We start from the raw sequence: 71,875 nt of genomic DNA, 5'->3' as shown, positions 1-71,875 counted from the left end.
TAAATGTTGATTGCTGCAAACCCTACTTTTGGCCATATGTTACCACTGCTTTCCCTTGAGCTCTCTTTGCTGTGCTCTTCTCCAGCATTTTCACTGGCACCTTCATTCATCTGACTTTTAAACTGAATCTCTTGTAGCTCAATGGCCTGCTACTAACCCAGAGAAGTATATTTTATAAGATTGGTTTTCGGTCTCTTTGGCTTCCCTATGGGGTCAGATCAATAACTATGCCAGGGAGGCATGCAACCAGGTTCGGGAACAAAAAAGAAGCAAGATAATCTCTTTTGATAGGGACTTGTTTTTAGACCAGCCTAGTTGTATTCTCAGGCTGCACCCTGAATAGTATTCTGCCATGAAACAACTCCCAACTCTGTGGGAAGGCGGTGGGGGGACAGCGTCATCCAAACACTACTGCTGATGCAAGGGAGTAGGCAGAAACACTTGGCAGAAAGCACTCTAGCAGCTCTGATGTAGAGCAGTTCAAAATGTCAGCTTTACCTAATGAAATTGGATAGTTGGCTATGTGTTGCTTAGGAATTGTAAGAATATGTTAGCTTGTAATTTAAAACAATATCATGTTTATATTTAAGCAGAAATAGCGTAGTAATGGGTTAAATAGGTTTTAGGATGGCATGTTGGAACAATTTGAAATTAGTCTTGTAATATTATTTAGTTATTAAATTATTGTACAATACTTGTATAATTATTATAATTAATGTTTTGTAAATATTTAAGAATGGGCATCTGAACCTGATTTCTTTCACATCCATGGAAGTTCTGTTTCTCAGTGCAGGATTAGACATACTCTCAAATTCCCTAGAACTCATGAGTGATAGCATCTTACTACAAAATTGGTCACTCAACTATGTAGACCCCAGCAGATTTTAAACATTTAGATCTGTCTGCCGTCAAGGCAGACATTCTATGTAATAATTCTTATGTAAGAATGTCCTGTTATTGCATTAATTGTTCCAAGACTACCAGTACTTCTAAAGTGATACACAGAGCCTTTTAAAAATATAATAAATAAAGACTTATTTCCAAAGTATTTACAAAAAGAAACTCAATAGCTTAAATCGTGTCATATTAGATGTGCTGTATTGCATCATTTTAATTATCTTGAAGCGTTGTATCTAAATGAGGTTAATATCCATAAGAAGACAGATTTAGAATCTCATTGCTAAAACTGGTCAAATAATTCATAATGAATTATTCACCTTGTTTTTTTCATGAACTCTTGGTGAACAGATTGTGATTTTCTCAGAAGGATTAATTATTCAAAGTTATTCACCAAAAAATTTAATAATTCTTGGGCTCAGTTTCTTGGTGAGCAATATATTGTGAACATCTGACCAGCCCCAGTATTGCAGATCATACAAAAGTGGGGTTTTTTTCTATTGTGACCTTTCCCGCTCAGTTCAGGTCTCCCTGAGATAAAATGTTTATGAGACTTTTTTTCTCATACCGTCTATGTAACTGTCCCTTTAAATCTGACAGAGATGTACAATAGCAGTCCTAAAACTAATACAATATGGTTTCTGCCTTTCAGTTACTAAGTATTGTGTGTTGTATTACACCTTTACCTAGTTTTCCATTTCTTACTCTTCAAGAGATGATTCATTGTCAGTTATGTATGGATGATGTGGGTTTATATATTGAATTATAAATTCAAAATTTTCTCAGAATTATTGTTGAAAATGTTCTGTATAAGTGAATAATATTTTAAATTGCTTATATAAACCAAGTGAATGAATTTTAATATGTTTTAATATTATCTAATTTGTGTACTATTCAGAACAACACTTTATTTTCTGTAGTAGGCACATTGCTTTCTCCAGCTCTCAAATATGGAAGTTATCATTCTCCACTGTGATCTCTTCACTTTCTGCAAAAACATCTCCAGTGGAATGGCTACAATTGCTGGAATAGCCATGGATTAGCCAGGGTTATTAAGGTTTTGCAAAAATTATCTAGAAATGTTGGTTCAGTCCCAGCTTATACCACTTTCCTGTATAGTTCTTCCTTTCTTTCTCAAGAAAAATCCAATTCTGAAGTTTACTCTCACTGAGGAGCAACTCTGTCTTCCAAGAAGGCAATATTCTAGATAATCTTCTTGTGGCTCTTCTTTTCTGGAATTCTCCCTTCTTTTTATTTTTAACTTTCATAAGCAATTTGGTCTACAATGTCTTCAAATGCAACAATATAGCATCACCTTTTAATGTTGGAAGACTCCATATCGCTAAAATGCTTAAATATTCTAAGGAAAACAAGAGGAAGAAAACAAAGCCTTTTGCGTTGTTCTCATGAATCAAATGGAAATAACCAATATAGGTAGCCTACTGGCACTGTCTCTCTTCTATTACCATCACATTTAACTGACTTGTTTTCTTCTTCAACCTTTGCTGTTCACAGCTTCTCTTTAGTAATGTCAGGAGAATGTACTTGTAAAAGTACATCAAATTATCTTCTGCCCCAATGTACTGCTGTAAAAGTTGAAGAATTGCTTTCTACAACACAAAAATTGGTACTGGATTGGTGGACGAAGTTCTGAAATTCACTATGAGTGGTTTGTCATTCTTGTCTGTTGTCTCAGGACCATGGAGAAGAGTCTAATAATGAAATATTAGAATATTCAAAGTGTAAAGCTGTTCAATTAACATTAAAATTTAGTTCAGTTTTATTTATTATAGTTCAGTTTCCTATATCCTCCTATATCCTTTACTTGTCTGTACTCCCATCCCCTCAGTATCCCAAGTAATCCTTAGATTACCTCTATATCTTAAAACCTCCAAAACATTCTCTGTTCCTTTATTGAGACATCCTCAGAATATTTCAGACTTTTCCCATAATCTCTAGTTTTGAGTTCTGGCCTGCCAGGTAGGTAAGAGACATCACATGGTGAGACTGTTTCAGGAGCTCATGTAGATTTTTTTGGTGAACCAACTGCTGCCAAATAGAGCAAATAATAGTTGGCTTCTTTGTGCTTTTTCCCTAGTATTAACAGCCTTATTCATAACAATTTTTTTTTAAATTGGTATCTTAATATATATTTATCAGCCAAACTTTGTTGAACTTTGCCAACAGATTTTAAAATTATTAGGAGATAGGCCATAAACCCCTAACCCCCCTTTTTTCCTTATTTTCTCTGGAGACCAGAATTTAAAAAAACACCACCACATTATCTCCTAAAGCAGGATAAATGAACACATAAAAATGTCTGAGTAGCATAGTACTCAGCACAAAAAAAAAAAAATATTGATAATACTGTTTGCACAATTGTATGTAGACCTATATCTGATGCAAAGATAACAATTAAATAAAAATTATATTGAAACCATACCCAAAGTTGAGAGAGAGGGATTATGTTCTACAACTCCAGATGTCACAGAACTCTTCAAGCATTGCGTGCAGTTATATAGCACCACATATTTTCCAGTATGCAGTTTTAATTAAGTGAACTGAGGATGATAGCCCAAACCCTGTTCTCCTTAATCATGAAAATAATTCTGTTACTTTGTTCTGAATTTCCTGGATACAGTTGATTTGCATGAAACTGTAAACTTCAGAATTATTTTTATTATGTTTTGCCTTACATTGTTTGAGATTATATGTTCAGTATTATCTAAGCTTGTTCTTTAAACTTAGCTTAGATGAAACTTATCATTAGAACAGAAGAAGCAAAGGAGTTGTGTGAGTGCAAAATACTTTATTTTTATATATACATATATATATATTCACGAGAAGGCTTGAAGGCCATTCTTTGTCCAAATTAAAACTTGAAAATCAAATTCTTTAATGGGAGAAATTATCAGATCCTATGATATTTTATATAAACATTGGGATACTGAAGTGGGTAAATAATACGAAACTTTAAAACATACTAAACTACAGGACTTTTATGGAACAGTTATGTTCTATGTGTTTATGAGACACTGGAAAAAATAAGAGTGGATCAACAAAGGTGTTGAAGAAGTGTTTGCAGTCTGGAAAAAGGCATCACAAATAGTAATCCAGACAAGCACGGAGGTGGGAAACTCATCTGAATGTGAATACTGCTTGTTGAATATCCTACAAACAAAAATGCCCGCTTTTCTCTAACTTGTGTGCAATATTGATTTGATGATGGAACAGAATAGTGAAGAATTATATTCTAAATCTAAATAGAATTTTCTTTGTCTGACTGAATTATCGGGTGCTATTTAGAAAGCCGCCGTTGGACTTGGAGAGGAAAAGCCTCTTTCGAAGATAGAGGGGAGGGGGCAGTCAGCTTTAAGGCTATTGCGTGACTGAGGAAGTAGTAATGCAGAAAAATCCTTGGCTGGTGCGGTAGCAGCTGCCGTTCAGAAGCGCGGGGCTGGTTCGCCCGCCGTGCCTGCCCGCCGGCGCGGCGGGAGGCTGCTCCGCGCTGAGCTGCTGCGCGCTGCCGGCGGGCTCGAGCGGCGTCTGGGGGTGACACCTCGCTACTCGTCTGCACCACGTTCCGAAACAGCCTCTGTTTGTAACCGAAATGTAACTGAAGTCTAGGAACACAAAGGTGTTTCAACTAAACATGCAATTAGTGAGTAATAAAATGGAAAAAGATTAGTATGGGAGTGTAAGTGACAGCGGGAAAAGACGGCAGAAGTGGCGGTGTCCGAGGCAGGCTCCCGCCGCACGGCAGGCTGCAGCACAAGCAGTGCCACGCAAGTCTCTTCCTGAGGCACCTGCCTCTGGAGAGGAGCAAACTTCCTGGCCTGCCTTCGTGGAGAATCCGCTTCTTCTTCCTAATCCTAAACACGCTGAGATCTTTATTCGTGAAAATAAGACTATTAAGAATTCACAGATTATCGAAAACATTAGCTAATCACCCCACGCCTGTCCTAGAAGAGACAGACAGACATTGGGGAAAGCGCTGGGGACGGGTTGGTGTGAAACGCAGCAGCCTTGCAAAGCCTTTCCAGCTCCAGCCTGCTATTACAAGAAAAGGATCATGTGAGGATCCTTTGAAAGGCAATGTTCTGACTAAAGCAAGGCAACTGCATTAATTGGGAGTCTTGTATTCATACATGCTAGGCTAAATAAAGCAAGCTGGTTTGCTGCAGTAAGCTGGGGAAAATGTATAAAACTAATCCTTTCAATTATTTTGTCGTTGATTAGACTATCCATAACAAATGCACAGCCCTGGGAGTTCCATGTAGCACGGAACATCTTTTCAGGGAACAGGATAAGCATCCTAATCTAAAATAAAGTGACCAAACTTTTTTTTTTTTTTTGTCATTTGTGGGGGCGGAGGCGGAGGGAAGCGCGAATTGCCACGATTCCCTACTTTCGAGAGCTGAAGCTACAAGGTATCCCCTTTTTTTTAATCGCCTGAAGTTAACTTTCATGAAAGAGACAAACTCGGCAGGACAACAAAGCTTTGATCTTTGTGTGAAGGAAGAAAGTAATAGAGTGAAAGTCTCTCCAGAGGGTAATTATTCTTTGGCCGCTCAGGCAAGAAGTTCCCTGTCACTGTTAAGGTTAATATTAAGGTAGCTCCGCTATACTTTTCCATATTAAAAAAAAAATCCTCCCCAGAATGTTATACTATTAATTGCCAATTTGCATATGTGTGCAGCTGCTGTTTTGGCTCCGATCTTCCATCCGATAAGCTTGCTGGAGGTATCACAGAGCACTTGGCAGCTTTCCTATTTGAAAAGAAAGCCTTCCTAACTACAGAACAGCTGATAGTCTATCAGTGATAGACCCTGATGGCGTGAATTACAATTACACTACTTTTCACACTAAATCTGGGTGATAGCTACTTGGAAAGAAGTTTCATCATTTTTTACCACAAACTGGAAAAAGAATTACATGGTCATGCTGTGCTTTTAAAGGCAGTTTGGTTCACTTTTGTCTGTTTAACACCTAATTCCGAGGAGTCCATAGGCATCTGGAGATCTGAACGTCGCGTAATGAATTCACTGTTTAGATGGGAGATTTTTTAAATCTACCTCAAATTACATTTATTAACAAGGCGAGCAGGAAGTGTTAGAGTTGTTAGACGCTTCATTTATTAAATAATTTGTGGGTATTTTCAGTTGTCATATCCAGAGTCATGGGGGTTTACTTATTTTTTAATTAGCAATTCCAAAACAATGCTACTGCAATTTAACAATTCATCACGTAATCTAGGGCTGTTCAGTTCAGCCACTAATGCTATATAATTCAGATTGTTATTTTGATCTGTTTATAACTCATTTTGTTGTGATAAGAGAACTGCTGCCTTGAAATTAAATGGCACGATTTCCTATGGGCCTTGTTGTGATGTAGAAGCTAACTATATCGTCTTTGTCTACCTATTTCTTAATATTATACCTGGTACAGCAAAGCAATAGTAATTTTAAAATTTCACTTATTTGTTCTCTCTCTTCATGTTTGGTCCCTATTTCGCCTTAATGTGTTTTCATATACCACTGCGGAGGAGGAGGTGGGGAGAAATGCAAGTGTCAAAGTAAATTTAATTGTAAGAGTAAGTCACCCACATTGCTGCCGAGGTCACGACGTCTAAACTTTTTCCTTTGTATGCCAGCAAGTTAATTTAGCGAGGTGCTGCCCTGATAGTTAAATGTAGCTGTTTAAATATCTTATAAAGACATGGTGGAAAGCCTGACTCCCGACGTAGCTAACCTAACAGAAAATAGACTTTGTTTTCCTTTTTTAGTTGCTTGCTTTATTAGATTTCTCACTCTCGCAGATTATCCAAAAACTACCCATTGATTGATCGCCCGTAGAGCTGCATTTGGTGTAAAGAAAAACTTCACAGCTTTATTGGCTCCCAGGAGACAAAACAAACATAACAAGATATTCGTATTAATACAAACAATGCAACAAATGAGAAAATCATCACATTTAAATAAGACGGTGAAGTCAGTCCAGTGTACATCCCAGCCTCTGATATACTAGACATGGCAGCTCAACTAATCACCAGCGCTCTCAGGCACGGGTCCCTATGGGAGTTGCGTTATTGCTCAAAGAACCTCATCATAGGGAACACGGTTAACGTAATAAAATGTCACCGAATAAAACTTTAAGAACCCAGTTTAACGGTATTTTACTGCAGCTTTGCGACTCTAAATATAAAGGTTGAGATTAGTCTGCTTCTTCAAAAAGATTTTGAATGGCTTTTTTGTGCAAGCTTGGACCTGGAAGCTGTTGCTCATTTTTTAGGGCACCACATATCTAATCGTAACAAGGCATTTATTTCGGGAAGAGAAAGCGAGAAGATTCGAACTTTCTGCCATTTTTCTGAAGACAAAGAAGGGGACGTGTCCCTTTAGCCTTGGTAAAAAAAAAAAAGTCCAAGGAACAGTTTTATTTTTAAAGAAAGAAACATCCCCTCCCAACACAAACACACCCACACACGCCACGAACTTTTTTGTTTAAAAGAAAGCTAATGCTCTCTTAGCTTCGTCTCGGAAACATCATAAAAGAAAGGGACCATTTTTGAGGACAGCAAGCCAGTAAGTCCATTCTCTGTGTTATTTTCTACGAACTCTTTATCAAAAGACGCAACCAGCCTGTAACATAGTAACATTTTCTTCACCGGCATTTTCTTATAATAGCCATTTTATTCACCCTTTAATGGAAAAGTCACGTAGGCCCAGTGGGAAATATGGACCTTCTGAAATGCTGTGGGAGTCTTACCATCCTTATCATCTTGTTACCCTCACGCAAAGGGCTAGATAATTGTTCTTCTGCCATTCTGCTAATCTCTTCTCTTTGTTAGAGTGACTAAAATCAAAGTGAAGCTGGATGTGTTGGCCGTACGATTCCCCTGAAGCTCATAAGAGGTTTGACAGTTCTGAGAATCGCATCACGTTCCAGGTCTTGCATGCATGGTGGGGTCGAAAAAGGCTGAAGGGACTGCCTTTTCTTTCTGTGTTTGTGGCGTCTTCGGGCCGGACGGGCATTTCTTGGCATTCCTGGTATTCTACACGGAATAAAAAGCAAGGCTAACTTATAAATGCTTACTGCAGTTACGCCCATTACGTTTTAATGGGCTTGTGAGCTTGAATGCATGACTACAAGCTCTCTGCTAATAACATCTATATTGGTCTTTTTTCACACTTGACCGTCGATCCCCGTACACGCCCGCCGCGACAGAGCTTTGCGTGAAACTTCGTCACACAAGGTATACAGTATCGGGTCCTCTATGCGGGTATCGCTTATCTTGCCTCTTCCGTGCGTAGGGTCGGTAAGACTTATATGAACGAGCAACACGCACGCATTTAATAATAAAACAAACATGTAAGACTAAATTAACTTCAAAAGAATTTGTAAAGCACACAGCATTTTGTTCTCTTAGAAGAGGCATTCACAGATTACTACAGGTGTCTTCAAATAGTTGCACTTGCAATCCTGGCATATAATGCCGAGTTATCATTACACAAAGTAAATTTAAAAATGATGACTCTTAAAACCTTGCTAAGGTGTAGGAAGCTATTTCATGACCAACGGATATAATATTTCGTAAAACTTTCCAACTATGTATTCTTCTCAGATTTATCTTGCCTGAAATGCGTGTGTGTGTGTGTGTGTATACACAAAATTATATGAAATAAAAACTTCGGAGAAATGCAGGGAGTAGTATGCTGAAGGAGATTTCAGCAAAGATACAAAAGAATGAAGTTTTAATGGTAGAAGGAAACCTGCTGTTCCTGTTCCCCGGGCAGAAGGAGGGCTAAACCTGGCGGCTTTATGCTGGAAGACTTCTATCATTCTTCGAATACTTAGGGACACTAAACTCCCTGAATAAGAAAATCAGATGAATCCGTTCTAATTAGGGATATTGCTGTTGCTACTGTCTTGTATCACTTGAGACAACTGGGAATCTACAAGCTTATTTGATCTGTATCAACTGCAGTTAAATGGACACATGGCTGAAAACTCTATTAAAAAATTAGTGTATGCGATTTTGGCTGCTGAGTCTCCGTGGGCTTTCACATCTCGGATGGCATGGAGCCCGAGGTTTCTCTCCCGTGCTCCTATTGAGCTTGGACGTGGCTTTTTTACGCCCCCACCCTTATGTCCAGAGTTATGTACATGTTTCCACATATTAAAAATGTAGTCTACACTGCTCGGGTTGACAACACTATCAGAGCCTCTCCAGACGTATCCATCACCAGGTCTATGTACGCTTTGAACGGTATCACTCAAGCCAGCTAGTTCCGTTGGTCTGGTTCTGTACTGGAGGAGAACTTGCATGAGACTACAATGATATTTTTCTCCCGCTCACTTCACATTCTGTACCTCCTCCTACAACTACTGTAATCCCTTTAACCCAACAGAAACCTCCAACGCTCGACTGTTGATAAATTGATGGGTCGGATGGCCTTTCACCTCGTTGTCACCGCTGGAAAAAGTGCTAATGGACATTTGTAGATAGGATTCTCGCCCGACCGGAGGCTCAGTTTCTGCTATGCAGGCACGGTCTTGTCACACAAAGGCTCGACTCAACACTCCGTCTGTACGTATACTCTTTTGCATGCAGACTGACCCAGGAATAGTTTATGTGGTTTTTCAGGGCACCTGTTGTAAGCAGATGTTCTGACAGTCTCACAGTCCGCGATCTCAACGACTTGTTTCATTCCGTTATCCCGTGTACGTGAGTAACCCGTGTACAGGAGCCTTGTGATGGCGAGAAGGGCAGTTAATCAATAAAAAAAACCCAAATAGAACATTATTTGTCACTCTTTTGCTGGCGGTCAATTATAAAGAAGGAACTTTCAATGGCAGCATATCAGTAATGTCAGGAGGGGTGGCAGTGCATCTGTACGGGGTGCCTTGGTTCATCCATCATTACCTAGCAAATGAGCCGACTAGCTTGTGGGCAGGTACAGAAGCCCTGGCAGGCAAGCAAGAGAAGAGATTATTTTTGCATATCTTCTGTGAATCTCCAGGGAATTCAGTGGCGTTCCTGATCTCAAATGCTTGTAATTAAGAGGATGGCATCTTTGGGCTGGAGAATTCCGGAGAAAATCATTTTCACAGCACCTAGAGGGCTTGATGTCGCGCTTGATGACAGATGGGAAACCTTTATGAAGGCTTCGTAACCTTTTACCCTGAGAGACTATAGTTTTTGACACTGCAGGATTAGAAGGATATAGATGTTTTTACTCGGGTGATAGTGTGGTGATTTTTTAAAACAACGAGTCATTTATTAAAGTATTTTAATGAACTATGCAAACAGCGAAAACCTGACAAAGCTTGTGTCACTGCTGAGAGCGAAAACATAACTATTAACCGTAGAGTGTTTTGCTTATGGAGACTTTTATATTGCACAGAAAGAAGATATAGGAAAAGACTAGCAGATAAGATTTCATGTTTCATCTTTTCAGATCATGACCTCAGGAATGCCATGCCACTTCCATTAATCCTTTTCTCGACTTAAAGATGCCTGTGAATATGAATAAAGTTGTATTTAAAAAACGATAGAAAGACAGAGAGAAAGAGAAAACAAGGCTCATTCACATTCCGAGTCTGCTTTCTGTCTCACACGTATTACATTTCACAAAACAGATAGAAACAATAGAGCTTATTAAGAAAAACTTGTTTTGAATGGCAAATTAAGCATAATGAAAATACACACGTTTTTACAAGTAGTTATTTTTTCACCAATTGAATATTTTAAATCTTTTTAAAGTATGTACTTGCCTCCGCAAAATGTTTTTCTTTTAGCTCATTTTCACCATATCACCCTGCTATATATATATCCATTTAAAATTTTTAATTCGGTCAGCTCAGAGACCTTGATAAGCACAGCACCTTGTCTGCGGCCAGACATTAACCAATAGGGGTGCCCTACCCCAGCTATTTATGAGCAATATCAGTGTTGGTTTCCAGGCTGAACAGGCTGATGCACGGATCAGTCCACACTATGGCTTCTTAGGCAGGGAAAAAAGTGATTATTATATTCAAGAAGATATCTCAGCATTCGCCTTTGATGCAAATACCTTTTCAGTGCAGCATAAATCATCAAAACAGGTATAAGAATTTGTTTGGAAAATTATGTGAAATCAAGAAACAATCCAAGAATCTTTCAATGAAAAGTAAACTTGACCTGATGAAAAGTCTGTTCCTCCTTTCATCCTTATGTACATTTAAAAAAAAATTATTACAGGTAATAGCAAAGAAAGGCAAGTTTTTATCTCCATCTCCCATATCTCTAATTTCAGAAGCACAGAAAAAATAATCTCCTTAAAAAAGGGTACAGAGGTTATCTTGAATTTTGCTTTATATTGTAAATCCATTAGATCAGTATTCCCGATTTGCACAAACTTATGTATCTAGTGTTATAAAATCTTTTAAAACATAAAACACTTGAACGTTGAGCATTAAGGTGGACTGCACTTTTCTACTTCTTAGGTATTGCAGTGATCTGGGAATTTATTTTTACAGCCTAAGATGTCAGTATGCCACAGAAGCATGAAAATCTCACCATCTGTATGCTCATGGACAATCTCATCAAGTACACTCAACGACAGACTTAGAATAATAAAATTTGAACACTATTACTACCACCTAGCCATGCATGCACTCAAATCTATTTTAAATAGCATTCAACCTGAGTTATCATGCTGCTTACCTCAGGCCTAAAACAGTTTAATCCCTTTCAGTGCTTCCTTACCCGCATGAATCCTGTCGTAAAACAGGCACATGCTATTTGAAATAACACTTGTTAAATTAAATGGGAGGTTACACAGAGACGCATATAATTTAATTTTGCCGAGTGCTGATCCATAACCCAGTGAAAGTTCAGGAGTCGAGCAATGGCTTCACCTGGCAGCTTACCTAATGTGCCCGGGCAGTGTCCTTCTGGATATGTGTTATTACTTGCCAGGAAACAAGGATATGTTTTCGTTGGAACTCTGTTATAGCAGACACTACATAGTTTAGATTAACTCCTTTCAGTAGTACAGCATCAATGTGTTATTCCCTTAACATAAAACATACAGATTATGTAAATCTGTAATAAATACTATTTTGAAGTGTATAGTAATCAGAAATCTTTCAGGGCAGGATGGAATGGAAACTGAGAAATATTGGAGAGTAAACATTCCAACGCTCATTCCTCTGCTTCTCCCTGGCAGAGCGGAGCACTCGCCGTAGCTGGGCTGCTAATGCTGCAGCGCTAGGGTTTGCCCCACGAGTCCCGCAGAGCGTGGACTTTGGGGGAAAGCTAGGGCCAAAGTGATCCCGCACAAAGCATTTATCCCCTCTCTGCAGACCCTGTCGCTCTATTTGTAAATGGGAACGGTTGTTCCTGGTCCGAAGAAAGGCCAACCCTTTTTGTACCTCCTCACAGGCTGCAAACTGGGTGCATGCGGTCATTCAGGCTTGCAAGGCCAAGCAATCCGAGAGGCAAAAGGCAGCGGCGGAAGAGAGGCTGTACAACTTGCCTACAACATGTTTAGCATTCCGGACTCTAGTGACTGTGCAGAGCTAAGAGGGCAACGGAGCCCCTGGAGACCATCAGTAATTGGCACAGCTCTGCATTTCCCTCACCTTTGCGGGCCTGGCCTGGGGCTTCGGCGGTAGGTTGTCTCTTACTAGGCAACACCGCTGCGCTGCCGGCTATCGGCTGTCCTCTTGCAGGAAAGAGGGAGCCAGGATGTCAGCATGAAGAACCCACAGGACTTGTATGAAAAGCTCCTCGCCTCTGCCCCTTGCGGGGACGCGTACTGACGGGCTCCTGGAAGCCTGGGCACCAAGGGCGAGGTCTGAAATCTACCACTGATATCCACCAGCCTGCCAGATCCCCCCGGGTGCCGCCTGCCCCGCCGCGCGGTCTCACCGGGACTCTCTCTGGGTTACCACCTATGGCGGCTGTGGTGCTGTCTGCTGCGGAGGGGCCTGATTGTGTTGGGCTTGCCATGCGGCCAGCGAGAAGGAGGGATCGCGGCAGGCAGGCGGAGGGAGGGAGGAAGGGAGGGAAGGAGGGAAGGAAGGAAGGAGGCCGGGCTGATTAGCATGCAGCAGCGCTCGCAAGCCCGACTCCATTGTTTTAACACCTCCCCTCTCCTCCGCGCCAATCTGTCACCGTTCAGCAGGCGAACGCTGCTGCCTCGAATGCTGCTCTTCTCAAATGAGACGGATAATTAGCTGCCCCGCACGAATGGCGCACTCTTCTCACCCCTGATTGCTATCACCTTCTTGCTCCTGGCAGTTTTGACACCTCGTAATCAGCCTGCTGCTTTTTCTCTTTCCCTATTTCTGATTTTTTTCTCCCCCTTCCTTCAATTTTTTTTTTTTTTAAATGCAATCCCAGTTGCCATTTGGATTGAGACTCCTCTGTTGAGTTAACCTTGCATGATTGCGGGGGAAAGGGGAATGTACGGTAGAGAGGAAAAGAAATCGCCTCCTCTGAGTCTCATCTGCTGAGTGAACCATGGGTGGGGGTAGGAGCATCTCGGCTTGATCCTCCAGTGCTTTTGTTCGTAAGGGGGAACAGCCTCTCCTGAGCATCCTCTGAATTAACATTATCTCGGATGGGGAAGGATCGTGTGTGGAGCGACTCCTCCGCTCAGTTAATGGGGAAAATACTGCATTTCTATAGAGTTATCTGTTTAGTTGAATTCAGCAATATGAGGAGGGCGTTTTAAAAGTAAGTTCACAGGGCCAGGAAGCGCTCTCTTCCTCTCGGGTAGGCAGGGAAGGAAGGTGACTTCTCCTAAGCCTCTCAGAGTGAATTCACTGTTCCATGGCAGTCGGAAGAGAGCTGTGATTGGAGTGCGAGATGGCAGTGGGAACTTCTTCCCTTCTGATTCCAGAGAAGTAAGAGATTTCAGTGAATGCTCTGGTGATTTCTGCGAGATCTTAAAAACCAGAGGACTCGTGGAATCTGTCATAGGAGCATTTTCCTCTCCTCTAACAAGCACTGACAGTCTAATTACTGGAGCTACGAGCAGCTGTCGAGTTAGCCGGAGAGACAGAGGAGCTACATGTATTCTATCCGGCCGCCGGCACTGAGCCCTTGCAGCAGGATGAGGCAGCCGTAACGCCCTAGCATGCCCCTCAGAAACCTCCCAAATAGAAAGGGGAGCGGTTTGCTTCCTTGCTTTCAAGTCAGAACCAGAGTTCCCGTGAATAGTGGCTGTGAGCATGGGGGGGTCACGCGTCGCGTACTGTGAACGCGGGGTGGCGGGACAAGTGAACCCGTACGGGAGCCTTGAAAGCAGCTTCAGTGCTGGGTCTACCCCGGGAGGGACTCCACTGGCCCTGGGAGAGGAGGAATTCGGTAGTACACCTCGGCACGGCCTGCTGCTCTTTCTTTCCTCTCAAATTCCACTTCCTTTCCCCAGATTTATTATCATTATTTTTAACGAAATCCCACTTTCCATTTGGATTCAACCTCCTCTGCTGAGTTGAGCTTGTGTGGAAGGGGGAGCGGAGGAGAGGAATACCGAGCCTCCTCTGGTGAGTGTAATAAAGCAGATGTCCCTGCTGGCAGCAGCAGCCTCCTCCAGGAAAGCTGTATGAGTGGGACCCACTCAGGGACCGCACTCACCTCCCACTTCAAGTCGCTCACAACTGCTTAGCGTGAGATTTGTTTATTTATTTATTTATTTTTAGACCAGACTGGTGCCCCTCGCAGTGGTCTGATCGGTGAGCCTATCATCTGGACGCCCTCAGGCAGCAATAGCTTGAAGCACACAAAATTAAACAGCTTCCTAAGACGCCGCACTAGGCAGGAGCTCTCATAGTGGGAGGTGGATCGGTTCTGCTGGTCGACGAGGCTTTGGACAACCGTGTCCCCCCCACTGTCTTCCCACCCCGCCCCGCCTTCCCCGCTCTGCCGTGGCTGCGGGGGAGGCCGCAGCTCTGCAGGCGGAGCGGGGGTGCCAGGCTGCCTCCAGCAACAAAGAACCGTGGCCCAGCGCGGGGACTCGGGCTCGGCGCAAGGCTCCCGTCTCTGCCAGCAGCAGAGCTCATGAGGAAAACGCGTCCGTGTGTGGGGGCGGGAGGAACAGATGACTTTATTTTCTTTAAAGGTGATTCGCAGTTTGTTCAGCTCTTAATAACGTGAGCTCCTGAGCTCGAATTTCACGGTTGAGAGGACAAGTCGGTTTTGTGTCGGGCTGGCTGGAGATGTGCGAATCCCCTTCTTTCCTCCCAATCCTGGAACTTCTGCCTCTCCCAAGAACCACCCCCAGCCGTGCTCTCTGGGGAAGTACTTCACACGCCGCACGGCTAGTCCAGGGATGAACGTATCCTCCTCAGCGCTGGGTATCGGCGGAGGTTTAGAGCTGTTGATAGTAACAAACTCTTTCTCCAGGTCATGTAACAGACATGCACTGCTGTTTATTACAATACACTCTGTTGACAGCCAGTCACAAACATGAGATGTTTAAAATAGAGAAAATAATTGCAGAAAAATCCATTTCTAAAAATTATTCACGTGTTAATTCTTCCACAAATTGGTTACCTGCGAACAAATCTTTAAAAAGAGAAACTGTTGTGGTTTGCTGCTATGAAAATATTAATGCTATTTATCAAATATCAGGACTAAAACCTATATTCAGTTCAAATACAAAAAGCTCCAAGTCACCCTTTATCATTTAATTTAAATTACTCAATTAAAACCCCCCCTTTTTTATTTGATCCCAATAAATCCAGAAAATGTGCAAACTTTATCAGAACGCAATGTTTCAACTGAACACAAATTTAAATTGCATTGAGAAAGCCACTAAGCATATTCAGGTTAAAAATGAAGTCACTGAGATTTGGGTGATTAGGTTTACCCCCTTCCTTTCTAGGCTGTAACAGACTTGAGCAACTCTTCACAGCAGACCAGAAGGAAAGGTAAATAACCTTTGGTATTCTTAGTTTTAGGGGAAGTTTAACCTTTTCTCACTCTATCCTTCATACTAATACAACCTTTTTCCATGAAAGTGTTTTTAATAATTATTAATGCTGGAAAGGTACGTGAACAAAATAGTTATTTTTTTACAACATGTAACAGAGATCCATAAAATTGCTACCGTTACATTTTGGCAAAAGGGTCATTTATGTGCTGTGTTTGATTCCTCTCTCTAGTAAACAATTCATCTGGGAAAGTCAACCATTCATTTATGTTACTAGTGAACAAGCCTATCCTAATTTTGGCACACCCGGCCTTCAGTTACTGTGATGATTTTAGAAGAATCTGAATTAAGAGGTTCACTATTGTAAATTAAATTTGGAAGTTTTATAATAGAAATGAAAAATGAGAGCCTACTTCTCTTCCTGTTTACTTCAAGGAGAACATAATCATATCACTGGATACTGAGAAAAAAATCCTAGCATTACACCGATATTCCCAGCCAGATTAAGGTGTTAATCCTGGAAGTCTACACTCAAAAATATAATCATGACTTTAGGCCTCTTCAGGGAATGATTAATTGCAAAAAAAACGCAAACCAAACCAAAAGAAAAAAGAAAAAAGGTGTTTAACATCACTCTCAAAAGTAATATTGAAGCATAACAAGCAATAATGTGAATTACAGTACTGAGTGACTTACAGTTTCATTTTACCTTGTCAAAGGACAATTAAAAATGTGCTTATCTGACAATTTCAGTCATGAATTCTTGTTACAAGAAGTCTTAATTCTTAAATTCTTAGCATATCTATTGAATAAAAAAAATCAGATATATGCAAAAACAGTGATCCATTCAATTCTCATACATTAAGACTGTACTTTAAAGTGGGAATTCAGATGCCGAAGAAAATCTTCCTTAGATGTTATAGATGGTGGGAAAACTTCTCGACAGAATTCACATATTCCACACTGATTCAGTTCAGAGTCTGTATAAGCTTGTGCCAGCAAATCATTGTCTTGAGGCTGCCAAACGAGCTGAAAGAAACAGAAAATGATTATTGCTGTGGTTTACAACATGGTTTACATTATGTTATGATTTATATTTATATAAAAAAAATACCTGCCTCTTTAAACTAGGTGTCCTTTACACTTGCCTGGCCAGAGACATTAACTAGAGAGTTCTCATTTAAGAAAAGCAAGATAGGACTTTGATTTTTTAAAGTTCTATAAATATACTATCTTGCAAACACTTAGAATGCCTTGGTGTCTATTAATGATAAATACTGCTATGAGCAAAAGTCTGTAATGTCAGCCTGATAAATATTAAGTCTTTTCTGTAACTTTGCATTTCAGTATTTTCCTGTAGAAGCCATAGTACGTAATGGCCATTTAACAGAAATGAGAAAACACACTTTGATCTTATGTTTCTTGTACAGAGTTATTATGAATCATATTTTATTTCTGTTCTTATTGACACATAACTAGTTTTCAGTTTACTTACAAAATGACTAGAGCAATGTCATATGGCTTAAGTTACTTATTTGCTCTGACTGCTTTTTGGTGTAAATGTGTCTCATATAATCTGTTTTGGGATTCCTTCTGCCATGACAGCATTAAACTCAGTGGGACCATCTGAATATCTATGCATGCGTTCAGACAATTCTGTAAACTATGCTAAATTTGGTTCAGCAGCTGTATTGCCCTTGGTTGCTGAACTAGTTAGTTTAAAGCCAGCAAGTCTGTCTACCTGACATTGGAGTTCAAGGGACTTCAGCCTGATACATACTTTAAGTCAGAGTGTACACTAATTATTTCGCGTCATACCAACTAGGAATCAAAAAGTCTTCTATAAGTTTTCAAAGTAAAGTTAAAAATTAAGTTTCATTACTTTAGTATTAGCAACACAAGATAAAATACATAGTTATGTTATATGGCCAGGATGATTAGGTTTTGAGTAAATTGAAAACTACACGCATACTGGTGTGACTGCAAAGTAGACAGAATGGCAGCAAGCTGGTATGAGCTCTATGTGGGGATGGAACCTAGAAGAGGAGAGCGCCCTTACAGTTTTTTTTGGCTCAGTTTTCTTCTCTCTTGCTTCACTCACACATAGAAAGGCAAGCAAGAATACTTTAAAAAGTAGTTTCTTCAGAAGTTTTAAATTTCTTGCCATCGATACTTAACCAAGAGTTTCAATTTTCAGCTCTTATTCAAATTTCATCATGCCAAATAGTTGGAATCTATTGTTTATTCCTCCCATGGTAACTCACTGCACAACTAACCTGGCTTTCATAGTGGTTAAACCTTCTTTTTAAACCAGCTAAAATTCTTGAAGTCAATTTCCTGTCCATTCCTTATTTAAACAGTGTTTAGCTTAGCAGATAGCAATACCAGATTTACTGTCTTTCATTATGGTCAGCAATCCATATAATTAAATTGACTAATTAGTAATTAAGTGCAATCACACCACTTTTTTCAGCTCAAAGAGTCTACTTATTGTATGTTGCTGGTGTAAATTGCATATTAAATCTATCTAGACACTGACACACTTAAACATCCCTACAGAAATGTGCTTAGAATTACTTGTTTCTAGTATCTTATAATGTAAAGCACCATTTGAAAAAAGATAAAATGGTATTGTAAGAACACCACAAAGGACATAGTAAGATTTCTAATCTTGAAAGCACAACAAGGGGAGGTACTCATCCAGCAACCCAATGAGGCAGGCATTTAACTTTCATTTCTTTCTTTGAGTGTTAATCATGTGCTTAGTATGCTTTTCAGAATAGGGATATATTTAAGCAGATGTTCGGTTTCAAAAACATTAATATTCAGATTAAGCTCAATAGACTATCGATTCGCTTATAAAATCATGAACATTCTTAGAAATATTTTTGGTGGAAACAACCCCCTCAAACTGTGAATACTGATAAACACATGCATCTATATGCAAGCCTCAGTTAAACGTAGTCTGTAAAATCCTAGGTCCACTAATATCCATGTTTATTTTAATCTGCTGCTCTTTTCAGTCATATGTTTTTTTTAAAAAGTTACATCCTAAGAAAACAGTACTGAGTTTTCACATTTAGTATCCACATAGAAGGAAAGAGCTAAATTTATTACAGCAACTGAGAGCAGTTCCAAGAACTTACTGTTGCCAAATCTATTGCATTTATGGGGTTTTCCATTTTATAAGTTAACATATGTAGTAAATACTTGAAAGTTTTATCTACACTCGGAAAAAAAAAATCAGGTATATAATTCCTCCCTATTGGAGCTTCACCAGTGGCAGGGATGATGGAAGCCGTAAGCAGTGTAACTACCCCTTAGAAAGGTGGTAAAAATACTAAGAACAAGTTTATGCATAAATTTTACTAAGGTTAACACAGTCGAAAGGGCACGTATGCAAGTAACTTTCTAAAAACATTAGTATTTAATCTACATATATATTATCTGTGAATCAAATCTTTAGCACAATTAACAGTCAGAAAAAACTCTAAAGCTGAGTCCAATTCACTGGGAAAAATACTTAAAAACCTCTTTTGAAGGCAGTTAATAAAGGTGATGGATGTTTAAATATATTGATATACACAGATTTATATTTAATGGATTCTAAAGTAATATTGGCTTGTTTCAAATAAGCTTCTGGATAAGATATAACGTTTTAATCAATGTCCTGTATGTTATACAGTGCTATTATAGGTATGACTTACAAATAATCAAACAGTTCAGCATTGCCTTTCTTTTCTCCAAGTATTAGCATTATTACATCTTCTCCACAAAGTAGATTATTTACATTTTAAATGATGGCTCCAAATTAATTTCCTTATTTTGCAGAAATACCAATGATCAAACCAAAGGCTTATTGCTATTCAACTGCAATTCTTCTCTACTTTTTAAGCTGCATACTCCCCTATCAATTTATGACATACCAGCTGTTTCACTTGCTGTAATATACAATGCAGGGTGCCATCTATTGAAAAACGAATACACAGACTAACTAGTAAAAGAACAAGCTGGAGAGGGAATACAGAAAAAGAGGATAGTAACAAGCAATGGAGTGAAAGCTTCACAGCTCCACAGGAATTCTACTAGTGATAAAATAAATGGTTTAATTTGTTTAACTCAGTCACAACTTTAACTGAGGATCCAATGAAAAATAAAGCACAATAAAAACTGTGATTAGTAAGTTGGTACAGAATTGAGATCTCCTACATTACAAATTGATATTTAAAATACATTTTGAAAAATCAGGCTTATAGGTTAAAATACAATGATGAAGAACAGCAAACTTTCCATGCTTTAAACTTTTAATCCAAAACTGGTTTGCAATAGAAAATTAAACTAGACTGGGTACGTTTTAGGAGAAGAAAACATCAAAGCTATCATAGCCTACAAATGTTTTCCAAATGCTAGTTTTGCCTGTGATGCAGTGGCCGAATTGAGAGGTAAAGCTCTGCTGCTGCATGTCGTTAGGAAAGAACACAAAACCACATCAATGTAAATAGTAAAAATATGCCAAATCCACCTTCACAGAATTCCTAAATATCACTATTTGCTTATTCTTGAAAAGCTGTCCTCTCACAAGGTGTGAGAAAAGCCACAGAAATGTAAAAAAATCAGTCTATAAAGGTCCATAATAATTTTGCCAGCAATTTCAGTTGAGACAGGATGTTACACAAAAGCAGCAAAGTATTCAGAGATGTGATTGTCAGAACCTGCTGAAATGTTTTTCTGCATTACAGCAACTGGGCCTTGCTTTCAGAAGCTCCCACGGACTTCAAGTAGCTATAACTGAAATTCAAGCCCAAAGTACCTACATAAACCTAAAATAAAGTATTTTAGTGAACTCTCCTTCATTTGAAAAAAATAAATATGCTTTTCTCCTTGACTGCTTAAACTATGAAGAAAAAATTTTATGTTTTCTAAGAGGGGAGGAATAGGGTGCTGTTCATGCCTCACATCGAGATAAAAAGTAGATAATTTTTCCACAGTGAAGTATTTATCTGTTCAGCTTTTTAATTAGTCCATTTGTCATATTCTCTGCTGTACATTAAAAACAATTAAAACAATTATGTGCCCTATTCAACTGAGATCAGGGGTAAAAAGAAAGCAATCTAGGGGGCAACTTACGATTAATGACAGCTTTGGAACAGATATAGAAGCAATTATTATCTAAATGAACTGAATTTTGTGCAAGCATATCCAGTGCTTAAATCTGTTTAAATTCCTGCCCTTTCACTGGAAAAGTGCCTTGTACACACACTTCAATATCAGGAAGAACTAACAAGAGATATTGTCTTAAAAAAACACTGATGAGATACCTAACAGAATATATTAATCCTGTCTCAAAGATCTTTGCAAAGTGGTTGTCTGAATCATTACCATTTTTTGAAATGTACAGTATTTATAGAAAGATACCTGATGAGGACCTCTGACGGTTGTCCCAGCAGCTTCTAAAGAAGAAAAAATTACTTCAGGTACACCCTGGTTTGTGTGCTTAGGTACAAATGTGAAACCAGTGTCTGTTGTTTTTAAACACGTTTTGTCACAGGTATTTTCTATGGGCATGTTTGCATGATTTGGGGGGTTTGTTTTGTCAACAGTAGTTAAGCTTTGTAAAGCTGAGGTCATGAGATCAACTCCATGAGATTCAAATGAGTTAGGTTCCAATTTACTGAGGTTAACAGCACGGTCTCTGTGCTCCAGGTTAAAATGATGATCTTGAAGCATGTTTTCAGCTATACCAGTACAAGGAACTGTTGGTTTTTCCTGAGTGCTCTGCAAGAAAGCAGAGTCATTGTCTGTAGGTGGAAACTTGACATTAAATTTAGAAAGTGATTCTACAGAGTTGTTGTCCTCATCTTGGCCCACTCCTCTTGGTGTGATAGATGTGATGCATGATGCACCTCTATTTATATCGTTTATAACCCGAGGCTTAAAAAGCTCTTCTGCTTGTTCATCAGTTTTATCAGTACACTGTATCGGCATGGAAAACTGTATTTCTGTGAAAAAAAAAAAAGAAGAAAACATTAAATAGTCCGCTGAAGTATTGTTATTAAAGGTGTGGTGTTGGGGTATTTCTCCTGAGAGGTTTTTGATCTTCCTTCTTGGCTTTTTAATATTTATTTTTTCTTTTTGAAATCTGTTTGAGGCGTAGTTCTCATTCACAAACATTAGCTCTGACACAAAAACTATCAGAACAGAAATAAAAGGAAATAATTCTGTTCTAATAATTCTATTTCTCTTTGATTTATGGCTATAAACATTTTCATTTTATTGAAAATTATGTTGTCCCATACTCTTAACACATACTTGCATATATTTACTGAAGTGTTCTGGCAGAAATAGAAGCTGGAACAAAACCCATTTCACATGGTGCCAAGAACATGCTAGGCGCCATGAGCACGATTTTAGAAGGTATTCAGGTACCAAACTCCCATTGGTTTCCAAATTAGGTAAATATTTAAACTGAATAACTATTCAGAAGTGGGACCATATTTTCCCTTGTTTTGAGAATTCCTCCTTTATTTTCAGCACTTTATTAACAAAAATGGTAATAATATACATGGTTACTCCTCATCAGGTGAGAGGATAACTTCAGTACACATTTATTGTACAGCAGCCTTCTGACGTCACTCAGCTATTGTAGTAATATGGGCCAGAGAAGTAACAGAAATCAAGCAGATTAAAGCTATATCATCTATAGCTTTTCACACAGTTGAGTTAGGCACTTATTTAAGGAAAACAAACCCATTCTGAAATAAGTTGCCAAGCTCTCATCCCCCAAAATTCCCACCCCCAAATAATAAAAGTTTAATAGTGTACAATCAGAATATAACAATACAGTTCAGACAGCAATTTGAAGCCACAAGCTACACGTTAGCACTCCATGTAATAAAACTTCAGTAATGGTATAACCTAAATTAGAAGCAAGTGCTGAAATCAGTGTCTTTTGCTTCAACCATGTAAGTTTGGCAGGTGTTTTTTGAAATCACTTAAGAGTCTGATCCTACTATTAAGAGAAGCTAGTAGGGAATACCCATAGTATCTTACATTATATTAAATGTAAGCATTAGCAGAACCAGACATTCAGGATCTCTTCCAGTTACAACAAAAATCAAGCCTTTCTTTTGTTTTCAGGAAGTGTTGGATTAAGCTCTTGTCCCATATAACAAAACAGTATTCAAAAGTGTGCACAAGGAAGCCTAGAAAATAAGTCCTCTGACTCTCCTCAGTCCAGCAGTTTTCCTCTAACAGATATGGGGCTAGAAACATTCATAACAGACATCTTTTGAACTGACAGCTAAATTAAAAGCAAGCAAGTGCTGTCATTCACACAGTATGATGGGATATCACATGTAGTAAGTGCCTGCCTCTCACTCCAAGGGACAAAACAATTACAAGAGCCATTGATGTGATGACTGTCTTTTATAGCATGTGATTTGGAGCATTCGTCATAGAATGCCAAAACTGGCAGTGCGTTTTCTTGGTGAAATACTGAGCACCATGTGAACAGACTTGAAAAAGGCAGATGGTAAACAGTGGAAGTACTTCTATGTATGTGTAATTTACAGTATTTTCAAATATAAAGCAAAGCTTTCAAACAGTTGAATCACAATAAGAGCTTAAGTATGATATTACCAGTTTCAGGTTCTGGCTTTATCTTAAATTTACTCAGTTGGTCTGTTTGTTCTCTGGCTAGCATACATATTCGATGACACTCTTCTTTCATGTCCTGGAAAATACTCTCCAGATTCTCCCTGGAAGATCAAAATTGTAAATTAGAGTCAATCAATTCAGCTTGTTGTGACCTTTAATCTAGTCACACCCACAAACCAGAGAAAAACAATAGTGTAAGCTACTTTTCTTGGATACCTTGTTCCTCCACATATGTATACATATTTTTGTTCTCCTCAGTAAAAGCAAGCAGAAAGGGAAAAGAAAATTTGGTCAAAGAGCTGTTTAGTCTATCATACACATATACATTTGAGCTCAGGGCCTGACCCTACAAGGACTCCCCCCCCCAAAAAAAAAAAATTCCAGCCTTCACATTTCTTTCAGTTTCCTCAGGTATTTTGTGGAACAGCTTATCTTTCACAACGGTACTGTTTCCATCTCATTCTAGGGAAAATAAGTGCTGCTGCTGCGAACATCAATTGTTTTCCATTGTTTTCTGTGCGCTTCAGACTTTGCAGGAGAAGGAACACCCAAGCATTTGTTACTGCTCCATCCTTCTCTGTCTACCTGACATTTTGGAGAGGGGCCCGTGAACTCATTCCTTCTCTGTTTTACACAATATCACATGACTTTTCCTTTTATTTTGAAGGATTTTTTTTATTGTATCTTTTCCAGAGTATCATATGGACATCTGATATTTAGTAATCTGCACTGAGAATGGTAAAAATAGTTCTTTGTGCTTGTGTGAGTTTTATTTGCCCAAAGGCTCTACGTTATTCAATTATTGATGCATCCATAAAATTCCATTGTGAAATTTTGATGAACTTGCTGAGTAATTTATATTTCTAAGCACAGTATCATGGATTTTATAAAATGAACTTCAAGGATGAAAAAGTGATGTTGGTGACAAACTGGATTTGTGTTCTCTTTTGCGTCTTTGTATGAAAAAAGCTCAAAAGGGATTTTTCTTTAATCCTGTGAATTGTTTTCCTTTTTATTGCTTATTCATACAGCAATCAGGAGTGTCACAAGCTGTATTCCTACTTCTGCTGTGCTTCTCTTTTTGAAGACACAAATGTCTATTTGTATCTTATTTGGAAAAAAAAGTCTACAGAAGGAGTTAAAGTTGCGATTTTTAACACACCATTCTGACCATTTTTCAGGTGTTTTGATAAGTAAGAAATTAAAAAAACCTCTTAACACAAGTTTCTAATTGGAACTTTAAAATATACATATGATTAGATGAATCAATCTTAATTTCCTAGACATTTGTGATACTATAACCTTACTAGTGTAAGATTACCAGTAATCTTACCAGTCACATACCTCTTTCCAAGAAAACAGTTAAGTAAGGGAGCTACTTGAGAGGAGGGAGACAGAAGACAGATAATGGTTTTTCATTTTTTAGGTATAAATCAGTAAAGACAAAAAAGTCTTTTATCATATCACAGTCTTATTTCCTCTCTTTCTTCTCATAAAGCAGTAGTGAGTCAGACTACAGATCCATGTAGTTCACCTAGCCTATATCTGAGAGTGGCCAAAAGCAGATGCCTAGGCAACAGTATAAGACAGCAAGAATTTATGATACTTTTCCCTAATACTCTCCCAACCTCACCTTAGAGAATCTTCTACTTGACCTCAGCAAAATTGTTAAAAGTGGTATTACTGCCTATCCTCAAAAAATGAAAAAAAGTGAAAAATCCAAACCTAAGACTTTGGTCAATATTTTTCCCAAAACACTGGCAGAAGAGGGAATATTGGCTTAGGAAATATACTGCTTTCAGTCCCTTGGTCAAGCTGGCTTAAGCTTACAGATAAACCTGGTTTCAAACTCTCCCATTTAGGATGGATCAGGCCAAGAATTATTTCTTCATGTTGACTACCAGACCTCCTCCTGGCAGCACAGCAGGTCCTCTGCTGTGCTGCCATCAGTTAATCCATTATGATTGTACATTCCTGTTCTGAAGAGACTTAATGCAAGGGAGTTAGTGCTTACCCAAAACCCAGCATTAACATCCACTGCAGTTTCCCACAGAGTTTAACCTCCCACTGAACCAAGAGGCTATTTTTCTTCCTCCCAACTTATCCTTACATACTTGCAAAGCCCAGCTATGATTCCACATAGTTGCTGGCTTTATTACCTTCCCCCACCAGCTCTTTGACCTCTGCTGCTCCCCCCTGCCATCCATTTTTTAAGGTACTGTGTAGAAAAGAGGGAAATAGCTAGTCTTATTTAGTAGCAGAAAAGACAATTAAAAGCAATTTTAATAATGATGTGAAAGTATTTACCTTTCAGGCACAGGAGAAATACCAGGAATCCTTAGAGATAATTCAGGCTTATCTGGAACAACTTTCTTACTTTTCACCTTGAAGTAAAATATGAAAATATTGATCACAGGTTAGCATATTAATTTTGCTCTTCACTCTGATATGAATAAAAATGTCATGGGATCCTTCACCTAGTCCTTCTGGAAGCTCTCAAAACATTCACAAAACGACAAAAGCAATTTTTTACTGTTTGTGTGAATTCCTATTTTTAGTTTAACTTAGCAACTAAGGGTGGCATTCCTCTGCTCATACTCCTTTGAAAGGAAACTGGTTCTAAGAATATTGCTTGACTGTAATTCTGTTTCATCATGCAGAAGGTAAGATTATGTATTGTGTATAAGCTTGTTAGTGAGGTATCCAGCTATTTTAGCTCTTAAAAATAAATTTATTCACTGAAATTTTCAATGAACACATCACAAGCTAGTATGTCAAGAGTTCTAGCAGGTTTTTAAATAAGTTATTAACTTTGACTACCACCTTGTGGTTCACTCTAGTATTACATAGTTCTAAATCTGCCAGGCATTAAGGAAAGTTTTTATAGTAACCAGTCATTAAGCTGCAGTTCCACTAGATCTACATTACTAGATGGCCTGGGTAGTTCATACGTGCTCCAAATCAGACACAGAACTTGATCATATGTCTGCCAAATCAGCTGATTTTAATGATACATTGTTTATAATCACAGACCCATAGTCTACAGGTTTGTTTCACCTTGCACTAAAGCGCAACTCCAGCTCCTGTAGATACATTTGAGCTGCCTTATACCTAGCAACATGGGTTACAAGTGCTTGTTAAGTAAGTTAAGCAACGCTGAGGAAGTCTAATAGCAACAAGTCATGTGTTGCTGTGCTCCTACCCTTACCGACGTTCACTTTAAATTAGCTAGGTAAAATACGTTTACATGGTTAGATTCACATCGATGACTGCACTCTAGCTATCCCACAAGGACAGAATAGCACTTTGGATGCTATTAGGGTGGCATAAAAGTGAAAAAATCAACTCAATCTTGGTGAAAATTTCCAACTGAAAATTATAAAACAGAAACGCTAATCTCGAGTTTTCCCAAATACAAAAATTTTAATGACATAACATAATTAACACACAAACCGACCAGTATGTATTTAATAGTTTGGTGTTCCCTATATGCTTTATATGCTTTAACGATTTCCTAGTAATTATATAATGCTGAAATTTAAAAATGGTTTCTTAGAATAATTAGTATAAACATGTTTGAAAGAAGTAATAATTTACAAATGTTTGTTTTTTTCATTTTATCTCTACTTCGCTGCTTATCTTACCTCCCTTTTATATGTTGGCATCTGTACACCCTTTTGTGCTTCATCTAATTCTTTCAATTTGCTTTTCAGAGTTCTTATTTTATCTTCTTGGTTGGAAATAATAGATATAAGCTTCCTTTCCTTTTGATTGTTTTTGTCCTCAAGTTGCTTCAACTTCATGCTCTCACTTTCTAACTGTTCCTAAAAAATAATTTTAGAAACACCAGTACAATTAATAGAATTGAGGCTTGTGGAATATCACTATTCAGCAGTCTGGAATAAGCTAAATAAGGGTCAGTCTTATTTATTACGTTATTAATTTTAAACTGGTAGTAAAGACTTTCTACCACTACACATAGATGTAACTCATCATACATGATTATTCAAAACAACTGTATGTTCTGAATTTATGAAAGTCATACTAGTGTTTATAAAAAATGAAGACACTCTCTTGGTTCACTTACTACATCATTTACATTAACATTTTATGTACAGTATATTGTATGTACAATATATAAAATAATATTTCATTAATTTCAATCAATCTTAAAGAATTTTGAAGAAGGTGATATTCTGCAGCTATCTTAGTTTTTGAGCAGACCCAAGAACAGAACCATAGAATCACAGAATATCTCAAGTTGGAAGGGACCCATAAGGATCATCGAGTCCAACTCCTTGCTCCTCGCAGGACTACCTAAAACTAAACTATATGACTAAGAGCCTCATCCAGACGGTCCTTGAACTCTGACAGGCTTGGTACTGTGACCACTTCTCTGGGGAGCCTGTTCCAGGAACCGACCACCCTCTCAGTGAAGAACCATATCCTAATGTCCCATCTGAACTTCCCCTGATGCAGCTTCATTCCATTTCCTTGTGTCCTGTCCCTGGTCAGCAGAGAGAGGAGATCAGCACCTCCCCCTCTGCTACCCCCCTTGAAGAAGTCACCCCTCAGACTTCTCTTCTCCAAGTTAAACAAACCGAGTGACCTCAGCTGCTCCTCGTAAGTCTTGCCCTTGAAGCCTTTCACCATCTTGGTCACTCTCCTCTGACACACTGTAATAGTTTGATGTCCTTCTTATATTGAGGTGCCCAAAACTGCACACAGTGCTCGAGGCAGGGCCGCACCGGAGTGTGGAGTGGGACAATCACCTCCCTCGACTGGCTAGTTATGCCATGCTTGATGCACCCCAGGACACGGTTGGCCCTTTTGGCTGCCAGGACACACTGTTGGCTCATATTCAACTTGCCATCAACCCAAACCCCCAGATCTCTTTCTGTGGGGCTGCTCTCCAGCCTCTCATCCCCCAATTTGTATGTATAACTGGGATTACATTGCAAATACTGCAATGCTATAAAGATTTGTGAAATAAAAAGCAGTGGCTGGCCCCACTTTAACTACCCATCTGGTAATTCATGGAATTTTTATGTATGTGGGCTTTTGGGTGGAATGAAGAAGAATATAATGAACAATTTTTTTAATACACACAAAAGTCCTTGGATAATTTTCAAGAAACAACCTATGGTTAAAAACTGTGACTATGAAAACCTTATCATTTTCAGTTTATGAAATCTATAGAAACATTGATCTTGAACTGTATCAAGTGTCACAAAAAGTGGCCTGAAGCCCCATGTCTGTCTCTGCAAGAGAAGTAAGCCCAAAGGGTTAACTCTCCAAGAAGTAATGTAAGTGAAATGCAGTGAGATAGTCTGTAGACAGGTAGGGCAAGGTGAAGAGGAAAAAAGGAAATAAGTGCTTTGTCAAGAACATTTGTTTTATTTACAAACAGGACCTAAATAGGGTGAGGTTGTGCATTTGGAGATTAGGTAGGTAGGGGCTACTCGCCAGTGACAGCCATGTAGGGATGCGTCCAGAGCCAGTCTACAGAGACACTAGGTGGTTAAGCACGGATGTGTGCATATGCAGCTGACACAACAGTTTAGCCTCAGAAAGTTATACTAGCTGGATAAAAAAACCACAGAAAAATGTCTTTGAAGGCATTGGGTTTTTTCTTTAGTTTCAGTTGTGACTTTGAATAGTAAACCTACGATAAGAGCTTCAATGCAACTCCAGACTTGGGTGGTATCTCAGGGGTCCAGATTAAGCCTCTTCTGCTCAGTGGGTTCAAAACATGGTCTAAAAATGGGATGTTTCTATCCCAGCAAAACTTCTCTCTCACCATCATCTGCAGATCTTACATATCCCATTCTTTCAACCTTTGAACTGACAAAATGTTTCCGCTTTAGGTGTTGCTAACTTCCTTAATCCTAACCCTTCTTCCATGCTTTGCACTTCCGCCAGGTGGGGCGTGCGGAATATATGTATAGTCCTAAGACAGATCATGAAACACTTTCTATACTCTTCTATTGTGGAATCTGTATACATCATGGTAGATAAGAATCCAGTGAAGCAGATGAAAAAAAGAAAACAAACAGCAAAAGAGAAAAAAAGGAGAAAGATTTTTTGATACAGTTCTGGAAAAAAACAAACCAACAAGATGACTGAAGATTTTAGGCTAAAGAACACGTACATCATCTTCTGTAAATGATGCTACCACAGGTAGATTTCATTTTCTCAAATGGCACAAGAAGAACACTGGGAAGAATTACAGTACTATGAAGTACAGAAGGTTCAAAGCAAGTTAAGGAAGTATCTGATGAATGAGAAAAGACAATCATAGGGCCAGATGCTGGACACAGTTTTATAACTATATAGCTTTTCCATGTTTTTTAAGGACTACAAAGTCACAGTAGCTATAGTATGGGGAAGCGCTTTTTGCCATTCCAGGAATGGGAAGGCAGTGATATTCTATGGTGTGGGTTCACAGACCCCAGGCTACCACAGAGCCATTATTTGGTCACAGGGTTCCCAAACATTCCATGGTCAAATTCCATTTCCCATTTAAAAAGCCAACGGGACACAGCTTCTCCTGTATTTTCTTTTAAAAATGATTTGCTGGAAATCCAAACACCTGGGAAAAAGCTTATGTCAAACACAACACTTGCCCTTGGAGAACAACTCCGTCTTACGGACACTAAAATAACTCTTTCACTGAACCTGTGATACAGCATTGATCTGCAAAACACATAATTTATCTGTTTGGGACTATTACAGCTCCAAATAACATGTGGGCTTTCAAAAGCTTTCCGATAACGGGGAGCACTGCAGTAATGGCCAGTAGTTCTCTTCCATTTCTCCTACATTCTCCTGCAGGAACTGGGGACCAGATTTAAGCAAGCAATGAGAAAAGCCACATGGGAACCAATGTGAGAAGAGCCATGCAACATGTTGCAATGAAGATATAATCAGTACATACTGATGTAAATCATCATTCTTGTGCACCGTCAGGATATCACACCAGGAAAAACACTGGAGAAATGACTACACCTTTTGCGACCTTTGAATAATACAGCCCTTCATAGCTTGATGATCTTACAGTTTCTAATACTGACAGAGTTTGGGTGTTTGTAACAATATGGCAACATTTATAAACTGGCTGAAGTTTATAAAGCTAATGCCATGACAAATAAGTATGTCACACAGGTCATACCTGCTCAGTTAAGTACTTGGCCACACAATGGATCTTTTAAGCATGCTGGTATTAGCAGCCAGCAGAGGTTACATCTGTGTTATGAAAAGATCGATATCTTTTCTTTTGGAGAGGCTTTATAGGATCAGAGGATAATCAAGTTGGAAGGGACCTCAAGGGTTCTCTAGCTCTTAATCAAAGCAGGGTCAGTTATGATGTCTTATCAGGTTACTCAGTTTGGTCTGAGTATTCCCCAAGGAGGGAGACTGCACAACCTCTCTGGGCAACTTTTTCCAATGCCTGGCTATCCTCATGGTGAAAAGTTTTCCCTTATGTTCACTCTGAACCTTTCACGTTTCAACTGCCCATTGTGTCTTATCCTCTTGCCATGCACCACTGTTAAGAGCCTGGCTCCATCTGCCTGATAACCTCAATGTAGGTATTGGAAAGCTATTAGCTTCCCCTGAAGCCATCTCTTTTCCAGGCTGGACAAGTCCAGTTTCTGCAGCTTCTTCTCATGGGGTATGTACTCAAGCCCCCAACTATCTCAGCGGGGCCTCTGCTGAACTCGAGCTAGTTTATCAATGTCTTCCCTGTACTGGAGGTCCCCAAACTGTATATAGTATTCTAGATACAGTCCAATGAACGCTGAATAGAGGGAGATACGCGCTTCCCTGGGTGTGCTCCTGTTAATACAGCCCAGGAAGCTGTTGCCTGCTAGCATAAAATCATGAAATACAGCTTTCTTTGCATCAAAGATAGGAAACAAAGTGACACTACAGAAGCTGGTATTGACTGGAACACACAACCCTACAAGACTGCTGCAGTAGCTGCTCTTAGTTACTTAAGTCATTTTAGCACCATAATTTTGAGCATAAAGATGACTACCATTCATCTACCATTCCTCTGCTTATGTCCCGCACAAAAAAAGACTTAAACATTTACTGCAGGATGAACAGTTTTGTATAACATATGCATCATTCATTCCTGACACACAGTTTCCTCCCCTTTTCCACGGCACAAGAAATTCTGATCAACAAACTCCACATGGTGTTTAATACTGAGATTCTTGACCCAGGAAAATACGAACATGAGCATGTTTTCTTGTCACAGGTATTGACTTCAGCTTCATGTTTTATGGAGTTTACAAGGATTCTGATGTCTGACTGTACTAAAAATAACATGCAGAAGAAGCTTTACTTGACATTGTTTAATCTTGCTTACTAAGGTTTTCTGTTTGCTGGGCAGCTTTGGCTCTGAAACAGTAACTGGATCCACATTCTTCCTAGTTAATAAAGTTTAGACAGGCTCAAAAACAGGCAGCAATTTAGGTCTCTTTGGTCTCCTCAAGCAGGGGACTGAAAAAGTCTTATAATCTTGTATATAGTTTGGTACTGACCACCAAGCCAATCTGGTCCACTCACCTCTTTCAGTGAAGATGAACGTGAACAAAAAAAACCACAACATTTTTTGACACACTGGCAACAGAATTTGACAACAGCAGAACGTGGTTGAATATAATTGGAAAAATACAGGCTTTCAAATAGAATAATCGAGTTTCCAAATTTCAATAGCTGAAAAAGCCAATACCACACTGAATTAGATACAAGAAAACTATACTAGGTCAGTGACAGATGATGGATTTTTGGTCTAACAGATGTCAAAATATGATGTCTAGGGAAGAGTACAAGAAAACAGGAGGCATTCATGATACATCCTTTAATAAATTCCCACACCTTCTTAGTAATAGTTTCTGTATTTATTAACTCTCAACAGATTTCTCTTCCATGAAGTTGCCCAGTTTTCCCTTGAAACAGGAAGTTCCACTGGCTGACCACCTATCCTGTGAAGGATCAGCTCCTTTTGCCTTTTTTTTTTTTAAACTTTTACTTCATTTATTCAGAAAGACAGAGAAGTGGGAACTCTTAGGTTAACTTGATGTGATCCTGGTGATTTGCTACTGTTCATTTTCCCCAACTTGTTCCATACATTCATTCTATGCAGTTTACCTTTTTATCCCTCATACATCAAAAGTTCTACAGTTAAAAAGTGCAAAAATTGGCAGCTGCCATAAAAGTATATAAAGCGTTTATCACAAAAGAATTAATTTTCCATTATCTTCAACACGAAGTTGGGGTTATATGGTTCTCCTCTCCTGAGTTTGTTCAATAAAATGAGGACTTGTGTACGGAGACTGCTGTGTATCTCCACTCATAGCCAGCCCATGAATGGCATAGCCAAGACACAGCCAGAGCTAACCGAAGTGTGCGTACCTCTGCTGTGCTGTCTGGACATCTTTGTATCACTCTTCCTATGTCAGCAGAAGCTTACTTCCCTCCACCAAACATTAGGGTCCTCCTTATATCGGAAAGATGGTGCAAAGATATCCACATGACTCTGCAGAAGCCAGCCATGGTCCAATCAAACATGTTTTCCTCAAGCTCCAGGCTCTCAACACTGGGAGTAAGAGAGCTACGACATTCCCAATAACAGGAACATAGAGTAGGTTGGGTCAACCTGACTTTGCATGGGTTTAGATCTCTACTGATCCCCTCTGGAAAGACCTTATTTGTATAGCACTGTGCCTGGGTTTAAATGCAGACAGACTGTATAGTTGATAGTTGATTCTGCGTGGAATTATATCAGAAATATTTCTGTTCATGGCACAGATGAAGCAAAATCCAGATGAACTAGCTACTGCTGAGAGGTAACTGCAATAACTGACTACACACAAAAAAAATGCAGATAAAGACAAATAACTTACATTATTTGTAAGTTAAGAAAATAGCCCCTGAAATAACGATTCCAGCTTCTCATGCATTGTCTGTAATCTTCTGTATAGATCACATAATTTCCCAGTGTTTCCCCATGAGAAGAGCAGGTAACACAGCTTCCTTTCTCCTACTCATTATATAACTAAGTTACTTAAAACTATTGTCCTTGAGCATGCATTCAGAAACAAGACTATGAAATATTAAACTCCATATGCAACTGTAAGACATAATTTTTATCCAACTCAAGACAGAAATGCAAAAATATGCAAAGATGTTCCATCAAAGAATTAACCCTTCAGCTGTGTTGTACTCCAAATAAATGCAAAGATTAGGAAAGAAATGACATCTTGTAATTACAGATTCTAATGTAGAAAAATTATTTAAAGACCTTTTTTAAATAAAAAAGGTGTGTATATAAACGTTTGGTAACAGTACGTTTAAAATGTTGGCAAAGGCTTAGTCTCAAATGAGATTCCTTCAAGATAATTAAGAAAACATCAGTAATCCAATGAAATTATTTTTAAATTAACATTTCTGATAAAAAATGCATTTCTGTGAATTTAGCATAATTAATTTGTTTATAGCTCAGGTTTAGTAAACAAATCCTCAAATTAATTCTTTTTAAATCCAATGTCTGATTTTGTATAAGGGTCTTTTTACGACCCTTATAGGGTCCCTGCTATGGAGATTCATATTCAAAAATAAGACATTTTAAGTTAAAAGACAGTTTTCAAATGAGAACTATGCAACTTTGTGCATCTCTGTCACTGTCTTTGCTCAATATGCAAAATCCATTCAAGGTATTTCCCATCTATTCTGCACTATTGCTTTACTCTTATTCCTGTTACTCTCAACAAACAAATCATCAGTGTCTCCAAAGCAATGGTTAGTTCACTTTCCACTCCATCACTTTTTGAGTGCAGATTCTCCATTTCTTGCAAAAATACACTGCCTGGTTGCAATGTGAAAAGCTCTTGTGAGAGAAAGAGAAAGCCTCTTCTTGACCACTGGTTTTGGCAGGTTAAGAAATACATAAGCAAGCAAGTTCCTACTTTATGATCAAAACTATTCTAGGGAACTCAATGGCCAAGCAGCAATTGCACTGGGAAGGATCAAAGATAGATGCTTAGTTCACCTAAATAGACCGCAGTGGCACACCACTCATGCACTTTGGGTGAGGATCTTGTATTAGAAGAAGTGCAGTTCAAAGGCACCAGTAAAAATCTCACTTATCTCTTTAGGTTCTCATAGTATAATCACAGCACAAATGTGATCTTATGTGGAACATACTGCAGGTGATCATACCTTTAAGAGTTTTTCTCTTTGCTTTGCTACATTCAGTTTTTCAGAGAGCTGGCTGAAAGATAAGTTGGAGGTTTCAGTGTCTTCGTGCATCAGAATGTAGGGATGCACGTTACCTTAAAAAAAAAAAAAAGCAGCTGATTGTCAATGCATTTTCCCCCAGCCAGCTTCTAAGTACAAGCAAAACTAAAAGAAGCTAGGCTTAAATTAACTTCTTTATTTTCTTTGAGCAAGCCTTCATATTAAACAAGTAAGAGAAGCCCAATTCTGTGCCTAGAGACAATGGAGACTAAACCAGCAATAAAGAATGTACATGTACTCTTGAAAATAAAAGCCCAGCACTTTGCTAGTATTTATGAAAACCAGGAGTGTTAGGCTAGTGTGAATAAATATTTAATGAGCATGGCAGATTAACACATGGTTACTTTGACTCTTTTCTCTTATTTGTGTAATACAGTCAAACAGTGGAAAATTATCCATCAATGACTATTTGATTTGAAAGAGAATTACCTGCTCATAAAGCTTTGGTTATCCAATAAGACTACCATCACAACACTCATCTAACATAAAAGACATATAACCATAGCGCTCACATCTAGAACAACCTGAGCTAAACTTATGAAGAGATAATTGTAAAATTAATATGTAACAATTTTGTTTTTAATTCTAGTGAATGATTTGAATCCATATTTTCATAACTTTTATTGTACTTACACTTCAGTGTAAGCAGGTTCTACATCTAAAGAAAATCTCACCCTTTCTTGAAGAGGACAAAGAGAGACCTCAGAAGTGTTGCACTTTATAAATAGATTTTGAAACTGCACATTTGTGTTAACTCTCACATTCACAGAAAAGTATGAAACTGCTTTGAGAGATGTATATTGTAAAAACTGAAGCAGCAAAGTCAGAACTACTCATCAATGCAACGCAGCATAAAAAGATATAACGTGCAAACTGGAGTACATACCTCTATTAGCATTCAGAGCAGCTAACTGCGATTTCAGTTTTGTAATAATGCTGTTTTGAAGTTCTATCTTTTCCTGCTGTTCACATATTTGCTGCATGTAGTTTTCTGTCTGCAAATATAATTTAATTAGCATTAATCTTATTCTGTTTTGACTAGGGGTCTCCTATTCGGCATATAAAAAGCAGCTCTGATTTTTAAAGGTAATTGTAGTTGTGGACTTCTGTGTGAAAACCCAACTACAGTCACCTTTGGTAAGTCTGTGTTTTTGAGACTGCCCTGATTAGAAAAGGTATTATAGGAAATAAATCCTGATTTTCAGTAGCTGTTTCAACTGTGGTAGTTGTAAAGGATAGGATAACTTTTCAGTAAAGGATTCTTCATTTGCAGCCATAGAACACATCAGGTTTAAAATCAGAATTTTAATATTCTTCAGAATGCTGGTCAGTTAGTTTATCTACAGAAAGATGTAATCTTTTTCCCCCATATTTTCTAACAAATAAATGATATAAATATAGGCTTTCAAAAAGATAGATTTTAAACGGAAAACAACAACATTGCTTATTCCATACCACAGATATTTTGTAAATAACTTTAATTGCCTGTTCCTTTCAATGTAGTAGACTTGTTTTTCTAACCTAGAAAATGGGGGGGAAGCAGGGGGGGAAGTAATGAAGCAGCCCCATTCTTCACCTAGCCATACTCCATCTCATGCTATAAACAGGCCATACAGAGCCTAATAAGACTGCTCACATTTCACCGAAGTGTATAAATATTCTTAGACAGTCAGTTAATTGAACAAATGGTCAGGTGGCAGGAAGAGGCTAATATTAAAAAACTATTATTTCATTAGCACATGCCTAATGTTGAAGTCACAGTAGTGCTAAAAACAAGCAAGAAAACTTGTGAGTCCCAGCAAGGAAACTTACAGGAATGCACTGAATTTTTCTTAAATTAAGAATATGTCTATTAGTGAACAGGTCATGACCTGGAACAAGACTAGGCATTGTTTTCATGTGTATTCATAGTTTATCCATACTGCTATGTAATTCTCAAATCTCAGTCACATTTAAATTCCACACCCCCCTACTGCCCAGTGTGTTTGCCTGTAAAGCAGGCAGGAAAAAAATCTACAAGCAAAATTTATTTTAAAAGGCCAGGCAGTAGTTGTATTATGAGAGTTTATTTTAAAAAAAAAAAAAAAAAGGTGATCAAAGAGCAGTACACTCCAGCAGCTATAAGAGACCTCATGAAGCAGAAAAATCACTGAGAACCAAATTGAAAATGTACAACAGCAATGTCTTGTCAACACTTCTGTACAGAGCACAGACATGACAGCTAAAACAGACAGAAGAGAAGATGCTTTTGACAGCCAGTGTGCACAAATTATTCCTTGAGTCAGATGGCAGCAACAAGTTACCAACTAGAAGATCTGCATGACAACCAACCATCCATCTGTATCAAACACCATCTGGCCGAGATGACTCTGGCTTCTGTGTGCTTGACATGGCTCCCAGCTCTAGAGACTGGCAAAACAAGTGGCCTATCGGTAACTTAAGTAGTAAACTGTTAACAACAGAATGGTGGACAATCCAACAATGTGTGAAGGCCACACAACGAACAGAAGAAGTTACTAGAGTAAAGCACTGTACAAAGGTCATTCAAAAACCAGGAGTTTGGTTAAAAAACCTGAAAAACAACACAAGTAAAAACCTGCCAACTAATTATAGTATCAATTCTTCTTGAAAAAATACTTTTGTTCTCTTTTGAAGTCATGAAATCCAACTACTGAAAGTTGGATTACGACAAAGATTTGAACTGGTAGTAATCCTTTACGAAAGGCTTTCGCTTTTAATTTCTGAACCTGAGAAAATACAGAGAGAAATCTTGCAAGCATTTAGTTCACTTAACACTGATGATCTCACACACTTCTCTGGTTTTCTTCCATAGACTTTAGAAGGGCTATCTGACCTTGTACTTGATGTCTTGTTTCTTGGGCAGAAGTTTCTTTCATGTACAATTAGATGACCCAGGAGTGTTAACGTGACTGGTTTTCCTTCAAATAATCAATTGTTCATCATAAAAGACAGAATTTAAAAGATTCCAAAACATTCTAAAAAGTGTTGCCTTTTGTTAAGTTAGTTGCAATTTCAGCACAAACTGTATTGACACGCTATTTGTGCTTATTAAGTACAGAAAATGCTACAGATTTGCACCAGCACTGCTGCAACAAACTATGAATGGAGATAGACTGCACAGTGGATGACTGCACACATGACTGACTTGATATCTTTTCTGCAGTGCCTTGGCTAGTTTATTTTGCCATACAATGGGATGGCAAGATTGTGCCCAGATATCAGAATATTCTCTAGTAGACCTTTCCCTGCTCCCAATTCTACTACTGCTTCCATAACTTGACACCAAGTATGGTTCATCTGCCCCTGAACAAAGTCCCGGCCTACCAGTTCTATGGAAGTATCAGAAAGTCCTGTAGCATCAAAAACATTCCAGCCTTCCTATAAGTGACATTCCATTGCTGGCCAGAGCCAAAGACCAAAACTGATAGCTTTGCAATATGCTGCCATACATGATGAGAAGTCCTAGAACAGTTTTGGCTGAAGTAATGCATTCTGCAACAGACTAAGTAACAATTCAGAGGTGCTCCTTACTGGTCAGAATGCCTCTATAATCCTTCTGTTACTTCATAATTAAAGAATAATTGTATAGATGATTATTTTTAAAAAATCAATCTTATTCTAATAATTTTAAGGTAAGTTTGCTGTAAATGTTTTAACACACAAACTCTGTTGTCCTAATAGCTTGCACGGTGCTTAACATATTAGAGTCTTTGACCCTTACATCAAGTAAACTAGTAATTCACATGGCATATCTTCCTATTAACACAAAAATGATTTAATTTAAGCTATTTACATTAATAATTTAAAAAATAATTTTTAATAAAGCAAATTAAATTTCAAAAAGTACTTCATTAAAGCTAGGTAAATTTTACATACATCTTTGCTGTTTACATTAAAAGACTTCATTAATCCTCCAAAACGGACAACACTTTTCTCACCTTTAAAACTACAAAAAAATTAAAGGTCAAAAACCTGAAACGCACCTACTACATTCACAGCTTAATGAGTTACTCTGCAGTGTACTGCCCTGGTTTCATAACAGCAATTTCCAACTTTAACAGATGCACTGACATGTGCATAGCTAAAGTGAAACTGAAATCTACATGTACCACAGTCCTCCATGGGAAGGATGGCTTTAAAGGTACAACTCAGAACCCAACACATACTTTTTGCTGTAGTTCTTTCACAGCGTGGTCCCTATCCATGCATGCTTGTCGATAGGCTTCATAAGCTTTGTTAAGCTGCTCTCCAATGTTTTTATCCATAATTCCCAATGTTGTTTCATCACTGAAAAGATGGTCAAGTTAACAGACCTGAAAAGTAATCAGAAGGAAAAAGAGAAAATGCTAAGAAACAGAAGTATGTAACTAAAAACATATATAACATGACTTGTATTAATATCAAATTGAACTAATATGTGCAGTATGTTTGAGCATTAACTCACATAACAGTTTGAACTATAGTTCTGCTCACCTCAACATTTAATTTTATGTCCAAGGACAGGTTTAAACAAAAGCCACATAAAAGCAGGTTAACTCTGAATCAAATTCCGGATGTACAGAATGTATAAACGTATGAGACTTAAAATTGGTGCAGATCACCAGTTACCTGATTTTATGACATTTCCAACAGTTTAATGTTTACTCAATTGTGAAATAACAGATGGCATTAAAAAACAAAAACAAAACAAAACTCAGCTTTTGGCATTAAGCAATAAAAAGATAAAAGCTCAATAATATTAGGTCCCATGGACCTATCCTATTCTATGCCTTATTTGAAAATGGCAACACAAGCAACGCTACAAGGTGAATTAAAACATCTTTTGTCTAAAAATCAGTAATACCAAGCAGTAAGAATTAGCAAGACTCAGACCTTTTCACACAATACTATAAACTTTCTACACTTTGTGAACAATTTCAATGACAATTCCTGAAACTACAGCTCATGAACTTTGACAAAACCCTATTAAATGTCACAGACTTCAATTTCAAGACAGAGTGAACTTTGCAGACACAGGTCCTTTGCTTCTATAGTAATATATAACATGAATTTTAAGATCAAAATTTATTGTAATGTAAATACAGTAGAGGACAGGTTAGCGAAGTCTCAAAAAAAAAACCAAACCCCAAAGTACCAGCATTAAGAAAAAAAATGAAAGCAGTAATTCACATCTCCTCTCCCGATATTTAAAGTGTGGTTACCTCACAGTACACAGCATGGACAGCCACTATCATCTCTCATTATCTTCTGGGATTATGCATAAACCACAGATACTACTAAGGAAAGTGGTGCAGTCAGAAGAGGATAAGACAAGCAAGAAGGGTATGAAGATAACTTGTCTTGGACCCCTGGTCAAAATTCTAAGGATTGCAGCTAGAAGCTTTTGTTCATGTTTTCTTGCTCTTGAATATCTTCCATATCATAGAGCCTGAATACAGAAATGTGGTTTGACTTTCCTAGAAGGTGCAACAGACTACTGCATGGATGTCGCACCTTTTTGTCCTGCAAACTTTATTTTCATGATGTGTGCGTATTGCAAAAGCAATTGTATCTCAACTCTGGCATGGCTGTACTTTAATAGTGGCAAAGTGAATTCTTTTACAGCTTGGAATCATTTAGGGATCCTTTGATGTAACAAGTATTACTGAAATCCAAGTTTATAAGTTTTGTGTAAAATGCCTACATTGTTTCATATGAAAGGTTGTTGTTGTTTTTTTTTTTCCTAAACACCAGTTCAGTAGTTTATAATCTCAGGTTCACGTATACTGTCTCAAAGTAACACTGTTACACAGTGTAACAGCCTGTAACAGGAACAGCCTATTAGTAACACAGGCTATTTCATCTACCCCCAGCCTCCCCTAACTGGAATATTCATTCTAATACCTGGGGCACATCTTTAAATAAATGGGTAGGCTTTTTTTCAGTTTCAAATGAAGGATTGTTTTATGTAATTCAATGAATAAAATCAGCTATTACAGCTGACTGCAGGGGTGGCTACTAAACTGCAGAAGGGTATTGTTATGGCTGAAAGTGATTGAAAGTGTGCTCTCACATTCTTTAAAAAGTTGCAGAGTTTGCACCAATGTTGATTTTGTACTTTTCTGGAACTCTCCAGAGACACTTGTAACAATTTACCTAGTAAATGGCAATGTCCTGTACATATAAAAGGTAACTTCAAAAAATGAGTGAGTGCAACAGGATTTAAAAGACTATGTTCAGCTTCTAATAGAGGGAATGGGTTTCAGCTCCATGTGATTCATACTTCATAGAACATGAAGGCATTAATGCAAATTCAAATCTGAACTTGAAAAATACTATTTAAAATTTATATCTAACTTCCAGCCTTTTACTTACTGATTGATTGAGACTGGGAGCATTAACAAAAAGTTCTGCTCTTATCTGGACTGCTGGTACCAAAAGTAATTGATCCAATAGGCAGAATTGTAGCACTGCACCCAACTTTCTACTTGGTAGGGAAAAATAAGAAGAATGGTAGCTAATTTACAGGTAGCTCCCTAAAATCCAGACTCCATGCAGTAAGAAAGAGGCAATAAAAGTCATTACTAGTGACACTTTATGATGGAAATGTAACTAGAAGAATTGGTCCTATATTCCTCCATACCCTAGACACTCATTTCTGCTTCCACCTCACCCTTCCCTTTCTTCCAGCCTTACTGTAAACCGTATCAGCAAACCAATCCAGCTTAAAACTAAATGCTAAAGCTATTTTTGCTGCGTTAGTTTTAATGCAGATCAGCTCCACAGACCACTTCAAATGGCATGGTAACACAAGGAAGCCAGCACAGGAGCAGAAAATATCAGCAAAAGGCAGACAGAACTCCTGTGTTCAACGGCAGCATTGGCTTCGAAATTGTAACATGAAGTCACGGTTACGTAACAGTGATGTAAGTCTGCACTGCCACAGAAAAGGATACTCCTGCCTTCCCCCATCTCTGGCCATGTATTTTTGCCAGTTGTACCGGTATTAGCATTTCTATGCTACACAGTTGGATATGCCAAAGTAGCTCCCTACTTCCTCAAAAAAGCAACAACAACCCCCCCCAAAAAACAACCCCAAAATTAAAACTGGAGCTAGCTCACTGCGAGGCTGCTGGAGCACTACTACCAACACAAAGAGGCAGTGGGAACAGGAGACTAGCCGTGGGCAGGACTGCAGCAGTCTAGATTTAGATTGGATTAAACTACTCTGTAGTCACACCCTGAATTGCATGCTGCTGGAATAAATAACTGCTTCTTATTTTATCTATTTCATATCCAGAACTCCTTGCAGTTAGAAAAACTGGCTCCTTTTACTGCTTCTCCTCCATAGGCATCAATATTTATCAGGGAATTTGCCAACTGTTCCTTGTCATTTACTCTTCTCCCTACATCCAGTTAGGAGGAAAAAAAACAACCCAACCACCCTAAAATAAAAAAAAAAACCAAACCCAATCCCCAAAACAAATATCCCCACTATTTTAATCAGGCTTAATTACGCTGTGTCCATACAGCAACTGGAACATATTCAGCCCAAAGTTGACAACCCTGATCTTTAGCAACTGACATTCTAGATATTCATTAGATCCTAAAGACTTTCACAATTATTAACAGCAATATGTAGTCAGAACAGATGCAACAATACAAAATGCTGCATTTATTCTAACACGGACAGAATTAGAGAAAGAGATTAGCTCCAGAGTTTGTCTGATGAGGGGATCCTGCAAATGTGAGTACCTGTGAGTGTTGTGTTGCCGGAGCTATGGCAATGAGAACTAGAATTTCATCACTGAGTAGAGACTTGAACACTGGAAAAAAATTGTTGTAAGACAAACTTAAGTAAACAAACCCAATGAAACCTGCAGATGCTCTTAAAATAGTTGCTTCAAATGAGAAACATTTTGATGATATAGGTGGGGAAAAAAAAGCAGCAATAATACGAATTTTCTATAAGTCAAATGCCAAAAAAACCCCAACACAAAGATTAGCAACATACTGCTGTGTACATCCTGAAATCCCAGCTCCACAGATCACTAAAGAGGCACATTTTGAGTTTTCACAGTGCCTCAGAAAACACCTTAAAGTCTGAAAAAATAAGGTTTTAGCTGATTATGTGTATATAGACATTCATTCACAATACACATGCCTACCTCTCATAGGTTCATATGAGAACATAGATGCCATCCAGAAGCAAGTACTTCTCTACATATTTCTGCTTCCAAAACAGCTTCTTCAATGGAAATATTTTGTAAGTTACACTGCCATCATCTTGGGAATTGGAAACCTGTTGAGGTAATCATGAGAAACTGGGAGCTCACTGCGCTTTCACTTTGGTGTGGTTTTTTTTTTTTTTTTTTTTTCCTCCCTAGTGGACAAAATTCCTGCTTTGCCCGACTGCGGGAAAAGTCGGAAACCCAGTAGGAGCCCCTAATGCCACACCAGCCTTACAACTCGGAGCGCAGACAGCCCCTCTCCGCTCAGGGAAAGAGACGGCGATTATTGGAGAACTGGGGTTTTACACCCCCCGCCCCCCCGCGCTGTTACTGCCCGTGTTACAGTACACCTCTTTCTGCTCCTCCGCTCCCCGCCGCGGGCGATCGCCACCCGCGGGCAAGCCCGCTGCCCCGCGGCCCTCCCGGAGCGGCGGCACCCGCCCGGTCCCTGCCGCAGGCACCGAGACCGCCTCCGCGCGCAAACTAGGCGCCCCCCGCCTTGCTCCCGAAGCCGGGCAAAGCGGCGCCGGCGGGGGAACCGGCGTCCCTAGGAGCGGATGGCGGAAGCGCGGGGGGGCCGAGGGCAGGGGCGGCCGGGCAGCCCGCCGCCAGCGCCACGGCCCGCACCCCAGACCCCTGGGCCGAGCGCCCGCCGCTCCCTGCGGAAGGGAGACGAGCAGTTTTAAAAGCGACTCCGACTTACGAGCGCCTCACGGAGCCCACGGCCGCTCCCGGCACAGGGCGCTCGCTCCTGTCTGAGCACCTTAACCCAGGAACCAGAACCGACTTCCTGTTGTGCCTCTCCCCGCCCTGTGACGGGCGCCGTGGCGCTGCCCGCTCCGCCGGTCGGGTCGGGGCAGCGGCCGCCAGAGCCGCCGGGCGCCGCTATCAGGCGGGGGCAGCGCCGGGCTGGAGGCCAGGCACAGCGCTTCCCTGCCGCCGCCGCTCGCCGCCAAGGCAGCACAAAGCTGGCCTCTCCGGCCCCGCGCAAGGATGAGCGTCTTTGGGCTCTCCTCCGTCTGTCTTGCGATGCCTTTTCTGCCAGGCTGCAGCCAGGCATCCCCCTCAAACAGGGTCTGTGCTGACTTCCACAGGTCCCTTCTTATTTTAGTCTTTCTATGATTCTGCGTCATTTGTAAATAACAGTACTTATGTTTGTAACATAATTATACTTTTCATGCCCAGACTACTTTCTGTTTAAAGGGTTTTTTACTTTTATAGGTTACTAAGGTGGCATTTTTTTCCCTGCATTTGATTCATGCAGGCAATGAATTTTATAGATAAGAATATAATGGAAACACAGTTTTAATTTTGCTACTGCTACAAGCCCTTCTCTCTTTAGGTCACATGTATGGTACAACTTTTTTCCTGAAGGTGTGTAGGAGGGTGGGAGTTGGTGGGAGAAAATGAGGCGTTTCTTACATACTTGCACAGGGTACAGTCACAGAGCTAGTGGCAGAGAAGCATTACAGATTTTGAATTAACCTCGGCCGTGGTGAAAATATCCGCACAACCAGGCTGTGGTGTTTCTTCTGCTAGAGCAGAACTTTTCCCTTTGCCCGCTCACAGATCAGAACCTGTTTTCAACTATGGCAACCTTACCCACCCTGGCTGTGTGCCCTTGGAAGCCTGAGGACTGAGCTCAAATGTAGCCACAGGAAGAGTAGCCAGGTGGTGTTCTCTGTACTCCCTTGAAGGTTATTTCTATTATAATTTACCTTTCCTGCTAAGTCTTTCACAACTCTTCTGGTCTGTTTTGGCCTGTACTAAGACTAAAGAGACTTACAGGCAGATAGTTTAATGAGCCAATAAGTATACTTTCTGGTTAGCCACTTTTAAGAACTTTAGGTAAGGTTCTAATGAACTATTAAGGTTCAGAGCGGGTTTGCTCTGTTAGCATGTTTCCAAGAAAGGGGGATTCACTTTCCTCTTTCAGAGACAGAGTTTGAGACATCCAAGTTAAGGTTTCGTTCAACCAGGTCTTTAAAAAACAAAAGGCAAAAAGAGGCTATTGTTTCTTTTTTAGTTTCTACATTTTTTATTTTTATTCAGGTTTGCCAATAGTTCTGCACTTAAAATGGTAATGGATATCTCAGTAACTGAAATAAAACCTGCAATTCTTAAGTTCAGATCAATGTATGTAAATATAATTTAACTGACGCTATATTTAAAAAGGGATAATATGCAGAAAAGTACAAGGAGGTGTTATCTGATGATAAACATGTATCAACTAAGATTATGGCTACCTGAATTTGAACAGAGCCATAACATATATACCATCTCTGAAACACTATCATTGCATATTAGTTGTTTATTAAATAAAAGTTTGTTTATTGAATTCTAGAAATGTACTTAATGTGAATTTGCTGTGAAGGTTTCAAACCCAACAAAGCAAAACTGACAACTGTCTACAAACACGACTTTTCAAATCACATGCATTATTCTCTTAGTAATTTATCAGTAATATTCTTTCACAATAAAGCACAAGAGAAGCTGGTCTTTTCTCTATCTTCATTATTTAGTGTTTTTTTCTTTACCACATTTCCTCCCCAAATACAATAAGATGTATGTTACAAGCTTTACAGTCACCCATCTTGTCTTCTTAGAGACTTCCAACCCTTTGAATAAATTGTTAAATAGAAGAAAAGAAAAATACCTGGGAAAATAATACAAAACCTATATTGTGTAGCCAACTTGATCTCTAACTTTGATCTTTTAGAGTGGTTTCTGCTTTACAGTCAGTTATTTTTTGTCCTTTTCTTCCTCATCTTGCTTTCTTTTTCTCTGTTTTTCTGCTTCCTCCTCTTCAGTCTCTCTATTTCCTTCCCTACAGCTATTCCAGTAATGACTTTCTGTATTTCCATCCCACATCAGTATTTCACATTTTTATGTCATTGTTAAGGCAGAATTGCTTTCCTATATGTAGTCTTCACAAGATAACTGGGAAGAACGAGCATATATCAGCATAGTTAAAAATAATATAAGATTTTAAGAATCTGCTAATCTTAAAAACGTTTGCAAACCACTCATCTAGAGTTTGGGAGTGGTGGTGAGGAGGTTCATGTCTGCATTATTTTATTTCACTTTGTCTTCAGACTCGGAGAGAGTCTTATTTTGACTAATTATACTTAGAAACATTTTGGGGGGGGGGGGAATTAGCAAGTTGATACTTTCTCAGAGTGAAAATTCAAAAGTTTGCTCTGAGTGGGTGAAGCAGTCTGTTTAAATACCTCACATCATCTGTATACAGTTTACTGTTTGACATTACTTCCAAAACGGTATTTTAACAGGAATTTTACTTAGTCTTTACTGATGTGTTAACAGTGTGCTCATTGGTTAAACTGCACTGAAGTCTCTGGAGGAACTGATTGCTTTTAAGGTAGGCTTGTGGTGCAGCAGTTGCCAAAAGGCTGTATTTCAGTAAAGGTTTAAATCTGATTCCTTTATGCAATTTTGAGCTTATAAATACAATTGGTTTCTACCAGCTGTCAGAAAGAGGTTAAATTTTTCTTGCAACTTCTTAATGTAGCCATTCGTTCAGACACTAGGTGGCTCACGTCAGATGTTTAAACCTTTCCCAGAACTTTTGAACTGTGGTCCCAAAGGAATGTGTGGCACTGTGCTGGGTGCTGAGTCTGTGCTACTCTATGGTGTTTCCCCGTTCTTTCAATAGCTTGTTGTTGTTGTTGTTTTAACAAAATAAAAAGCGTATTTTGCTCTTGAAATGCCTTTCCTGGTCAGAAAAGGAGAATTGTGGATTAATTTAGACTGAATGTTGTTGTTCCACAGTAAGAAGGAAGGTGAGGCTGAATCTTTTTATTTTTCTTCCAACAGCAAGAGTAGTTAGTTGATGAGCTGGTGGAAACCTTAGTATATGCAATGCCAATAAGGTATGTATTTTGCCTATAGATTGTAACAGACAAAACCTGGGTTCTAGAAGCTAACTAAAGAATATTTAATCAAAGTGCAAGACATACAGACTTGGTGCACTATAAGCAACATAAAAGTAGTGTTAGTACACTTACAAAGTTTGTAGCTCATGTTGTACTTTTTCTATATATCTGAATGCTGAAGTTGATACGTATAATTTACTCATTGTCTTTACAAAGTGTAGAAACCAAAGGTTTGGATTTTCTTTTCTCATCTCTTTAGTAACAGTATAGGCAATTTTTATGTTGCCTGGGAGGAGTGTCAACAGGATTATGAAATGCGGTTCTCTACTTCAGTACTGCTTATGACTAATATTAGCTGGGAACTTCCACTGAGAAATACCCAACTGAAGAACTTCCTTAAATGCAACTGCAAGCAGACAGTCGTTCTGTGAAGCAGACTTTAGCAGAAACAGCCTGCAAACTGGCTTTGAATCCAGTGCAACATTCCTTATTTCCGTAAGTGATATCAATGATTTCTGGAGGCTGACTGCCCTGGGAAAAGGGAGCAGTGCATGAACAGGCAACCCTGCATGCTTGGGAACATTTAACATACATAGCAACTATTGTACCAAATATAATACATACTTTTTAACATGTTGCGAAGAAAAAGCCAGTGATGATAACGACACCAATATAAAGTAGCAACAGCTTTGTAAAACTAACATTATTCATCTATATAGAATGTAACCTGTGTTACATATAGAGAGACTGCAACAAGATGGAGGGTGAAATACTTCTTAGTGAAGAATAGCCAATCCACTGATTCTTAGTTAAGCTCCAAAGGAACTTAATTATGCAGACCCTTTAGCTCTGTTTAAGTTTTATCCTTATTGTGTATTCTCCCCTCACCCCCCAAACCACTGTATAGTGAAACTGAGTTTCTGTAGAACAACGTAGGGAAAACACTTACCTTGGAAAATTCGTTTTCTCTAGCATAAGTGCCTTTTTGCCATAGAGACTAGTATTCAGGAGATTTTACACATAAGCATTAATTCCTTAGACCTGTCAATGTGAAGAAGTGAGATATTTTGATATCAACTACATTACATAGGCCTTCTCCCTCTGTTCCTTGTTAAAATTCAGTAAATCTTGGTAGCTGATTTAGATAGAGCTACATTATATTCAGTATCTAATGTAAGAAAACGTGATTGATATAAGGAGCCTATGCACTACTTGTTGAATGTTCTTTGATCCCAACCCTTTATTCAGGCTGTCAGTGTGGAGTAAGAGTGGAAGAAGTCAAAGAAGAGATGTATTTGAAATAACACATTTCATTTCTGGGATCTTATGACCTCTTTTCCTCTTCTGCAAAAAGGGGGGTTATATAGTGCAGCAAGATCACAGATTCCATGGTATTATTTTTGTTTCTGTAGTCTCATAAAATTCCAAAGGTTGGGGAAAAGGAAGAGACAGGTGTTGATGCAAAGTCGTAAGTTAATGGACCTGTCTTAGTATACCTATGGAACTTCTTGTCAAAACTGTTCAGGACGCGAAAATTTGGGATGTGTTCAAGGGGAGATTGGACAAGTAAATACTTGAGAGCGTCACTGAGGGAAACTAAAGAGGCAGGCAGCATCAATCTCAGGAAGTTCTCTGACCTGAAAATAGCTGGCAGCTGGGAGAAGACTCTGAGGAAGTATTACATATGCTTGCCCTGTTCTTATTCTTCCCAGGTCATTGATTTCTAGCCACTGCTGAAGAGAATACGGGTCTGAACCAACGTGGCATATGTTCTTATGTTAATGACTTCATGCTGATACAAATGTGTAGGAATTTCTCTACATTAAACAATCTCTTGTAAAAGACAGGATGCTGTAGAAGGATAGGGAGCATTACTATTGCAGAAGCTCCAAAAGATCTTGGAACATCCATTCAGAATTATTTCTTATTATTTTAGAATATCCATTTGAAAGATAAAACCTTTGAACTGGTTTATTAAAGATAATCAGTGAATTTTATCTGGTTTCTGAAAAGACGCTGTCTATATTTTCACTACGTTTACAGTTAAATTGTGATGACCAACAGATCAGCTGCATAATATCATGGCTTTCATTGTTAGTAATCATTCTAACTGCACACAAAGCTTAACAGAAGGTATGTCTATGTAAATACACAGCAAGGTAACCTTCTTGATTGGTGGATTGTAAATAGATCTTGAGAAAAAGGCCTCACAAAGAGTAGTGGTTAGAGTTTTTTTCCGTTCTTTAGCTGGTGACAACCTCTAACCATTTAATGCAGTTTACTTAGTGCAGGAGTTTTGAACTGGGTCTCCATATACACCGGTTAATGTTGTCCTAATTAAAAACTGTACAATGGAATAAACTTTGCAGGCTTCCTCCTAAAGTAAAATTTATAGGGAAAGCTAGTAAAATGCTTTGATTCTGTTTCATTTTTTAAGGAAAACACAAATCCACTTTAATTATTTTTACAAGATGATAGAGCAACTGAAAAGATATCTATAACTTCCCTGACACGTGGAGTTGGTATACTTCCTTTCAACATTATTTGATTGTATGTTTTAGTGGAATTTGAAAATAAATAGTTCTGTTTCTTTGCACAGTGAGAAAATATTTTTGAATGATTCATCTCTGCAGTCTTTTTCTTGTTGATATAGTTGTTCCAGCTCCTCATGTTAATTTTTAAATTGTTTTATAAATGAAAAGATGGCTTTGTGACTTCAACAGAGTGCTTTTCTTGATTCTTAACCATAGTCATCCTATGAGAGTTTGGTGGGTCTAAGCTTGACTAATTAGAGGTGTAAGACAAAATAAGATGCTCAGATGAGTGTTTCTGTAAATCTTACAATGTACCATTGCAGTGAAGTTCTATAACCAAGTAAACCAAAAAGATTTGAGGAGTCATTGAGCAGTCAGGCTGCTCAAGTTTTAACTAAAATTTCTTGATATCTACATGCACCAAAGATAAATCAGCAGCTGTGCCTGCTGAATTTTATGATAAATCTTTCCCAACTTTAAGCAAAGAAAGCTTGAAGCTGTGTGCTGTATAGTGGCTTACAGCATGTTGACACTGTGCTTGGTTGAATACAGCCTCGTTATCTGTGAAGCTAAGAGGACTAAATGATAAACAAAAATGCAGACCAGCTTCTTGCAAATGATATTTGTTCTTACCATACTGTAAACAGGAATATGTGTACAAAAAGATAAAGAAAAAAAGAAAGGATAATTCATTATGTGTTCTCAGTTCTAATACAGAAAATACATCACTGGTAATAACTCTGGCTTTCTGAAAGAGTTGTTACACTTCAAGATTTATTCCTGGTGAACTAGGCAGAGAAACACATGATCAATGGGTTTGGGCCTTTTTGCATAATTAGTGGCAAAACACGCGCGCACACACACACGCTCGCTCACTTCTTCTGGCACAGCTTCAGTCTTCTTATTCACCAGCTGCTAAGTCATTTTCATATCCGTAGCTGCTTCCTCTGAGTGAAAACACACCTGCTCTTCTAGCATTGTATCCATTTATTGTTGGCTTCCTGGAAGCAAAAGATATAAGAGAATTTTGGCTTGTGTCAGAGATCTGAATAAGCATGGGATAACTCAGAACTGCCACATTCTCATAAAGCTATTATATGTTAATTTGTCTGTATTAATTACCAATTCCCTTCAGTAGGTACACATCGAGGGCCTAGAATTGAATGTTCTAAGTGGCATTTTCTGTCCATACCATTTAAAAATGCACTTAGTTGACTAGGTTTTGACTATTGCTATAGTGTTACCACATACCTGCTAGCGCTCTTAAATTGCACTGCAATCAGTTTATTGTGTATTAAAGCAAATGGGAGAATTCTACACAGAAATGAAAAATCATTCCCTGCAACAGTGAGCAACAACTGCATTTTAGATCATAAAAGGGAGATCAAAAAGAACATTAGAGAAAAGCAACTCTTAATATGGGGAATAAACCCAGGAAAGATAAAGTGATAGATGTTTGGTTAGTTGGGAATATGAAAATGAAGTACCAGAGGCCCTCCTTCCCTGGTGCTCAGCTTTACCTTTCTGTCCATACTCCGAAGTACAGCCAAGTTGATAGCTGTCTCTAAAGCTCTATTTTAGAAGATTTGATCTACCCTATGGCCTGGACCTTATAGAAGTGATCTTAAATTTCTTCTCCAAATTCTTCAGAGGCAATGGGCTATTGAAGTATTGTTCTATCAGTCCAACCCCTGATACATTTGTATCTTCCAACCTATCTACTCCTACTTTGTTGTCAAATAGTAGAGTAGCTAAAGACAAGAATCACAGAAGGAATTTAGGGTTATGGTACCAGTGGCTTCATGGAGGCTGCTACAGCCTCCAGTACATAACTTCTTTCCTACACAGAGTATGGGGGCTTGCTGAAAAGCAATGCTTTAAGGAGAGCTGCTGTCTCTGGGTAATACTCTGTAGTCCTGAATCCTTTCTAGTCATGTCTCTTGGAGATGAAAATTCAATATTGCATGGACTAATTAGAGCAGATCACAGAGATTATAATTCTCCAGTCTCATGGCTACAACGATCTTTGGGTTCCAGCCTCCATTCTAATAACATTTGCATGTTTTATGGCGCAGTAGGCAGTAGGTCATTCCCACTTTGCTGCTTTTGACAATCGGCTTTACTGACTGATTTTCTATTTTACTGATGCCTAGAACCAGCCCTCTGAAGATACCGTCCTTGCCAAAGGCAGCATCAGCTTTACCTAAACCATTTCTAACATATGTTTGCCTGTTTTGAAGATCTATATTGGTGATAAAGATTTCACAGCCTCCCAAGGGACCTTCTGTTCTTTCTTACAGATTTTTTTTCTAAACCTCTAATTATTCTTCAGTTGAACCACACTTTCCACAAGGTACAATGAACAAACTGGACAATATGCTCCAGCTGAGACTTTCCACCATAGTTTTCAACAAATACATGCTGACTGTTTTATATTCTTAAAACAGGACAAAAACTTAAGCTTTTAAGCAAACTTGTTCAGTTATTTGCTCCAGTATTTTTCTCAGAATGAAAATAAAGCAGAACAGTATATAATTCCCTGGTTTCTTCTGTTCTCTCCTCTTAAAGATAAACATGACGTCTGTCCTTTTTCATTCTTTTAGAAGCTCATCTGTTCTCCAGAAGTTCTCAAAGATAATTGCTAATGCCTCCGAAATGTCTTTATTCTGTTCTCTAAGTATTCTGAGAGGAATTTCTTCAAGCCCAGGTGGTTTGAAAATATTTTATGTAAGTTATCGTTCTAGCCTGTATTCTCTCCCCTTGTCACTGATACTAATTTTTAGCCAGCTGATTGAGGTTGACCCTTCTAGTGAAGAGAAGTAAAAAAGGTATCATCAGCCTTTTCAGTACCATCTCTAATCATTCTTTCTTTCCACTGAGCAGCAGACCTCTCTTTCCTTTCTCTTTGTCTTGCTACAGATGTATTACCAGAATACATCTTTTTGCTGCCTTGCTATTTATCCCATTTTGTGCCTTGACTTTTCTGATTTTGCCATCTTTTTTATATTGTTGCATTATTCTTTTACTCTCCTCAGTAATTTAATTTAGAGCATAGAAAGTAGAAACTTTACTGAGCTTAAGGTAGTTAAAAAAAATTCTCACTGTCATTTAGCATGTTGGATTTTTTAAAGCACATTTCTTATTTTGTCCCTAGCATTGGAGTGGTTTGTGTTATCTCCTCTTTTTATAAAGGAGATGGAAAATCTCTTAAACTCCTTGATTTATTTTTTTTCAAGCATCATAATGATATCTGCGTACTGGATTTAGGCACTTAAAATGTCGTGTAGATGTAGTCCTGACCGATTTGCCAGAAGTCACACTGTACATTTATGTTAGAGTTGGGTCTGAAGCACAGAAATGTCTTGCTCACATCAGTGGCTTCTGATTCCTAATTTTTGATCTGATTAAAGCAGGATTATTTGGTTACCATCTGATTTGTGTGTGTTTATTTTATGCTAGCAAATTGCCTTACTTACCAGTCCTTCTTTGCGTGCCCTTCATTGTCCTTGTTTATTTCTACATTGTCTTGGGGGGAAAAAAAAAAACAACGAAAGAAAGAAAAAAAGTTTCAATATGTATCTTTCCCATCTGGTTAGTCCAGCACTCTTCTTAATTAGTAAAATGCCATCCTGTCAGATTCTCTCCTGCCAGGAAGTCATTCAGCTACCAAATCACTTCTTCACCTCCATCATATATTTTAACATTTGAAAACAGCAGAACTGTAAGATATTGTATTCTTCCTTACAACAGAAAAAGCAAAATCAACTACAGCAATGCTAATTAAGTGTAGTTTAGGATTAATTTGAATTTAAACCAGGCCTCATGGGATTTCAGAGCATGTACCCAGAGTGCATAAAATATGTAATAGCACTTCTTCTCAATTAACATTCATTTATTTGGGAACAATAAAAAGCAGCACAAATAGGCACAACCTGTTCCTTACTCTTTCCCCAGTAGTTTATGCTCTGCCCAGACTGCTTTCCCTACTCATTATTCCAAAGGTCAGCTCCTTCTTATATCTGGGCAATACCAGACTGGATCAAGTATCACTGTATTCCCTTTCTTGAGTCTTAAACCTCTTTTTCCATTATAAAGCCACTTAAAGGAAATGTATTGTCTATTAAATCATAAGCCTTATATTTGAATACATCAACTGTGTTGCAAAAACATAATTACTGTGTCTCTTTTCCATTGTGTCAAATGGAATGCCAGCCATTTTAAGATTACTGTATGGTTTAATTAATTTATTTTTAAAATTCTCGTCATATAAATACAAATATTTAAATCAGTCAATACCATCATACTGTTTATAAACAACAAGGTTAATAAATGCTAAAATTAAGTGTTCTTTCAAAAAAAAAAAAAGGACAGTCTCAAGGAGAGACCTAAACTACATCTGTATTTGGAATACATAAACGTATTTGAATAGTTTGTAAACAATTAGGAAACATAGGAGAAAAATATGAAGTTACAAACCTTCATGGACAATTTTTTGAATTCATGTAGAATTTGCTGAAGAGGAATTCAATAGGAGAGAATTCTGCATATTCATATAATTTAATAGAGATTATAGCATTTTTCTACCTTTGTTAATTTTTTTATAACTGCTATAGAATATATAATAAAAATCTGTTTCTCTTAAATTCTGTAGGAATTTTTGCTTTTACATGGAAGTAATTTGAAACGAAATATCTATAATTACACCAACTGGGTATTTCTCCCAAAATATTTCTACTGTATTCTGATTCCTCTGTTGGAGGAGTGGGCTTTTCTATGTTTTCTGGCTGCCTGGCAGGTGTGTTGAGGTGAGCTTTAAATAAAATGGAGCAGAAGTAGGAAGGGTGACGTAAAGTACTCAGAGAATCTTCTGTGCATAGAACTTGCTTTCCTAAGCATCCACTTCTAGTTGCTGTTGGAGTTTCTGAATCAATGAGGGCATTCTTATGCAGGAACATCTACTTATGCAGAATTAAGCAAGGAAAGACTAGGTGGTTGTGGCTTAGCACTGGGTACCATCAGTTCTATAGATGTGACTGTTTTAAGGTGTGAGAAAGCTGGGTAAGCTCATTGTATAGACAAATCAGGTTTTAGGTTTTACCACTAGTAGCCCAGCAGAGGATGAAAGCAATTATTGTTTTTCTTCTATAGTGTAGCTTGTGAAAAGTGTTTTGTGCTAATTGAATGATATGAATTCTCTTTGAGTAAAGGCCATGTCCATAGTGCAGCCAGGCTAAAAAGTTAGGCGAATGTAATGCAAAATGTAATGCTAGTTCACCATAATTCTTATTTATGCTTCAACCCTTAAACTAAACTTCAGCCCCCAACTAAAGAAACTGAAGATGCCCAGCCACCACTTTAGTAACTGCACAAATCTTTCTTCTTGCTTCCAGTAACATAGCCATATGAGGTGTCAGCATTTCAGCCAGTAGGCAGAGACCCTGTGGATATTCCTCGGTTCCCTGAAGCTTTCCATAGCATACTTATACTGCACTCTCAGACTGAATTCACTCCAAGAAATAAGTATAGCAAAGCTAGTATTTTAGAACATGGAAACAACCTCCCCCCAACTGGGCTTTATTAATCACTGTCTCTTTGGGCAGCATTTTGCTTCCCTAAGTGTTTGTCAGATTTGTGCCCCAGACATGCATACTTGAGAAATAAAGTTTTATTTGGGTATTGAATAACATAATACACCTCATTAGTAATAAGCTGCTTTTTCTGACAGAACATAAGACTTATTAAACATGACTGTTGGGTACATTCAATGTCTAAACAGGACCTTGCTGCAAATCCCAATCTACTTGAGCAGTTATACAGTAAAATACTATGGTAATACCTCATTATATCATTAGGAATAATGATAATAAATAGTGATAATGAATCTCTTGGCCTTTTTTATATTAAAAGAAGTGAGACCGTAATGTCTCACACTACAGGAAAAAAACAGTAGTTGACAAGAGGTTAAGATGGGTATACAGTACAATGAAAAAGGTTAATTATGGAGAGATGTCAGACACCAATTATTTCATTTATAATAGTAGTGTTCTGTTACATTATAAATACAGCTTTCACTCCTATTCCTACCTTTGGCGACCAACTAATATGCAAAGCATCTTAGGAATGGTCTTGTATATTGGGAATTTTTTGCCACCAAAACTGAGGAATGCTAGGTAAAGCTTCCTTTCTTTCAGCCAGACATTGTCTGTCTTTCAACATGCATTGGTCTTTCTGTTTATTCTTTCTCCCCCAGAATAATTTCCATTCCTTCTAGATCCTCCTGTCTTCATCCTCTGCTGCTTCTGCATGGCTTGTAAGAGTTTCTCAGTTTTTGCTCTGCTTTTGCCCAGACTCCACCAACTCTCTCTAACTCAGCTATTCCTTCCTATTCTGCTTCTTACACCTCAGAAACCTCCCAGCTTTTGAATTCCACAACTTTTCCTCCCAGCCACTACGACTTTTCCCAGTTAGATACTTCTTCACAATGGCTTGCATATGTTTCTAGTATATGTATTCTGGCATGAGAAACACCAGCCCCATAGACTGGCAGCATAAGGAAGCTTCCCTGGTGCTTGCGGTAAGGAAACAAGAAGGTTTTCTTCTTTTGCTGCCTTAATACTTCAGTAGAAAAATACATGCAGTGGAAAAGTAGTGGAAAAAGTAGTATGGAAAACAGGAATTCACCTGCCTTTAAAGAGATGACCAAAGAGAAGGAAAAATGATGAGATGATGAAAACATTGCTGTAACAAGGGATTCATAGGTACAGACTGAGATATATGTGGCGAGATCATCTGTACCTAGATGATGAATCTGATTTTTCAACTAGCAACCTGGAAGGAGCCATGACTGTTGTCAGCTTTGAGTTATTTCTAAAGAGTGGCTGCAGTTGTACAAAGACAAATCCTATTTGCCAGGATGCAGGCTTGCTCATGACTGTAAGAATAACAAAGGACGCTGGATTATGGAAAATTAAAAAAGAAGAGTCTTGAAGTCTTGAAGCAAATTCTAGCAGTGATAGAAGGTAAAAGAGATGACTGCTTGTGTTCTAGCCTGCATAGTGCTAGTTACCTCTCTGGCGATCCTTACCTTTTCCCTGTCATGCAAATTTTTCACTGTCCAATCTCACCCCCTCCGCAGCATTCAGGGTAATGTTCAGACTGAATCTTTAAATCCACTCAGCATTCAGAGTATATTAGATTGGATTTTTAACCAAATTGTTGTTCTTGTTGTTTAAACCTGTAGGTTTTCAAAACAAATTGACTTGAAAGCAAACATCTATCTACATTCTTTGGATGTCTGAAGGCCCTATAAACGTCAAGCTGGCAGCAGGGGTAATAAATACAATGATTATATTACCAGATTTATTTATTTTATCAGATTTATTTCTCTTCCTTATCTCCATCCCTATTTCATTTTGACATCTGAATGTGTTTGGCATTAGGGTAATGTTAAAAAAAAACCCCAACAAACAGCTTGGCTAAGATTGATTGAACTGCTTCTGAGAAAACAAGAACTGATTTGAACTTTTTTTTTTTTTTAATTAAAAAATATGGCATTTACCTGAAGCTTATCCAGCTCTTTTGGGATTTTTCCCATCTGTGCTGCAGGTACCATTTCCCTATTGTTTTTAACATTTCTCTTGCTAACACTTGAGGATGAGCATGCTTGCATTGCTAGTAAGCATGCCTCAGCTAGCAGCTACATAAATAATACAAAGAATAAAAATAGGTTACTGGAAAATACAAAAGCACTAAAAGATTTGAAATGCTATCAAATACAAAAGGTGTTTTGGGAAATTATTAAAAATGCTGTCCTCTTATGACCTTCATTTTCATATTTTTTATATGTGTGTATAATAAAACAGCATGATTCATTAAATACATAGTTTGGCATTTGGGTTCACTGTATGTTTTTGAATATCAAAACAATAGAGATTCCACCTCAACATTTTTTTCTTATGACATACTTTAAACAGAACATTACAGGTGGTGCTCCTTGATTGCTCACAAAATTTCAGGTTTGTAGTTTTCTGAATAATTCTCTTAAGTTATCTAATGGAGTTCAAGGCTTTGTGTCAGGTCACTGAGGCAACGGTGAACTTCCAGATGAAACCCAGAGTTATTTAATGGTAAGGAATAACATAGAGCCTTGTAAGTTTTATTTGTGGAAAGTATTCTCAAATTAATCAGATTTTGCATCAATACGGTCTTGTAACTTGGATTGTCTCTTGTCCATTCATAATTTCACAGATCATCCCTACCCATTCACAAACCCATAACTTCATTCTGGCAACTCAAGCACAAAAAGAAAGTGTATAGGAGGTGTGAGCATGAACAGGCTATCAAGCAGGAATATTGAAGCATTGCTTGGGCATGCAAGGATGGAATTAGGAAGACCAGAGCTGAGCTAGAGCTGAAACTGAAAGGGATGTGAACAGCAAAAAAACCGCCAAACAAGCTTGTGTGGGTACACTGGCAGCAGAAGGAAGACCTGGGAAAACATTGCCCCTTGATGAACGGGACAAGCAATCTAATAATGAGGATGAAGGCTGACACCAATGCTGTCTTTGTTTCTGTCTTTATTGGCAAGGTCTGCTCTCAGGCCTCGCAGGTCTCTGTTCCTAGCAGCAAAGTTCAGGGGAGAAAGTTACTGTCTACAATAGAAAATTGAATCAGAATCAGCTTGAGTAAACTGGGCGTATGTAAGTCCATGGGACAGATGGGATTTATCTGGTGGTGCTAAAGGAGTTGGTTGTTGTCGGTGTAAGGCCTCTCTAAAAATCTTTTGAAAAGTTGTGATGATTAGGGAAAGTTCCTGATGACTAGCAAAAAGACAAATATTATGCCCATCTTCTGAAAAAGCAAGGAGGAGGATCTGGTGAATTACAGACCCATATGCCTACCCAAAGTATAGGAACAAGGTATTTATAAACATTTTTCATTTCCAAGGAGATAGGATGATTTGTTCTAATCCACAGATTTTCATAAATCTTTATTATTGCATTTGAGTAAATAAGTATGCACTCTTGATTTTCTTTCTGTCATACTTCTTCCTGCAAAATTTCCTTTGAAAATGTCTCCACACAACAGCTGACTTCCACACTGAGTCTTTTCCAACAGAATATTGATGGGCAGGGACTACAAACTGAGGACTATTAGGTGGGCATCAGCTTGGATATAACTTGCCCTTGGAACTATGGATTCAACTCCTGGCATTGTTCAGTAAATCATTTGCCTGGTCTAGAAGAAAGTTATACAATTTAATTTTGGAATTTGGCTTAATATTTACAAAGCAGAGCTAGCAAGGAGAGAGAACAGATTCTATTTTGGTTTCAAAAGAGTTATATTTTTCCTTCTACTTAAGAGGTGATAGACCCTGGTTTACTTTGTCTCCTTTTCTGCATTCCTCTTTTTCACCAACCACGGATGGGTAGAGCAGAATCTGCAACCTCAGTTTAGCTTCCCTTGCTTTTGGAAACAGTCTGTGTGGTTTTTCTTCAGAGCTAAGACAGCCTTGGGCTTGCTAAGGTGCTTTATGGAAAGCTTCATATTATTGAGCTTGATGACATCTTAAATTAATGTTTTGTTTTAAATTCTTTGAACTGGTGTTCTAGACTTCTCAAAACTAGGTAGTTCTTACCAAAAGGCTTTATTATTGCTCCCCAGCCCAAACAGTGAGCCAGCATTTGAGACCTTGTATGATTGGTTTTTATATGAATGAGTTAATTAATGGTTGAAAATGTTTTGGGGTTCTTTGTTTTGTTTTCTGGTCAGATAATACAAAGTCTTTTTTTCAGTGAATACTTTATGAATAAACAACAACAGACAGTTCTTTGCTAACAATTTCTGCGTCTGACTTCTCAGTTACTCCTGCTTCCCAAAGTAGCTGCCTTGACTCCTTTCTAAGGTCTAGCACATGGCTGTCCTGTGTTTTGCTGGCCCTTTTTTTGCTCTTTTTGAAATCTGCAGCCACTCCAAAGAGGAACCTTGGCTTACAGCATCACTGTTCATCAGATCTGTGTACAATCTAGTGCCATTTGTTTCTATGATTGTTTCTAGCTGTCTCATTAAAATGCTTCTTCCAATTAGGATAACCAAGAATTACCTGACTCTAATTAGGTTTCTGTTTGCTTGCAGATCAAACATAGGCTTGATGGCTTTATGATTTCCAGTATAAATATATCCTAAACATTTCTAGCGCACAGAAATGTGCATAGATTCCACTTCCCCACAACTAACACAGAAGTTCTCTATTCCTTTTTGCTTTTTCTTGTAATTTAATATGCAACAGTAGACGGGTATAATCCCTGCTTTCTACCATACTCTGTCTTTGTGCTTGCTACATTCTCTGCTTTCTTTGCCCATGCCCAGTATACCAATATTGATGAAGATAAATTCTTCTCCTGGGCACACTGTGAAAGAAAGGTCTGTGGTTTATTCACAAGGGAATCAAAATATTCTGAACATTCTGTTCATTATTTGTCATCAACTTTTTGGCCCTCTCAAAAATAGATAGTTTTTACCAAGTTCTCCCATCATCACTATCATCTGACCTGCACCTTTGGTACTAGCAGCGAAACCTTCAGGCAGATGGCTTTCTGATTTGCTCAGGTCTTTTTCCTCTGTACCAGTGAAGCCTACTCAAAAGACTCCTCATCAGAATCGTGCTGTAAATAAGTGTCCAGGCTAGAATGATTGACTTCACAAGATAGGTGATAATGGTGTTATAAATTTATTGTACAATAAGTTTGCCTGTTATGTTCGATGTCTTGCTAACTAATTAAGGTGCTTTTGAAAACATTTCCTTTACACTCATCAAGCCTCAGATTCATCTGTTAAATATGAATTATACTATAGAGAGAATTCTACATGTCAATTTATAATTTCTCCTCAATACAGCAATTCATCATATCATTTTATATTTTGACATTTAGAGAACTTTTTTGTTATTTGCAAATACCTTTCTATGCACATTATAATACAGGCTCTTACTGATTATTCATGACATACCCTTGGGTACTGCTGTTATTTCCGCTACCTGCTCTTGCAGCCAAATCAGTTATTTAGAAGCCATGGGTATTGTGACATTAGTTAAAATATTAAACAGTCTAGTTCTATCAAAGTGCTTGATCCTGTGATCTTTCCCAGGTGAGTCATTCTTATTTATATGGTTAAGCTAAATGTAAAGAAAAGATACTACATTTACAAAGCTGTGAGCAATACACACATGTATATTTCTTTTAAAAGAGAAAAACACATGGATCACAAAACATATGGTATTCTTTCCTCATCTGTCATTCACTAGATTGTGCTTGTAATGTTAAAACTTTATGTACCAGTTTTTCTTCAGCTTCAGTGAGCTGGAGATTTTTAGGCCCTCTGTACTAGAATAGTCATGAAGGATATTTTACAACTACATTTGTGTGTTCTAACTCAGGGAACTCTGACGTGTATCAGTATTTCGGAGATTGAACATCTCCTTTCTTATTTGAAGTTATACTGCTTCCATGAATCTTTGCTGAAACTTCTGTCCAGCTGTAGCAATATCCAATTTTCAGGTGAAAAAGTATTATTAGAAAAGTACTGTCGAGATTTGAGTTGTCTTTCTATATTATTTTATAATTGGAAATAGGAAGAACCATTCACTGTACATTGCATTATGATAAACTCTCAGTGAAACCGTTAATAGGTGATTTATTGGATTGGTCACAAATCTGAAAGTTTGTTGGGAAGGATAAGGAGATTTTTCAGATTTGAATTTAGTAAATATGGCCAATAAAGTTTAGCTGTTGAAAATTCTTGACTGACACAATGCAGAAATACCTAAGCTGTCTTTTAACAGTTGTTTTTTTGTTTATTTTTCCTCAGTCTGACACTGCGGTTTAGGGGCAGTGAGTATTTGAAAGAATGTTACTAGCATTGCAAAAGTACCTTTTTTCAGCATGAGTAACACAGAGGGTTAGTGGGAAGTCAAATGTGTGGGTATATGCTGAAAGGAACTTCTGCAGGAAGAGGTGTGATAGAAAGAAAACCTATAATCCAAACATATTTGCACAAAGGCAATAATTAATAGAGGAAGGTTCTATTATAAACCATGGATTTTCATAAGAAGCTGTCCTATTTCTTCAGAAATGGCATGTCTTTAAGTACCTTTGTTTCTATACTTTGAATGGAAAAACAAAGCTAACATCTTGAATACAAAAAAAAAAAAGAAAAACAAACGGAAAGAGCAAAAAGAACTGAGGCCCTGTAGAATACAAGAAAGAAAAGGTTCCATGTCTGACAAAAGGAGTGGAGAGAAAAACACGATATGTGGTTTGGTCATGGCAAAATTTGTAATGGTCAGGGTCCCCTTTTTCCCAGTGATGTGTTCAGGTCAGGCCAAAATAGCTACATTTCTTGGCATTTCACTTGATATAATAAAACGCTGCAGGATCTCTCCCCATTTCTCCCATAGCACACCTACTAGATTAGTCCAAACTCCTCTACTCAGATCTGGTAGATCTGGCATATGGGCTACCAGCTGCCTATAAAACAGTGGTTATCTTCATCTTACAGCAGGAAGAAAGTCTTTTTAGTTAAGCATTATATATATATATTCTATCAGCACGCCTATTTTTATTTGAGTTTCTCTCTTACCTCTCAACATATTTAGATTTTAGATCATGAGTTTTGAATTGTTTCGAACTAAACAAACAGAAATGTCTTTGCAGCAGTATGCTGCAGCTTAAGAAGATGTCATGTTCTGACCTATGAGAGAGAGAGGAGGAGAACATCGTACCTATCCCATAGCATTCATCTGAGGCAACTAACTAAGGGATGTTTCTCAAACACTGAGTGAGGACAGGGTAAGTTCAGGAAAAGCTGGCTGACCAGAAGTATTGGCAGAAGCTGAGCAATACTGGTTACTACTACTATTTGCACAATGCTTTAAAGCCAAGTAGCCATGAGAGATTTAAAATTTCAGCAAGTTTTTTGCTAACGTGGTTCTTCCCTGACTTTTTCAGTGATGACCATCCATAGAGTCCCTTAGAAGCCTGTTACCATTTCTAGGACATATCTAACAGAATGAATAATATTAATACATTTTCATTCTTCCAGGACTGCAGAAGTCTATGCACAATTTACTACAGATATAAAACTGTAAAGCTTTGTGTTCTTTGGTACTGTGATGCTATCATTTGTGCTATTGGATATAAAATTTTTAGTTACATTTCCTGTTCAGAGACTGTTTAAAGTTTCAGAATGGCAGATGGGTGCTTTTTTAGCTTTACAATAAGAAGTAATAAGCAGCAGTACAACACTCACTAACAGGTTTCTGTATTTTTTTACTTAAATGACAACTATTGAAATATCAGTATCTATTCATTGGACTTGTTCATCTGCATCTCCACAGACCATAGATGTCCTTGGCCTCTTATTTTTTTTTACCAGATGGCAATCACAATTGCTTTTTGTCCACTTGTTCTGTATATATTTCAAACAGATTTTTAAATGGATCTCATAGCCTAGTGCGATCATTTAAAACACTTACATCGAAAACATTTCCCCTCCCTGTCTTAAACAAATAGAAATAAAGCATTCTTCCTTAGCTAATACATTCTTATACTTTTTTTCTCTGTAATTCTGTGGGATAGATTTTTCAGGAAATTATCCTCTGGATATCAGATTTTTAGAGATACATGGGCTGGAAATTAAGAACAGAACTGATCAAGTCAACTCTCAGGTTCATATTTTCTTCTCTAGGGGTGGGAATATCAACCAAGCACACCTAGCCAAAAAGATGAGATATGATGAAGAAAAAGGATGCATCTCTGTAGCATTACTTAGATTCACAGAGTACTTTAGGTTGGAAGAGGCCTCTGAAGATCATTTAGCCCAACCTCCTGCTCAAAGCTGGGTCAACTTCAAAGTTAGATCCAGTTCCAAAGGAACTCATCCAGTTGAGTTTCAAAAATCTCAAAAAAAAGGCAATTCCACAACTTCTCTGAGCAGCCTGCTCCAGTGCTAAATCACTTCTCTAAACCTCATAGAGAGGTTTAGCCTCCTGTTAGCCCTTGCTAATACAGCCTTCATCACTACAAATGCACAACAGCTGACTGATGTTCAACTTGCTCACCAGGACCCCAGGTCCTTTTCTGCATAGATGCTATCTAGCCAGTTGGTCTCTTATTCTTTCTCCCCTCCGCTCCCAACTTCTCCCTTCCTTTCCCCATAACATTTCACTCATTAGTTTTTTGGTTTTTTTTTTTTTTGTAAGGGACTGTCTACCGGTTCTGTAAATATAAATTTATCATGTATGTCCTCTCTCTGCTATAAAACTTCCTGTTAAGCCTGTGGGGTTGTGAAGGACTGCAAGGCCTATGCATTTTGTTTTTCCTTGGTGAATCCTCCAAAAGCTGCTGCTCTGAAGGAGCTCAACCACCTCCCTGATGATGAAATGGGAGCCTTCATGTCCTCATGAAGAAATACATAAAAGTTCTGCAGGTGTAAAATTTATTTTTAATTTAAGATGTAAGAACTATTTCATTAGATTTTAGAAACGGTCCTGGCTTTTTCTCTCACAATTCACCTTTTATGTATTTTGTGTATGTAGCTTCTAAAAGTGTTTAGGAGAAACTACATAGGAAATATAATCAGCATACCACTAAAACCTTCAAAATAGATTTTTACTTATGGGTAGTAAAATGGGGACAGTGAAAACGTTATAGGAATAAGAGAGTTCCATGTTGCAGTGGTAGAAAAGGAGCAGAAAGGCTATTGAACTAATTGTATAATAAGTTATTAAAAGAACTGCTATGGTGACAGATGGAAATAAACACTGCTGCATGAATAATAATCATGTTTTTCCCTACCCAAAGATCAACTCTAGACATTCTGTCTGAATTAATTTTCCTTTAAATTAAGAGAAAAAAAAACTAAACAGAAAACAAAAGAATTAATGAAATCCCTGCATATGTCTCCTCTGTAATATGCTGTATTAACTTTCCCTCAAAAATGCAGGCTATCCTTGTGTACAAAACATTTAGAAATGTACATGTATATGACATAAAAAGCAGAAAGAAATAACATACCTCATTACATCAGTAAGAATTCAAAGAATAATTGCAGCTAAAAAAAAACCTTACAAAAAAACCAACCAAAAAACCTCCCCAAATCCTGTCAAAAATGAATGCCTCACAAGAAATTAATTAGAAGAAACAGAAGTACATTCTGCATAGAAATTATGGTCATATGAAAATAGAAGCCACATACTGATACCTTTATGTATACTAATACTCCCCCTCTGTATAAATAAACAACCCTCGCTTTCTCATTCTCTTCCTCTCTTCACAGTTTCTTCAAATCAAATTAAGATTTTCAGGACAACCAGTATTGTTTTCTGTGTATTTGTACAGTATGTGAACTCTCAAAGTCTGAGACCTCTAGTGCGCTGTCATAACAGAAATAAGAACTGATGTAGTAATCATGCTAACAAAGTAGGGGGATAATTCTGTTATTTTTATATGAGTGTGATTCACATTGATTCTGAAATAAGTTCTGCCAAAAAGTGATATAGACAGGATTAGGCGGGTGGTACTTCAAATCTTCTCTGTGTCAGCTCTTTTGTTTTCCAGCTGCCAAGGTTTATTGTTGCTTATTTTGAAGTAGGAACTTTTTTATTTTCCATTTTGTAAAGCACTAACAATATTCTTTGGCTTAAATAAATAATGAGTTCTAAAATAGAAAAGTCCCTCAGACTTTGGCTATCAGAGACATGCACTGATCTCGTTTGTATTACTAGATGGTTGAACTCTGATCTGTTGTATTGCTATATCTTTAAGCCTGTGAGGTTAAAACACCTGAAACTATTTTAGTTTCTAAATGGAGCAAAGCCAGTCCTGTTGCAAAAAGCAGGTATTTCATGTACCCAGAGGTCTGAAACAATTCTGTGTCTTTGCTAAGTAATTAGCATGATTTTTCCTAAGTGTAGCATATGGCAGGCATACTTGTAAACATACCCTAAGATGCCCTTTTATTGTTGAGTTCTGAACTGAGCTGCAATTTCATATACATATATGATTTTTATATGATAGCCATTACAATGACATTCATATTTTAGTATTACCTATGACAATACCAATGATTTGAATTTGCTCTGAAAATTTTGTCACGAGCATTCAGTTATACCTTGCGTTCAGCTGTAGGTGTGTACTCAGACAAGTTCAAGTTGGGCAAACCAGTCTTCTGAAAGCACAACCAATACAAAGTCTTCCCCGATCAGTCTGTCATGCGGTAAAGATTCACACGGGCTCCAATTCCAGTGTCAAGCAAGTGAGCGAGGGTCTTTTCAGAGGTATGGCTGTATTAGAAATCAGGATGAGAAAACCTCTGGAGACAGACTAAATGAGAACTGAATCCAGTACATGTTACTGACCATCAGGAGAAATTTAGCACTGTGCTGAATGCCAGGTGGGACCTGGGCACTAAACTGTGAGAATTAGGTATTGAATACATATAAGTTGCTTATTAGTCTTGCACAAGTCTTCCTCTTGATGCAAGTTTCATTCAGAAAGCAGCATGGAAGTCTAACACTGCGTTTGTGCATTGTAAGTTTCAAATGTTGAGTTTGTTACTCAGTAGATCTTACTTCGGAAAGCTTTTCAGAAGAAAAAAGCAAGCTGTCTTCAACAAGATTCAGTAGGTAGTCCAACAGAGTCTTGTGGGTAATTTTTATAGATAGTTAGACATGCTAAAGATGTAATTTTGAGAAACCAAGAGCTTAAATAGTCATACTGTCACCACAGGCTATAAATAATCTCTTTTTTTGAATAGGAAAAGTCTTTATTGCTATCCAGCACCAGGATTAACTTTCCATGTGACCCTGTAAAAATTCTTTTTTCCTCCTCATCTTCCCCTTCTCCTGCTTTTCCTCTGGCCAATGTTTCATGCTTAAGCTCTCAATTTAATTTGCATAGATAATTCTTCAGTACCAAATAATTCACTCTGTACTGCAATGTTCTTTACACATTTACAGCACATAAAAACAATGAATAGTACCATCATCCTTCAGTGAACAGCAGACTTCTAGTCTGTATACACAGTACAAATCAGCATTTATCTAGATTTTATATTAAAATCAAAGGGGAAAAGTAGACTTTTAAATATCTACTTTAAATAGCTACTTTAAAAGTAAAGAAAGAAACCTCCGGCACCTGCAATAGCTCTAGAACATAAAATGTTCTGGCCTGTCTCCAACTACTGTGAGCAAATCCTTGACTATAGGTTTGAATGGTGGGAGATCAGTATACTTCAGAAGAATTTATTATCTTTTCCCCCATTTTGGAAAATCCAAAATGACAATCTCCCTTCAAAACGTAATTTAAAAAACACATGTATTTCAGAGGTAGTTCAGATGAGCTTCAGACACATAGAAGCTCAAGAGGAGGTTGAACTGTAATTAATTAATCAATTTGTTGGGGTTATTTTGTTTGTTTTATTTTATGTGTCCGTGAGAGGAAACTCCAGGGCGGAAAAAAACCAGCAGATCAGATCAGCTTGGTGACCACCATGTTCTCTGTTAAAAAATTATAATCCCTTGACACCCACCCATTTTAGGATTGCCCCACATTTAGCAACACTGCTAGTTTCTGCAGTACACTAAGCCTCCCCTTGCTATTTTCTGCACAATACAAAATTGCATATCTGTACAGGCACCATGACTTGAATGATCCATTCGTAATTAAAGTAGAACTATAATGCATTTTCCCCACCTCCCACATACCTATTTTTACCACTTTCCTTGTTCTGACTCACAGAAGATGAGAAGGGAAGTGCTGAGGCCTTGCCTAACATAGAGTGTCCCCGGAAACCGCTGCCCTCCCACTCGGTTTGCCTCTGCACAGGAAGTCCTGTGCGAGCAAGCTAGTGCCATCGCGTGCTGCATACCAGAGTGCGTCTTTGCCTAGGATCCAGCTCTTAATAGCAATATTGAGTCCTCTGGACTCAATATATTACTACTACTTCAGATGTTTATGCTAATATATCATATCTACTAGCTAGTTCAATTCTCGGAGAGCGCTAAGAACTGGAACGTGGGGGAAACTGTTTTTACCATACACAGATCCCACAATGGCAATCACGATAGCTGGGACACTCTACATTTGGAGAGTAAAATAATGAAGAAGGGGACAGCACACTTATATCAGTAAAAGTGCTAAAGGAGAAAGGTTGTCTAAAAATCTGTGTGTCTCTGCATTTTAGGTGTTTCCCTCCCGCACCATGTTAGAAGCTTAGATACTCAAAGTTCCTAAATTCCAAAGTTCCTCAAAGAAACCTTCCTTTCTCCCACTCCTTATCCTTCCCCAAGAACTTATGCTCTATTTCTGTGTTTTACTGTGTGCAAGCACTGGAAAAAGAAGCAGTCCTGCAGATTAGGAACCTGAGTGGAGGTCTCCCTTTGACTTGCGGAAACCGGACTCCACAATCTATGAGATTGTAAAGTAGGTATGTTTATTCAGCGCTGGGTGGCACGGGGGGGTAGTCCCACCAAAATCGTGCACACCTCAACGCAGCATTCACCATAAATATATACAGTAAAATGTTACATATTCATAGAGTTTTGTAATACGCCTATACATATGCATGACCTGTCCCCACTTTGTATTAAAATGAGTTCCAAGAAGTCATTTCCATAGACCCCTCCTATCTGCGCTTGCGCATTGCCTCCTAGTGGTGGTCGTTGGGGGTCGTGGGGATGAAGGCTGATAGTTCCTCTTCGTCACTGCTAGTAACCTTTTGTTCTTGCGCAGGCTCAGTTGTCTTCTTGCTTTTGTCCATACCGCAGGGTCAGTTTTAGCTGGCTTCTTGAGACAAGATTTTAGTCTTTATCAGGAACTGTCCTTGTGAGGCGCCTCAGTTAATTTACACCATAGCTAAGTCGGCCTTATCAGGCTGAGCCGGCCTTGTGAGGAACAAAGTATCAAGCCCCTACCTATTGATTCAATCTTCTAACTACTATTAATCATTCAACTACTAAAATTCCTTAATCCCTTCTCTCACCTTCTCCCAGAGAAGTGCTCTTATCACTAGTCTCAAGTCAGGTTCTTGCTTATAAGTTTCTTTACTGGCTCCTAGAAACTTGTAGTCAGCAGGAATCAAGTAGTAGCTCAAGCCTCTGTGCTCAAACCTCACAGCTATTCAGCAGAAATGAAATTGGTCTGAAGAAATACTCCTGGAGGGGAAGACACACCATCTTGGTCCATTTCTGATTTCTCTTCAGCCCTGATCCTGGAATCCGAGCTCTGACCTTCTCGTCTTTTAGCCTTGATTCCTACTGGAGATTATCCTGCCTTGATCTATTCCGTTTCTGCCTGCTCCTCACCTTGGACTCTTCTGGTTGACTTGACTGACTTCTGCGTATCTTTTTGCTTTTTCCATTTGGATCAATGAATGTGGACTTTCTAGCACCCAAACTGGGCCTCATATTTGTCCTTGACCATTCTTTGCTTTGAACTGCTGCTTCCCTTGTTCTCTCCAGTTCTTGGCTTTGAATGACCCTGACTGTTTAGTGTGGTTTGTGTCTACATTTGTTGTGGTTTAACCCGGCAGGCAGCCAAACGCCACACAGCTGCTCGCTCACTCCTCCCCCACCCCCACCCCCTGCAGTGGGACGGGGGAGAGAATTGGAAAAAAAAAAAAATCGTGGATTGAGATAAAGACAGTTTAATAGAACAAAAAAGGAAGGGAAAATAATAATAATAATAGTAATGATGGTAGAATATACAAAATGAGTGATGCACAATGCAAAACGCGCCAACCGATGCCCCGTAAGTCCCCGACCAGCAGTCGCGGCTCCCCAGCGAACTCTCCCCAGTTTATAAACTGAGCATGACATCATATGGTATGGAATACCCTGTTGGCCAGTTTGGGTTAGCTGTCCTGGCTGTGTGGGAAGCTTCTTGTGCACCTGGCAGAGTGTAGGAAGCTGAAAAGTCCTTGGCTAGTGTAAACACTACTTAGCAACAACTAAAACATCAGTGTGTTATCAACATTATTCTCATACTAAATCCAAAACACAGCACTATACCAGCTTCTAGGAAGAAAATTAACTCTATCCCAGCCGAAACCAGGAAAGCATATCAAATCCAGCCCAGGCCTAACCATACCATGGATGTATTCTGAGAGTCCACAGCTAAGGAGATAGGCTATATAGTGCTGAAGTCATTCTGTGGACCTGGGCAAAGAGTCTTTTGTATTCACATACTAAGACAGGAAAAGAATATGTTCAGGTATATCTTTTTATAAAATTCTTATTGAGTCTGACAAATGGATAAGTTACTCTTATCAAGCCAATACATAATCACATTACAGCCATTTCAGGCAACTTGAAATGCATGTGAAAAAAATTAGCCACTTCAAGCTAATAACACTTTTGAAGACCAACTTCACGGAAATGGGGTGAACTATATTCCAAAATATGATGTAAATTGAACCATGAAATAAAAATTGCCATTTCATTAATTTAACAATTAATTAACTCATCTTTCTTTCTAACTATGATATATCATTAATTCTAATTTAAGTGTTTCTTCTCATTAACTGATGTCCATATGTATCATATGATTATTCACAGGATTTTGGACAAGAGTATTTAACCAGTTTTCAGATATGGTGCAGAAGTCCACAGTGTTGCATACATTCTAAATGTAATAAATACAAAATACAAACCCAAATAACTAAGAATACCCTGTATTAGAGGATGTTTTTGATCAGATAAAATATATTAAATTTCTAATGTGGAAATTTTCTATAAAAATAGTTTAAATTGAATTGTATTTGCTAATCTTGCATAAATACTGAACTTCAATGGAATTTTTTTTTAGCTCTTCTTAATTTTACAATGAAATCTCTTTGATGGAATGTCCAGCTTCTGTACTTGCAGAGCTTAAAATGTACCAAGTATGTAATGTTTTTATCTCACTGAATGACAAATACTATCACCCGTATTAAGGTGCAAATCTATTCTGCTACTTGACAAAGTAAACCAGGACCACTGTGTCCTAATAGTTTCCTCTGAAGACTGGGAAAGTCCAGTTTTTTGAAAGTGAAGCTGGGGAACTATACATGCACTTTTTGGAAGAGGGGAAAAATATCCTGGAAATAGCTGGTGCAGTAAAGGGCTATGTCAAGTTATCATAGCAGATTTTGAAATATAAGGCTCTGGTGTTTGGCCCTGTTCACTAAAGAAATTGAAGTAGCCTTAAAAATACAGAAAGATTTAAAAGCCAGTTTATGTTGTCACAGGGATTTCCATAGGAACTGTTGTCATGTTTGCCCATTAAAATCTCAGGTCTTTTTTCTCCCCTTACGTCCAAGACCTCATATATTGGAGTCATACGATTCAGGGCTGGGTATAGGAATCGTACCTGAGCAAGTCACCAAGGGGAAAAAAAGCTCTAATATAAGCTGCTGCTGTGGGATGTACCTTCTAGTATGACTTCATTGAGCACAGGGTCCTGCTAAGTATCACAAACTCTTTTGTAATTTAGTGAAGTACCACAGCTTCTCTAGAGAGATTAGAAATTAAGGGATCATAGACGAGGTGGGTCACTTACATCTGGTACATTTGGTCACAGAGCAGGGGAGTTCTATACAAGGCTAGATGGAGTGGGATGTGACGAGCTCTCTGAATCTCTCTCTCTTTGGCAAATCTATAGCTCTCATTAAGTTCTTTATTTTGTGGAGCCTCTACACTGGAGAGACCAAAATCATTATTTGCTTCAAATATATGGGACTGACAGTACTGGCCTAATAATCACTTTCCCCCGAACCTTCCTGTATATGATGTATTTCTAGCGGCTCATAATTTTTCATAATCTTAACTGTTAGTGATTTAACCATTAGTCACTTAACTAGTGAGCATCTTCCTCATCCTAGATTTTCACAACTGTTTAGAAAAAAATTCCAAATAGCAGTCATGTCTTAGAATAAATCAAGGGGAAAAGTACATCATTTTCTCCTGCTGAATTGAATGGAATAACCTTTATTTGAGATGCTGAAATTAATCGAACCATGAATTAAGGCAAGGACTGAGAATTTGACTAAAACTATACTTTTTGACATAGATATGCTTTTGTCATCCCTCTGAAAATCCTCCTGATTCTGGTTTAGTTGTAAGCCCTTGAAGCATTCTGGCAGGTTTAAATATTTGAATACATCTTAATCTAGAAATCAATTTAGTTAATCTAGAAATCAAATAAATCTGTGCTGATTCTGGCATCGTGTCTCTTTGTGATGACCAGACTACCATCCATACAAAATGACTATGCTGCAAGCCAGTACACTCTGGACTGAGATGAGCACACTTTCTTTGTACTGACTGCAGCCAGCTTCCTTTTATTATGTTTTTGGTTCAGATAGAACACCCACTATCCTCATGAAAAATAGGGGAG

General features: G+C 38.3%; 1 protein-coding gene across 2 annotated transcripts; it reads right to left on the bottom strand.

The window, feature by feature from the left end:
- Nucleotides 1-13,247: 13,247 nt before the first annotated feature.
- On the bottom strand, nucleotides 13,248-43,831 carry TANK (TRAF family member associated NFKB activator). Of its 2 annotated transcripts, XM_075153080.1 has the most exons (11): nucleotides 43,722-43,816; nucleotides 42,956-43,089; nucleotides 42,543-42,613; nucleotides 38,975-39,121; nucleotides 35,674-35,782; nucleotides 34,710-34,822; nucleotides 27,125-27,304; nucleotides 25,788-25,864; nucleotides 23,463-23,581; nucleotides 21,240-21,823; nucleotides 13,248-16,853 (listed from the first exon to the last, which is right to left on the bottom strand). In XM_075153080.1, the coding sequence occupies exons 4-11, from the start codon at nucleotides 39,071-39,073 to the stop codon at nucleotides 16,686-16,688; spliced, it is 1,449 nt and encodes a 482-aa protein (XP_075009181.1). In that variant the 5' UTR covers nucleotides 39,074-39,121; nucleotides 42,543-42,613; nucleotides 42,956-43,089; nucleotides 43,722-43,816; the 3' UTR covers nucleotides 13,248-16,685. The 2 variants fall into 2 exon arrangements, with proteins under 2 accessions (XP_075009181.1, XP_075009180.1); XM_075153079.1 differs by lacking the exon at nucleotides 42,543-42,613 and having other exon boundaries at nucleotides 43,722-43,831.
- Nucleotides 43,832-71,875: the final 28,044 nt, after the last annotated feature.

The sequence above is a fragment of the Calonectris borealis genome, chromosome 6 (assembly GCF_964195595.1).
Source record: "Calonectris borealis chromosome 6, bCalBor7.hap1.2, whole genome shotgun sequence".
Classification (NCBI taxonomy): Eukaryota; Metazoa; Chordata; class Aves; order Procellariiformes; family Procellariidae; genus Calonectris; species Calonectris borealis.
The sequence above is the reverse complement of the archived record's forward strand: the minus strand, read 5'-3'. Positions and strand labels throughout refer to the sequence as shown.

Excerpts from the sequence above, each read along its gene's own strand:
- TANK (XM_075153079.1), bottom strand. The coding sequence starts at position 39,073 with ATGGATAAAAACATTGGAGAGCAGCTTAACAAAGCTTATGAAGCCTAT. Across the intron at positions 35,783-38,974 it reads TGAAAGAACTACAGCAAAAA|ACAGAAAACTACATGCAGCA; the intron begins GTATGTGTTGGG and ends TTATATTTGCAG. Across the intron at positions 25,865-27,124 it reads TGCCAACATATAAAAGGGAG|GTGAAAAGTAAGAAAGTTGT; the intron begins GTAAGATAAGCA and ends TTTTACTTCAAG.